Below are 72089 nucleotides of genomic sequence, written 5' to 3' on the forward strand. Positions count from 1 at the left end.
TTTCTGTTCTTGACAAGGCAAGCTTTGAGATTGTCAATTACTTGATGCAGAAGTTCACGGTCATGCTCTTTCAAGTCGTTGACATCTCTGTCGTAACGAGAGAAAAGCAATTCCGATAAACCATGCAGAGCCTTAACAATAGGTTCAGGATCTTCTCCTGGGGGGTAACATACACCTGCAGGATCAGATGAACCTGGTAGTTCAACATTTTTACTAGGAATGGCAACTTCAGAAGAAGATGATTTCATGATGTGGTCTCTAGCACAGCAACTAAAATCAGATGAGCTATCTTGGCCTGCAACCTTAACATTCATCTCAGGATTTACCATTCCACCGACCACTGTGTTATGATAGGCAGAGGAAACACCCTCTTCTTCAACTAATTGTTTCAAGGCATGATCCTTCGGTCCAAAATCTGTATTTAGATATTTTGTAGCTTCATTATTCTTTTCTTCAAGAATGTTTCCTACTTGGCCGCTATTCTCAAAGCCAGGCTCTGCCCAACCTGAACATTCTCCTTTAGCATCTTCAAATTTTTTATGCATACATGGCAAACCAACTGAAGAGGGTTCTCCTGGATAAGATAAAGAAGAATCTTTTTGGTTCTCCCTGCAAATTGAACTTAGAAAATGTTCTGAAGATGGAATTCCTACATATTTGGCACTGACTAGAAGATGCTTTTGACCTTGATCCAAATCATTGTGACCTTTTAATTCCTTTACTACAGGACAACCATCTGCTTTGTCTCCAATGCCAAATGGATATTGACGAGAAGATGGAGCTCCTTTCCAACATGGTGAATCCACGGCAAGGCTATGCTGATCAAGTGGGTCTGAAGAAGTTTGCATGGAATTGTCAGGTTCAACAGAAGCACTAGCAGAGGCAGAAGAATTACCCAGGCTCAACCGTGTACTTCTTAACCCACATTTTGCCTCTGAGTAACAGTCCATAAGATTCCCGATTAGTGAGTTATGGCCTACAGGAAAATCATTTTTCATTGGAGAAGAAATTACAGAAGCACTGAATTTTCTTTTCATATTTCCAGAGTCAACGCTCCGCTCCTTGTTACCCTCTTCAGTAATTTGACTGATCGTAGGCTCCTTAATCAGTACAGGCTCCTTCTGCTCACTTGTAATATAGTCAAAATAATTAAGATTAATTCCACATGGATTCACACGTTGAATAGACGAATATCCATTTTCTGACATAGCAGAATCCATTGATGAAAACATTCTTTCAGTCGACAGATCATATACTGAGGTTGAGGCAGAACATGCTGTAGCTGGATTGTACAACACTGGATTGCTTGAACATGAAGCAAGTTGTGCAGTATATTTATTGGTTGAGTTTAAATTAAAGGGATCGCATGCTTTCATAATAGATGTTGACTCTTGTGACCGAGAATAAGACAATCTGTCAAATAATGCACTTGGATCCAGAAGTGATGGTCCAAACTGGTCAAAAGGGAGAGTCTGGTTCTCCTTGTAAATAGCTGGGTACTTATCACCTAGCCATCCAGAGCTTTCAGGTCCATAGTGAAGATTTCTTGCTGAGGAGGTAGCACTATTTCCCTGAACAAGCGAAGCATCTTCACATACCATTAAACCTTCAGCAGCACCTCCTGCAAGATAGCATTGGCAGATGCTAGAAAAAAACGTGAAGCAATGACAATACCACATATGAAAATTATTGGAACCTAAACATACAATAGAATTACTGAAATGTAATGAAGGCAATTTTTAGTGGTTCAACGAAACTATGTCAAGAAACCATGATCTGCTAGAAGTCTTTTTACTTTTTAGAATGTCAGTTCCTGATTATACATGAGTATTAGACTAAGTTTCGACAAAAAAGTGAATCATGTGCTCTACTAATGGAGGACAAGAATATTGTTTAGGTACACAAAGTTCACCGTCTCGGTATCAAATCCCATACCAGTGCCATCCTGGTATAGTATCAATATACACCCAATTGTGGGGGTCAATTCAATGAATCATGATGTGTACCAGTTTAATACCAGTACAGTATGGTCTGTACAAAATGGTACTAACCGGTATGGGCGTACAGCATACCATGGGTAGATGTGAAGTGCATGCGAAAATAGAGAAAAAAAGAAAACATTCCTCATATCAACATTAAAGCAGCAGCAATTACCATCGATCAAACAATTCAATTAGCAGGAATTTGAAACTCCTAGTGATGGAGAAATTGATGGAACCCAACAAAACACATGAGATGTAACATCAGCAGGTTTATATACAGTTATGATAGTTGACCATAATGTAACAAGTTCCATTTACAAAAGGTTTTTGGCATGTTTTGTTTGGCCATCCCATGTATTTCTGCCTATATATTTGTCTGATGTCAGTGGTAATTAGCTCATATACTGCCCATCCACTAGTTTATTTTTGCTTGTCACTCTTTTCTATAAGCGGGTAACTTATTTTATTAGCAACAAGATGGCTTGGCCCCATTTATTGCCTATCTTCTTCTCCTTGCCTCGTCCTCCTTACTCTCCTTCTCTCCAGTTGTTCTTTCATCTTCTTCACATTTTTTGGGACTCAATTCCCTTAATGTGCCCAAAACTACAAGCCAAAAAGGCAGCAAGGTATAAATAAGATTACTCTTTTTTTTTGTTAGAGGACTGTAGTACAGAACATACCACACAACCTTCGCCTACTATACGGTATTGAAGTACCATAAGCATTCACATTTCATCTTTTTCTTTTCTAAATATATTTGTATCTCATTGAGAAAATACAAGTATGAATTTGATCCAAACCTACTTGCCCATGATTTTTCTTTTTCTTCGGTTCATGGTCTACTCAAGTTATATTATAGACCTTGCATTTCAAAAATTTTCATATACTAGATACAGAAGACTGCCATAAAAGAGATAACCATTCATTAAACGCAGAGGCATGAGTTTTGAAATATGCCCTAATAAGGCTAGAGATGTTATTGTTTATATATTTGCGGAACACTAGAAAGTCATCCTATCTTGTTGTTAGGTCACCACCAACAGTTATTAAATTGTATTGGTATTTAAAAGGCATGGTACTTGGCATACAGGCATTGACTACAATGATCTGAATAAAGAAAGCATATCCACTCCCTTGTATTGATGGTTTGCTTGATCTATTGAAGCAAACTACTTACTTTAGTAAGTTTGCCTTCAAATCTTGTTACTGGAGAAGCATATCTAAAAAATTGTTTTTAAGACAACAGAGTTTGCTCCAGACTTTTGCTATTCCAACTTCCACCGTTTGTTCATTTTTCTGAAAGCAAAAACTCTTTGCCTCCCAAAAACCATGAAGATTTATAGAAAACGATTGGAAAAAGCACAATGGTTTCCTTGTATGGGACCTGATCCAGTACACTTTTTTTTCGTGGGTTTTTGAAAACAAAAATGGGTAATGAAAGCAGTAGCAAGCAGGTCCATATTTATTATGTGCTTTAAAGTCATTTTGGCATGATGTGTTTTGGTAGTAATTTGAAGATGGTGATATCAAGCAAACAATCAACCAGTTCAAGAAAGAGTTTAACAATAACAGATAGAATTTGGACTGTAATATGGACAGAAAGTTATGTATTCCAAAGGACAGCCAATCAGCCATATAAGGCATATCAGGGAAGCTCATACATGTTTATTTGTAGGGCATTTTCGTGTACATAAAATTCCAGCAAATTTGCAGAGATATGTCAACGGTAAACATGCAAAATGAAAAAAAAAAAAAAATCTAATGTAGATACATAATGATAAGAACTCTAGTGTATAAGATTTTGCTTGGTGCAACTAGCTGAAAAACTGCCAGTTTCAGGCTGTATGAGAAATTCTCTATTTCTACTTGGCCACCAGAAAGCACCTATGTGGATTTTCTTGGTGATTTACAAGCTAGTTAGAAAGTTTACGATTTCATCCTTCTTATCATGGTTGATATCATGATTCCTTGTAAAACTTTGGACGGCAATACAAAATCAGACTTGTTCTTCGTGCATTTTGCATTGTGCAAAGAATATCACTAATAATTGTGACACAAGGTATTTAAGTAGACTTTGATCTGCATTATAAAGTATTCTAGACAAAAAGGTGAAAAAATCTGCTGGTTTTTTATCCGCAAACGAAAGGACAAACCTTGATAAGACCACCATTCAAGTGTTGCAGGGCCTTGCTCGCCAAAGGCTAAAGAGATGGGACAAGAATTTGCCATAGGCCTACCATTGCTACAGCCAGGACTATTTACTAATCGATGCGTTTTGCAGAAAAAAAGCCACTTCATTGTCGTAAATCCAAAACTATTAATAACAAGCATCAAACAAATCCAACATAATGTGTTAAACATAGCAATGCGCTTTTCCCAAACGAAAACGAGTTGAGATACCTTTATAGAATGCAGAGGCCCAGTAGCTAGAAGAGGGATCCATCCAAGACGAACTGCGATCAAAACCCTTATCTTTTCCCAATTCCTCTCCAAGAAAGGGTCCACTCCAAGGGCCAGAATCCATTCCCCCATACCCCTCAAGACCTGGCAAAGGTTTGAAGCCATCATCGCCGGATCCCGGCAAGCCACCGCCGATTGGAGCATAGCTAGGGTAATACATATTGGCGGATTCGAAGACACTACTGCTCGGTATAGAGCGGATGCCAGAGGTGAGGGAGGACAAGCGGGAAGACGTGGCGGCGGAAGCGGCAGCAGAGGGAGGGGGCCAGTCACCGGCGGCAGACATCGGCTGAGGGTAGGCGACGTAACAGCGATCGACGGTGAAAGGAGGAGCCAACGGCGATAGGATGGAGGAGCAGAAGGAAGAGGAAGGAAGCAGTGGGGGTGGTCCGCCGTCGCCGCCCGCAGACGGACCACCTCCGCCGAACGGGATCATCGGAAGTTAGGTGCGCAGAGCCCTAGCGAGGAGGCAGTAGGATCGAGATTTCAAGAATCCAAGATCAAGAAAAGGGCTGGAGAGAGGAAGGGAGGCGTGGAATTTATTGGATTGAGAGAACCGTCTTGGGCTCCCCACGAGAAAGGCTCGTTGACTTTTGGATTGAAAGGGCTGTTCATAATTTTGGGCCACTACAAGAGGTTGGTCGGAAATTTTTTTTTTTTCCTTGGATTGGGCCGGACCTTTGGTCCCTATATAAACTATCTTGCAATCCTAATTTGATGCCAGGATTGTCCTTTTATATCCGTTCATTACCTGAAAAAACAAAGAATCATCCATGGTTATTGTTGTGGTCAATGGTACTCCTGGCTCGAATGGATGGATCGGATGGATAAATTAACTTTGTGCTTGTATACGTAAAATATTATTTACTTTGGTTCTGGCCATCTTTAGGTTTCATTGAGCCTTGGTCATTTTGGAGCCTCACGATTATGTTTTTTAAAAATACCTCATGTGGGAGAAAAAGATCCAATTTATATAAATCATACTTTTCTTGACCCATAACTAGAGCTGTCAATTTGGATTGGACCCATCGGATTGGCCTGACCCCCTACGTAAATGAGGCGGGTTGGGTTCATGTTTTGGCAATCTGTTTAAAAACGGGTTAAATAACCCATACCATTTGGATTACGATTTGTGGCAGGTCCGGGGCAGGTCAGGATGGATTGGCCCGCTTCTTTTTTTTTGGCGAGTTGTAGTAGATTCGGAACAGATTGGGCATGTTGGCTCGCCTGTTTTTTTATTTTAATACCACATATTATTTTAGTACTATATTTTTTCTGTTTATATTGCTGTTTTACATATTTTTTAATGTATATCAATCTTAAAACTATTCAAATACCTTCCAAATTATATTTTTATGCTTCAGATCTACCAGTACTTTATTATACTGGATCACTATATTTTCTTTATCCACAAAAATAACATGTGGATACTTGTCATCCTCTGTTTATTTTGCTGTTTTAATACTACATTTTCTCTCTTTTTTAGTACTACATTTTCTCTATTTATATTATTATTTATATTTTTTTTTTCAAAATTTTAGCAAATTGGTCCGTTTAACCTACAACCCATGATGGGTCGAGTTCGATTGGGATTTTTTCAAACCACCAGCTAAACAGGCCAGCCCGCCCCACCACATTTAAAGGCAGATTGTGGTGGGTCAAAGCGGGCCGACCCATCTTGACAATTCTACTCATAATCGATGTTCAACTAAAGATACACTCCTCCCACAACAATAGCTCCCCAGTCAAGAAGAAATTTGTGTATTCTCATAGATGGTGCTAATGTTTCGGTCAAGGGTTAAAAGATCGAATGGCTCGGTTGACTCTACATCTTATACATAAGATATTATCTACTTTGGTTCTGACCATCTTTGAGTTTCAGTAGGCCTTGATCATTTGGAGCCTCATGGTTTTATCATTCAAAAAGCATCTCATATAGAAAAGAAAGTTTTCATATTCTCTCTTCACTCATAACCAATATATGACAAAAGATGCTCTTCCCACCTATACCATAACAGTTATAATAATCATCTCTGTCTCTATATATATGTGTGTATATATGTATGTATGTGCATGTATATGGATGTATGATTATTATTAGTGAGAGCCCATCAACTATATATATGTATAATTATTATTAGGGAGAGCCCGCCAACTAGATTAGTTGATAAAAGTCTCTTCATTTTTAAAAAATAAAACAAGAAAAATAAAAATGAAATCTTACACCTTTGGATGCAGATAATGGTTGATTTAACAACAAAATGAATAGATGGCAAGTTTACGAAAGAGAGATGATAGGATTAATAGATTAACAAAGCATTTTAGTTTTTTGGGCAAAAAAGGGGTTAACGTTCTATTTTAAGTTTGATGATCAAAAGGTTGATCAAATGCAAAGAATATCTGATTATGGTCTATATTTTATGTAACTACATTAAAGGAAACCTGTTTTGCTCTAAGATTGGATCCTCTTGGTTCATGTTTCATTTTATTAAGGACAATCCTCCAAGGCACTCCGTAATATAGCATATGTAATATTAGCTTGGCAACTTAGGATTCAGACACCTCATATATTCAGAGCCGGCTCTCACATTTTTTAGATCTGAACTAAATAAAAAAATAATTTTTTTATTAAAATTAATATATTTTAAATATTAATTATCATTGAAAAATTAATCTATATACAATAATTTTTTATAGACATATTCGTTATGCAACGTGTAAAATCTATCATTAATCTATTTAATTATTTTTTTATTATAATACTATAAAAATCATCCTTGCATCAAACATCAATATAGGGCCTGAAGCTTAAGACGGCCATCCAGTTTAACCTATCCAAGCCGGCCCTACATATATTACACTAAAATTTTATGAATTATACCGATATGCTTATCCCATGCAGTAAGAACCTTCTGTAACCAAATAGATGCAACATTATTTTTCTACGTAAATGACCTACTGATTCTTTTAGATGCGTGCTGCTACTAACAACAAACCAGAGTTGAACATGTATGCGTACCGGTTGCATATACAATTTCCAAGAGAAGTAAGCTGAAGATGGGAAGAAAAAAAATGATGGTATGCATGTTGGCGTAGCATGCAAGAAAAAGTGCTGCAATATATTTGTTTCTTATGCTGTATAAAAGTAAATTTAATTTTACTTACAATAAATAATTAAAAAAAAAATTATGCAAAAGTGATATGCACTATTGAACTGAGAGTAAAATAACAAAAGAATTGAAAGAAAAAAAAATTTTTTTTTCATATACCGTGTCTGGCTCCATCCGTGAGCCAATGAGCATGAGTGGTGCACTTATTTTGCACCGCTCGTGGTGCGCAAAAAATATCTCTGGTATAAAATTTTTAATCGAAAAAATTAGGGAGAAACGTGACCCAACAGGAGACAATCCAGCGCTCGTCTTTTATCACTTCTTATTTAAAATATTATTATGGGAGCGTGTCACTGAAACCATGATTGTTGACTTGATCAAAGAAAAATTATATCATGTGACAAGAAATATTATATAAAAACTATCAATTGATGGTTATCTTTCATACATTAGATGCACCTAATTAGTGTACATTGAGAGATATTAAAGGGAGGAAATAACTTGCATGGACAAATATCTTCGTTACGGGTCTGCTCTCCAGCCGCCCATACATGGTAGAAAGTTACACCTAATTTTCTTGTCTTGACATCTCCAGATTTTCATGTCTCATTGTACTAGAAAAAATATAGATTTTTTTGATATCATTGTGGATTTAATTGGAAAAGAAGGCTGAATCGAGTCTCGACCATAGTTTCCAGTCTAAAGTAAAGCTCGAGTCATGTCGAATCTAATTACGCTTGAATAGGCCCACCAGCACAATGTCATGTTCCTTTTGGATTCCTTTTTGATGGAATGATTAATTAATCAAGTGCAAAGCGCGTTTCAAAAGGGAAAATGTTTCTTAGCTTCAAAGCAACTTCAAAACAAAACAGTCGAATCCGTAACACCAATGCCCGACATGTGCTACTAAACTTCCTCAAGATGATATACTTTGGACCCTCCCTGCCAACTTTGTGAAAGTTCTGAGACACACGGCACCCTTGGAGTAGCAGGCCAACTTTTGGATGGATCAGCCTCATGCCGCAAGAATTGTTTGTATGAATTGGTCATCATCTTAGAATACCTACCAGCAATTAAAGAAAGACCGACCAGAGAGGTTACCCGTGGACGATGTGAGTGTAGCTTTCAGGCAATGCCAGCACACTCTCCTCGCTAATCTCCGTCACGATCAATGCGTCATTTGAATGGATAAAGGGAAAGCTCCCTTGGAGAGGCAAGTCTACCAAAGGGGACCACCAGCAAAAAATATCTACAAAGTTAATAAGGCATCCAGGATTCCACAGAAAATTCTATAACACGATTCTTTGGGCGATGCTGCGTGCCTCCGAATGATAGCCGTTGTTTGATTTGTGTGTGTCGAGTTTATCAAGCTTGTCCTACTCACATGAATTGGCGGACAAAAAGAATGGGCCCATTTCTTGCCGAAATAAAACAAAAGAAAAGGATAGGCCCGTGACGTTTATCTGTTCGACGGAAATCCATAGGGGAAACTTTCCCTCTTACCCCCGTACCCACTTTCGTCGCCGACTGGAAGACTTGACTTGAGAGAGGAGATTCCATCGTACGATCATGGTAAATGTATAACAAATGCATGGACGATGATTTGGAGGTTGATTCCTGTATGTGATCGCTTTGATTAATTGACGAGATTACATGAGGCAGCTTTCTAATCCTGTTTTCAGAGATATTTTATAGGCGAAGAAAGTTATATGGGCTTTCAAAGCCACCTGCACGTTTAGAGAAGGAAATTAGCCTGCTGATTTTATGGTAAATGCGGTATTAAAAGAAGATGTATCGTGGTAAATGCGAGAGTAGATTCCATCCAGACTAATTTTCATAATTGATGCTAAAGCTAATGGCATATATATATATATATATATATATATGTTATCTGGGACTTACCACACCGAAATAAAAATAAAAATAAAGATTATGATCATCTTCAAAATTGTTTCTTGCACTACTATAAACTAAAATTTATCTCTGCTTCACAAAGATTGCCATCAAACACACTACTGTACTGTATGACATGTCTAATATGACAGCTAATTAAGTATGATTTTAGTTGATTTAAAAATTAATTTTTTAATAGTTTGATGACATATTGATGAAAAACATGTTTCAGCATTCAAATTTTTTTCTTGCATTAGTCTTATTAAATATTTTTTATTGATAATAATAGTGTTAGGTACACCGCTTCATGCAATAAGTTGCATGAGATAATTGGCTTCTCATCAAGAGTGTCTGTTATTTTTTTATTCATATTAAAATATAAAATTATTGTCGATTATATTTTAAGAATCCATCAGATTTATTGATTTGATTGTCCCATCAGATTATTCTTTAAAGAACTCTCGTATAGTTGCAATATTATTTTACTATAAATCTCATATCAAAGTAATTTTTATTTATTTTTTCTTAGACAAGTATATATGTAAAATTGGGGTTGCTTGAAAGAGTCCGCCATGAAATATATGGTAGATGAAGTCATAACAAAGCTATTTTTAAGCTATACCAATTATCTATCCTTCATAATATTATTAATATTAAAGATACTAACAAAAAATTAAAAGAGTAAAATTAAAAAATTAAAGAGTGTGTGTTGCAAAACAGTAAGCTGAACCAAAGAGTGTGTGTTACAAATTTATAATATTAAAAAAGTTTGAGAAGCACTACTAATCTTTCTTCTTTTTACTTTTTTCTTTTTTCGGTAAAACTACTAATTATGACCTGTTGATGCTTATCGACCCAATTAATCGTCTACAGTCAGCAAAAACATTCTACCTTCTACCTTTGCAGTCCAACGGTGAAGACCGCTTGCTCGCTGTTCTGCGCTAGACGACAAACCACTACTGTTTAACTTCCTGTAGCGGATCAAAGGTGGCCAATATTGCTGCCAAAAAAGAAAAAAAAGGTGGCCAATATTTTTACCCATGGTAGTAAAAGTGGCACCCCACCCCCTACCGTACGATGAAACCGCCCCGGGAAATATAAAACCGCAGCCTAATGCGGCAACCGTCTCAATCAAACGAACACATGACATGTGACCAATCGAGACTCACCTTCTGTAACATTAAGCGAACTCTCACCTTCTCATCCAATCCCAAAACTCCCGGCTACAATCCCCGTCTTTGGTTTCTCTTTCCAATTTTAAATATGATGACCGGTGATGGGATCCACGGGATCGGATAAGGCCGAGGACGATCTCCCGCAGGTCCCCGGCTTTTTACCCCTCCCCTGTTCTGGCTGCGGCCCCACCTTTTTATCCGCTCCCCCGCGGCCGCCAAACCGCTACCCTTCAATCCCAGGAGCAGAGCCCACCGGAAGCGACTGCACTCTCCCCACCTATTAACCCTCATGCTTTAAATCCATACGAATACCACGCAAGGGAGCCTCCAAAACCCTTTGAAACGTTCGAGCAGCCACGGTTTCTTCGGAAAGAAAAGGAGGGGAAATTTCCGTTTCCAATCAGCAAAAGAAGTAGCGGAAGAGGGTTTGAGAAAAGAAAGGAAGGATGATCTTGGTGGCGATAGTGGCGGAGCTACTGGAGGAGTACACGGTGCTGGTGGCGAGGGTTCTGGAGCAGCTGCTTCACGACGCTCCCTTCCCCCGCCGGATGCGCTTCCTCATGCTCAGAAGCCTCCCCTTCGCCTCTCCGCCGCGCCCCCTCCCTCCGCCCTCCTACGCCCGCCCCGCCGCAGCAGCCACCCCCTGATCGGTACGGATGTAAGGGTTATGGTTCTTTGCGGCCTGGATCTGTGTACATGAGCTTGGTTTTTGTCTCTATGTTTCATTTCTAATTTTAATCTTTGATCAATGTCGCTCGCGGTTGAAATTTGTTTTCCCTTTTTCCCTGTTATTGTAAATTATATTATATGAATCGATTTTGAGCTGTTTGGTCGTACTCTGCGGATTCATAGATTTGTTTCTTTTTTTTTATTATTATTAAAAGAAATATATGAAAATAAGAGTGAGAAGGAAGGGAGAAATTTTGGCGTGGTGATTTCCAAATTCCGAATTCGAAATTCGAATGAGACGGGGGAGAAGGTGGAGATGGGGAATGATGGTTATCATGGGGTTTGGTGGAAAGGGTAATCGAAGCCAGCTTCAGCGGGGTTGATTGGAGAGAGAAAGATTTATGGCAGCGGCTGGGGTCCAAGACTGTGTTACGAGTACTGGGATTTCTCCCTTCCTTCCTGGCCAGTGGCCATGGTTTAAACTTTTTATAAATTTAGCCCTTCTCATGTATACTCTATCCACTAGTGTTGTGAGAGGTTACCAAAAAAAAAAAAAAAATCGCGTTAAATTAGACCAAAAGGAAAAAAAAAAAAGGGTCTAGGAGCTGAAGAGGTCAGAGGCATTCTTGATTTGTTGAAATAAATGGGAGTTTTGGAGTTTATATTTGGACGTAGGCAAATCTTAGAGTCTTGGACCAAACTTGAGGAGCAGCGCCTAATGCTTTCACCAGATTTATTTGCCTTGCTCCCACAATCATGCTATGTCATGTTCCACTGAGCCTTTTTTTTTTTTCAAAAAAAAAAAAAAAAAGTGGAATGGAAGAAGTAATCATTTAAAATGATTGTAAATACATTCATAAATTTAGAAAATAAATTTTTAAAAAAGATGCTGTGGAGGTTATATAGAAGAATTCTATAACGTAGTTTTTTTCATCTAATCTGTAGTACTGTTAGTTTCTTTATATATATATATATATATTAATAAAAATCAAAGCATGCATCATCTGTTAGTAATCGTGACAATGCCACTTTTGCGTCTGTCAAATGTTTCTTGTCGATATATCATTTTTTTAAAAAAAATTGTTATGTTTTAGAAACTTTTTCAGTGTTTTGTGAGAAAAAAAATAATTTTCAGCATTTTTATTCTCAATATTTAGCAATCATACAAAGATAAACTTAATAATCTAACAAGCTTCATATTTGCATGCAACTTTAGTTATTTGAGTTACTTATATGAAGTAGTTTCCGACTCATATGAAGTAGTTTCCGAATACTAAGCACCAAAGATCATGGCTATCTTTTCAAGTTTTGAGCGTATTTAAATTTGATGGTCTGTATCCAATTATCCAAATTATAAGATTAGGCCTTTAACAAATTTGACATGGTTCATTTGCATATTTCACTTATACGACATACCAGCTAATATTCCTTTCTCCAAAAAGACATATCAACTAATGTGAAATGGTTTATGTAGAAATGTAGGATTAGACCTCGATTATGAAAGGAAGAAAACAAAGAGAGACACTACCATGTCTAAATCCAACAAACTTAATTTGTTCTGTGGCAATTCATTCCTGGTCTTTCCCCATTAACCAGCCAAAATCAGCAAATAGAATAGCAGAACTTAAACAATCTGAACTACTCAATCTAGTTTGACCGATGCAAGGAAATTACTTCGCTAGATTGTGCTGCTCTCTCTATAGATTGCTAGCTGATGGTGCAGTAGTTTACCCTCCACCTCCAAGATGGACATATGGTTGGCTTTGAAAAAACCAAACTGCGTACCGGTAAACTCCTCAGGGGTTGGAGCCAGGGTTCATATCCTTTTTGCGCAAACCCCACTGATACCCGATCATGTTCTGCTATCCTGCTACTTTGCCACTCATACTGGGAAGTCTGTATTTTTCAATGCTTGTAGACTGTGGTTTACCAGCAAATTAGCTCTTAGAAATCTCTGGTTTGGAATCAGGAAATGCCAGCAAGCTCGGCATTATTTGACTTCTTAGGATTTCCCTAACCCTTGCAACTTGCCGGTCGAGAGAGAGAGACTACAAGGTTTTCCTTGAAGCCACCAAAAACAAAAGCGGGAGTTTGAAAAAATTGCTCTCCTCTCTCTCCCATCACTCACTCTCAGGGGAAGACTATCATCCCAATAAAATCAGCTAGCTAGCTGATATTTTCAGTCTTCTCTCTCCAACCAAACTTAGTTGCCTTATAACATGTTGATCTTTTGTCCTCTTCGCAATTTTATTCCCTAAATCCCAAACTCAGCAATTTTCCGCTCTCCCAAGCCTTGCGTTTTCTTTGTACTCCACCTCCTTGATGGAGCCGGTGGAGCCTTGCTCCTCTCTTTTTGTCAACGAATTTTTTTAAAAAAATATTAGTTATAATCTTAAATTTCAAACTTGGTAATCCTAATAATAAAATATTAATTAAATTTACAATTTTACATTTATTTCTTTTAAACATCATATGATCAGGCAGCCATCAAAAGCAAATCAAGGATGGCAATTGATGGTTTGGGTCAAATTTAGGTCTACTTGAGTTTATATAGGTCTATAGGCTTGACTTGAATGTGGCTCGTAATATGTTAAGAAAACTTTAATTTGCCTCAACATATGTATGCTTTATTTGTATATATCTCAAAAGTATATCTATCTCAATAATATGATAGTTCAAAAAAATATTTGATTTGTGATTGAAATCGAAATTTAAATTAAAATAAATTTTAAATATTAAAAAAAAATTTAGATTCGATTATTATCATGGATGGTAAATATTATTCATTCTGTTTTTTTTTTAGAGGCAAAATTCTTCCAACTAAAGATTTGTAACCCAGATCTAATCCAACTTGTTGGCAGGTTGGTGTTGAGCTAACTTGTACATCACTTTCACACCCAATGGACTGGGATTAGACATTCGCCCTAGATCAGGCTTGAAAAGGTGAACAAGTCTGGCTCAAGATTGCCATCCCTCCACCGCCCTAATAAATAAATAGTGTATATAAAGCTAGGCCTGTTCCTGTCCCTGCTCAGCCAATCCTGTGAATAAAGCTAGGGCCGCTCCTGTCCGTGCTGTCCTTGCATACATAACGCGACACATCACATGGAATCTTGAGCATTATCGATCAGGCTCAAAAGAAGAGTGTTGAGGTCACGCCATCATGTCGTAATGCCATGTGGAGGCGGACAGAGATACGTGTACGCCTGACATTTCGCGGAGCCTGAGACATTTAAGTGATTTGGTCGTGGTAGGCCTGATTAATCTCTGGTTCCGGTACCAGGAATGATGATAGACGTCCAACCGTGTTTTCAAAACAAAAAAATCTTTCTTTCATAAATATGCATGCCACGTGGCATGAAATAATTGGTGCTTGTACATGATGTGATCGCACATGACTTCTCGTCAGCATCACACTTATTTTGGAAACTCTTGGCATCTTACGTGTGCTTCCTGTCCCAACACCGGCCGTACAATAATGCATGAATGTTTGGGAAATTAACCTGTACGAAGTGAACTATCTAACAGAATATGCTTCTTCCAAATATTTCTAACCCCTAAACTTGATGGAGACAGGATTAGATGGCTAATTTGATCCAACTTCTCTAATTTGATGAACTAACACTTTCAATGATAATGATTATGTTCTACCAAAAAAAATTATAATAATTATATTTTGAAATGATTTTTCATGACTTTTCTAACTTGGAGTTGCATGGAAATATGAATTTAGTATTTCATGCTTTTATGTGTATGTTAGTGAAATTAATGAGTTTCGAGCGGTAGAGCTTCATGTTAACATATTGACCGCATTTTATTTAGCTTTTGTCATGAGTTTAAGCAGTCTTTATATACAACTGGAAATTGTTCTTTTGTATAACTAGAATATCTAATATAAACGGTGAAGTATGTGCCATTTTAGGGCTATTTCAAATTTGTTAGCTCTTTCATTAAGGTTTTTGTTTAGTTCTTATCTCTCTACTCTATAAACATACTTGCCTACTCAATTTTTACTTCTGATTTCTCCCTCTAAGTCTTGTTGTTTTAGCTATCTAAAGAAAATTTTCACATTTGTATAGATTTCAGATTTATATCATTTTGCATGTTACTCAACCATAATGCAAAGAGGTTGGATGACTCAATGATAAACTTTTTCAAGGGGCCAACTTTGATACCATGACTACTTATAATTTTCTGTTCACAAAATAATAATATCAATAAGATATGATGTCCAAATAAATGTGCTATACTTTTTTTTGTTACCAAAACATGTCTCTGTGGCTGAACTAATAAACACAGACTTCCTAACAATGCTAAATTAGCCACATTAAGATATGAGATAAAGCTATAACATGATGCAGCTTACAAATTTTCATAGCATATGTTAACAGAGGCATAATATATTAGCTTATTTCGTACACCCACTGTAATGTGAATATATAGAGGTATGGCTCCATCCCCAATCAATAGTAGTTTGGAGATATTTATCAAACTGCTATTTCATGGAAACAGCCTATGTGACATGCTTCTATGGCCTTCAAGAAACTAGTATCCATTTTATAATCATTCGTTTAACATATATCACATGTGGAAGAATACTGCTATTAAATTAAAAGTTCAAATTTTGAAAAAGCGGACCTCACAATTATAAATAGGGTTATGTATCTCAATTTATGAAGCGTAGAGAATCAATGAAACAAAAGGGAACTTAAACTCTGTTTTCAAAATTTTTCTCTTTTTTTTAGTTTTCTTTTATTAGATTCGAATTGAGTGGATGGAAGAAAATCTTTCTTCTTCGTGATCGGATAAGTTTAATTTAAGAACATGATAAGATGATCTACTATGATTTTGATCATCTAAACATATATTGAATTTGAATATTTATATATTTTAGTGTATATAGATCATGATTCATGATATAAATTTTTGATTTGGATAATGTACTATATATTATAGCATTATTGACAAAACTTCAACCATTTGACTTGCACTAGTTTGATATAGGAGGCCTTAAAACATGTGATCTTCAGTTCTATGTACTTATAATATTGTAAATAGGGAAGGAGAGTGGGGCTAGGTACCTTGCTTCACCTCTGACTCCAAGCCAGATTTGAGGCAGTTCAGGTCTGAGATAAGGCTGCTTTCCTCAACTTAATCGGAATAGTAATTTTTAATTTACACAAATATATATTGGGGTTGTAGAGGAATCAGTCTAAGAACTAGCTAACTATAGAGGAAATTCTTATGCATAGTTTAAGGAGGATTCTTAAATAGCAATCTAAAAGGGGGCAGAATTTGCTTTTGATATATACCAATACTTTATTGAGCCTTATTTGCAAATAATTATCTTTGATTTGAGAAATTTTGAATTAATAATCAAATATGCGACAGACAGTAATAAAGAATTTCTTGAATTCCTAGTAGCTTGGTTTGGAATCTCTACCATAGTTTTAATTACAAAGCCACCAAGTATGGCTGGAAGGAGATTCTCATAATGTCCTTACATGGATCAATTGCAATAGACTTATGGGGCAACAGCATCATCAACTTCTTAAAGACTTTTGGCGATTCAAAAAAGTGCCACAACATCTTAAAGTTTTACATATATTTAGAGAGGGGCAATCTACAGACGGGCTAGACAATACTGGCCTGCAAGGTAATTGGGAACTTAAAAAGGAATGATTTGATCCCTGCTAGGCTCTCCTCTACTTCGTGATTAGCTGAAACTTATGATTGTTGCTCCTTTAGATTCTAATTTTTATTTTCCTTTTGTTCCAGGGTCCGTACAAAAAATGCTTATAGGTTTGAAACCATTGTTTGTTCATTTTACATTTTTGTGATTATTAGATGACTGAAATTTGAATAACAGATTAAAAAAGCAATCCTAAAAAATATTTCTTATTTTCTATAGTAGAGACCAATAGAAAATTCTAGAGATAATTAGACTTGTATATTCAAAATATGCACATTTTTTATTCTTCTTGCTTTATTTCTTAGGATGCATAACTTGTCATGCTCCATGCTCCGAACCCAACATCTGATTCAGTCATGTGATGGCAGCACACTCATTAGAATAAGATCCTAAATAATATGCAAAATTTTAAAATTTATTATAATCTCAAAATTCTATGAATATTATTGATCTCAATTCATAACAAATATTTTATATTAACAAATATCAAACTTTATACAATTTATAAAATTCGGTTATCCAACTGTTATTGATGAAGTTCTATCCAGTCAATCCTTTCAAGTCGAGATCCCAACTTTAGCTACATACAAGCATCCTACAACTCTGAAAAAGAAAAGAGGATGGTTGTGAGCTTTACAGTCCAATAAGAATTCCCACACACTCACATTAATATAGAAATATAAATTTGAAAATAATAGATAAACAATATCAAGAGAGAATATACATAATAAAATCTCATGTTAAGTATCTAGTATAACTCGATATTGATGTACACAAAAATATATATCATATATTATTTGTTGTGGATCTGTACCTTGGCCTCGACTACCACATCTTCGGCTCCGACCGAGCTATAGAAGATGGATGCCTGTTGGGTCATGGATATACAATAGATATGGAGGTCGTCAGACACGACCCATTGAGTTTGCAGCAGTTCCCATCCCTTGGTCTGTGCCTAGTTCACCTCGGCCTCGGACGACCTACTATAGCTCATTTATGGCTGACCAATCTTGGATCACCTGAGGACAACATGTGCTCCACGGTCTTCAGAACCTTAGCCCCAGATGATCTATTATAGCTCGTCCGTAGTCGAGCAAAGTTTCTTGCCACCAAATCCATCTTTCTCTGTCTCAAATTGGAAAAGTCTAAATAAAAAAGAATTCCTCCACAATTGAGTCTCCCGTGAAAGAAAATAATTTCTCTGAATCAATCTACATGTCAAATCCAGAAAGCTGTCCAGACTTTGAGATGGATACGACTCTAACTCCTCTCCTATAAATAAAGGGACTTCAGGATCCTCAAAGTTAGTTCTCTATACCTCGCTTTCTTCCTCTCACTACTACAATAAAGATCTATGACAGCGCTTACTACGGCAGTGGATCCAAAACTACTACCATAGATCCTATGATAGCAGTTATCATCAATCACTATCATATGTTGGATCTATTGCAATGGTTATAGATAACCACTGCCACAAGTACATCTATGGCAGCGGTTATCGGTGACTGTTGCCGTAGGTCCAACCTATGGCGGTGGTTGGTGGTAACCACTGCCATAAATTAGAGATATGATAGTGGTTCTATCTAACTGCTGTCATAAGTTCGAGATATGACAACGGTTAATAAATCGCTACTATAAATAGTTGAACAACCATTGCGATAGAGCCTATAGCAGCGGTTATTACGTAACCACTACTATAGAGGCATAATATATTTTTTTTTTCTATTTTTCTCTGAATATGGTATGATTTTAAAATTTAAAGTTCATATTCATCATTTTCATTATCTAAATAATTATCATTAGAGTATTGTCACAAAAGATCGTTTCGATCCAATAGCCCTACCTATATCAATCAATAAAATTCGATTTCGATGGCCACGAACGACCGCGTGATGATTTGATAGATAGAGACCATCGATGGATCCAAAAAATTTACAACGATGATCTCAGTGATATTTATAGCACACTATCAAAATTTCACTTCAATCGACATCATTATCATATATAGTCAATTTAGCAAAGGAACATATAATACAAAAAGTATAAATAATCAGCCATGAGAAACCAAAATCATACAGGGTAAATATATATATATATATATATATATATTGATATTTGTATTCAAGAATCCTTATCTCTACTGGCGATAAATTGAATATCCTAAATATCAATCTATACCACGATTTTGTAAATCGGGTGTTAGAAGATCTGCTCAAAGATTTTCTATCCGAAAGATTGTTCCCCTATGAAATCAATCTTAATATTAATAAAAAATAATAATAATAAATTATAAATTATTTGATTTAAATCCTCTATGACTCGCTAGGGGTCTACTTCAAGTCCCCTTAATTTTTTTCTTTTCTTTTCTTCTTATTTCCTTAGTTTAGTGAGAGAGAGGAGAGAAATTAAATAAAAGAGGAAAGAGAGAGAAAAGAGGCACTCTCTTCTTCTTCTTTTTTAAACAAGGCACCAAAACCCATGTTTCTTTTCTCCTCTTCATCCGACCATGGCCATGAAACTGAAGCAAGCGGCCAATGGTGGTGCCAGACCAAGAGATGACCTCGACAGCATTCACAATTGTCGGTGGTCAGCAAAACAAAGGAGAAGATCAGGAGAACAGGAGAGATGGAACTTGGTTCGATCTTAGTGTTTCATAATGCGATCCTAGTTGCTAGTGGTTGCATGAGACAAAGATAGAGTGGGTGCTGGCAAGGTGGATGGCCATGATACGTCATCTCGGATAGTGGGGCGGCAATGATTGGAATGAAGATTTTTTTTTTTTTTTTTTACGATAATGATGAGCCTCTAATTCTTTAAGAGGGGGCTTTGGGAGCTTATGGATGATGGAGACTAGGGTTTCCTAGCCTCCTACAAAGTCGGGAAGGAGTCGGAGTTCAACACCTTCTCCGACTCAAACAGGAGAACTTCGTACCTCCTTTTTTTTTTTCCTTTGGTATTTAGATCATTTTTTTTAGGATTTGGCCCGATTTTGAGCCAGGCCTCACATAACTTATGAATTACTATGTGTGGATTGTAATACAAAATAATAACTGATAGTGATAATAACATTTATAAAACTTTGGGTCTTTAAAACGAGCTTACATATTTTATGTTTTAGTATGAATTTCAAAAATGAAGACCATGAGTTTTTCTAAAGGATAAGCTAATGAGAAATTCCTAATTGAGTTTAAACGATCCTCGATCTATTAATGTTTAAAATTTTAAGTCTTTAACTTATTAACAAATAAATATGCTAAGCACTTTAATACATCTGATTAATCATTCCTCTAGATAAAACCCATGGCTTCTCCCCTAGGGAAGGGTAGATCGTGAATAACTAATGATATAGATTTCTAATTTTGATGACCAAGTTTTAAATATTAATTCTTTTAGCAGATATTATATATCAAACTATATGAATATTCAGAAAAAGAAGAAGAAAAAAAAAAGGGAAGTAAGAAAGAACAACAAATGAAGGGCCAACCAACCATACTTTTTTTTTTTTGTCCTTTTTAGAAGACCAGGAGGGGCCCTAAACCCACTTGCAACTTACACTCAGCCCCTTTATCTTGGCCAACGCCTAAGCCCCCAAGCAGATTGAATCTGAAGCTTGTACTACTGAGGAACAAAGTGTAACTTGATATCTTGATTCATTCAAAAAAAAAAAAAAAGGAGGAAAAAAAAGTAACAAAGTTGATGGGAACCGAAACAAGGGAACACCACCTTCCAGAATCGAACCCCTGCTTCTAGCTAAAGTTGTAAGAGACAATACCATGCGAACCAGAGCTTGGTGGTGCCATCCACATCCTTTTCATGTGCATTGGATGCGAGAAAGATTATGTGCGTGGCTGGAATCATAACACTAAAAGGTGTAGCTGAGTCGCTCGCTTGCCCGCCCTTTAATCCTGTCCCAATGTTCCTTTTCCCCACCATCCTGTCATATTGGAAAGCATTCTGCGGATTACTTAGGTATCCATCAATTCTGGTGGCTACCGGGTTTTCTCAGTGAAGTGTTCGTTGTCCCAGCCATCTTTTACAAATGTACAGCACCATCACTTCAACCCAATCCTTGCACCTGAATATATTCCGCCTCTTTCTTAATAGCAAAGGAACTCTCATGAGGCATGTTATTCTTTGAAGAGTGCTCTGAAGAATCTAGTGATGAATTCGTTTTTATCTAAACACACAGCATCACATCAGGAAGTTTGTCTACTTTAAGTTCTCTTTGCAGGTCTTGTTCTTATTTATGATGTACAAAAAAGAGAGCCGAAGAGCAGATTACACCACATATTAAGCTTCGGTTAACTTTTCTTTATTTTTATTTTTTTTTGGTAAACTGAGGAGCCAGTGGCTGTGCATTAATAAAACTTTTTAATGAGGTACCGTTGATAGAAAGTTTATTCTCCGAGCCACAGAATAGAACAACAATGATTTTGATACAATTTTCCTTAAGCTCCGAAGCGTGCTTGCTAAGTTTGATAGATCTTTTGCGGCATATGATCATGGTAGTTTTCGGAAGCACCTTGTGGGCGGTGGTCGCTGGGAGGCAATATTCAATTCTTTGATGCGGGTCTCGGATTTCGAGATGCTTTTTCAAGCCTGTTCATTAGCACTTACCTTGCCATTTCAGAGAATATGGATGACATGACTTGAGATTCCCACCACACAACCTTATAGTTGGATGATCAAATAGAATCTTTGTGGATAAGAAGGAAAAAATTGATATTGCAGCATTTTTTTTTAATAGCATAATCGCCCTACCAGAGTTACTGTATTCGGTGAAGGAAAATAATAATCTTGCAGTGCAGCTGATTGGATTGCTTGTCATGTTGCCCATCATTATGGCAGTATTAGATGATTTTTTTTTAATTCCCTTATTTACACATACGACACTTCTAATTGTATCTATACTATGATGATATGATTCAAATATTAAAAAAAAAAAAAAAAAAACAATGACCTTATCTTAATTCAGCCATGGATTGAATTTTTCCAAATCCCTCTCCCCAAATCTTGCCAAATGAGAAATCCCGATTCTGATTAGAGATGGTGATATGGAGGGATAGGGCCATGTGCATTTGATGATGTGGAGAACCTGCATTCTGATATATACCATAATAAAATCCGATCCAAAAATTTCAAGCACATAGCTTGATGGTATTTTACAACGCCCTCAACAGATGGTAGAGTTTCTACTATTAATCTCATGTAACAGAAAGGGAAGAAAAACCCCAACTTCTAAATTAATTAATGATGGAGGCATCAGCAGCTTGGGCTGAACCTTAAAAATCTCTTTTGCTATTGTAAAGCATTCTTCAAGTCTAGTGAATTTTCCTCGATTATTGCTACCTATTCTTTATCCAAGAATTTTCATTATGTTTGCTTTCCTTGGTGTTAAAACCGATCAGTATTATAAACAATGGAATAAGAAGAAATCCAGTGCACTCTTCAGTTTGAATGGGAAAAGCTTGGTTATGTATATAGCATGCAAAATGAACTTTATTCCTTCTGTCCTGCCGAGAAACATATGTTATCATGATGCGGAGACAATATTTGCAGCAAATACTCTGGTTACAAGTGGAAGCGTGGAATCTTATCTATTACTATCAAAAATTATCTTTTCTCCACAATTTGCTGTATAAAATTGTAGCGATTGGCTATTTTATTAAATGAGCCGCGTGGGCTTTGAAGGTCTTTTTTTTTTTGATTTTTTGATAGGGGTGGGCTTTAAAGGTCTATGGTGGAAGCTAGCGTGGAGATGCTTAAAGCTCAGTAATGGACCGTACTGGAAGGAATAATCTAAAGCCTAAAAAATCTCTTTCCAAATACATCTTTCTTTGTACTCGATGATCCTTTTCCTTTTGTTGGTCCCGCAGGGGCGTGGACACACCAAAGAAAAGAAATTGAAAATTAGTATTTTCATGAGAATATATTTTTTATATTTTATAAAAAGAAAAATTCAGATCCCACTTTTCCCATGAGAAGGGAATTGAAATTTTTTTTTCTAAAAATAATATTAAAATCATGAATAAGATGAGATAAAATTTTTTCTTTATTAAAAATATAATAGATATTTTATATAATTTTTTAAAAAAATTAGATGCTTTATTAAAAATATAACAGATATTTTTAAATATATTATTTATTTTCCTATGATCAACAAAATATATCAAACTATTTTTTTAAATATTATATCTCTAAAATTAATTTTTCTGAAAAAATATTTCAATCAAAAAATTTTTTCCAATGAACCAAATATGTCCTAAAAATGCACCAACTGTATAATTACCTCTACAAAAATATACTCCAAGAGAGTAATATATAGGTAGAAAGAGTTTGATAGATCCGTTTAAAAATCGTATATCTTCTTCTCAGAAACTAGACCTGCAAATCTTATATGCTAAGATTGGACAATTTTGATGGATTGACCGTATGGCCGGGACAACAATCTCCTGTTACCATGGTTATGTGTAAAATTTCCCATTTCAACAATGAGCACAATACTGATAAATACTAATTTCTAAGCCAATCATTACTCTTGAATCTTGACCTTGATGTAGTTCTAGAGGATGAGGGTATTAATTCATTGAGTTGGTATTATCATGAGGTATTGGATACAGATGAATTGGATTCGATCAATATCATCCTTGGTTTTGGTCAGGCTTTCTCCTATCCCTCTTCTCAAAGTAAAATAAAATATAATATTATAAATAAGATAAAATAGAAGTCGATGAGATTAGTTTGCTAGAAATGCGAGGTTTCTTTTATGATACCAAATGAATGCACAATCCATTGATTAAAAAATGTGAAAGTGATTAAGTTAGGCTCTGGTCTCGAGCAAACACAAGTTATTATTGTTATTCGACATGGACATGTTCTGAAATAGTTGAGATCATTCAAATTGTTTGTTGACATGAATGCAATAAAGAAAAATCTCTGAAATGACTTCAATAATGAATCTCGGACAAGTCCAATTTGCACGCATATCCATATGGGAACTGCCAATGGCCATACTGGTACGTATCCCTATCGATATATCTTTTTTTTTTTTAACGGTACGTATCAACATATCCTAGGAACGGTCTTTGGTCACAGTAACTCATAAGACAGCGCAGCAGGTGGTCGGGCTGGTAGCCTACTATACGCTGCCTCATAGCGACCGCTACAAACTGAGACAAGGACGAAGGAGCAGCGCGTAGCAGTGTAGTTTGTACAAAAGCCAGGTCGGACGGAATAACTTTGCTAGCCGGGATAAGGCAAAGACATGCAATGGTCATCAAAAGTTCAAGAAAATAAAGGGCATTTTAATTAGAATACTTAATTTTCCTTTGCATCCGATCTTTATAATTTCTTCTCTTCCACATTCTTGTTCCCCATGAATTAAAACTAGAAATATATTATCTCTGGGTGCTATCCATGTCAATCTGGTGGGGATCTTGACCCACAATTCGAGCATTAACAAGAGGTCCTAGATACCATTCCCTCCCCAAAGGTTAAATTATTTCATAGGGTGAGGTGACCCACCCCCAGGTTCAGAAGAACCTGAGCGCAAGGTCTGGAAGAAAGGAGGACGTACGTGGAGGGGAACCACTGGAATATTACGCAAGAGATTTAATAATGCTGTGAAAGGAAGCGATGCCTTGGTGGGAATATCTTGGGCTGCCTGCCTTCTAAATCTCTCATCCTATGCAATCCTCCTCATTATATCTGCATCCTGTGAGCCATGGCGACAGCTCTTGGAAGAGCCATCAACTTCTTTCTCTCCACCATCTTTTACCCCTTTCGCTATCAAGGAAACAACCATCGGAGGAGCAGCAACACCTACTACTACGGCAGCAATCCTAGCAGCGGCAGCACCTACTACTACTTCGACGAGAGCTACAATTACAACAAGAACATGGCCAAGGGACGACCACTCTCACTGCAGGTTCTCCTTCCTCTCTTGTTATATATGATTGCTACTTCTGCTACTTAATTAATTTGCTTCCTTTGGTGAAGTGATCAAAGGACAATTGAAGAGTCTTCTCTCTTATTTGCTGTTGATAGAAGTATGACACCTGATACTAGCTAGAACAGTTAATGAAAAAGGAAGGCATGTCCAGAATAATTCTTTTTTTGAGTGTAGTCCAGAATAATTCTTTCATTGCATCGAAAGCTACATGTAGGAATATCTATGTGAAGAAACTCATGGTTTTGGTTTGTCAAAACTATGCCAATTTCCCTTCAATTTGAAGCACAAGCGATCGAAGTGAAGCGTGTGCATCTCCTAGATATTAGAATGGATTCTCTATGTTCGCGTTGGTTGGTTGTTTGGCCCTTTGGCTTTTTTTCTGTCCACTGGCCACTATGTCTATGTACGTACGAAGCGGGAATTTGTTGCTTTGAACCTTTGCTTTGGGGGTCAAGGGGACAACCTTGGTGCCTTACGGCGCTTGTAGGACATGTCCAACATTTGAGAGATGGTGTTGTTTGACTGTTCCAAATAAGCAACAAACAATAAATTAATTACATGTATAAATAAAGATGAATAAGCAACTGCTTTAGCGTGGATAACAAAAGAAGAATTTCTTTTTTAGTTCTATATCTTATGTAATCCAACAGAATGAACCAAGGCATCATTCACAAACTTTATCTTAGTTAAAATTTCTTATTCTCTCTATCTTTTTTATTGCAGACAGTGGAGCTTAAAGTGAGGATGTGCTGCACAGGCTGCGAGAGGGTTGTCAAAAATGCTATCTTAAGGCTTAGAGGTACCAATTATCCTAATTGATTAACACAGCAACCAACAACCATGCAATTCAATATGTCTAAAATCATGAAATCTACATCATGTATTATTCTTTTTATAAGTGTCAACTAACTGGAACAGTGATATTGGTGCACTGTAATGGAATAAATTTCTTGTCATAGGGGTTGATTCAGTGGATGTGGATCTGGAGATGGAGAAGGTGACAGTTACCGGGTATATCGACGCAAACAAGGTGCTCAAGGAGGTGAGACGGAGCGGCAAGAAGGCGGAATTCTGGCCCAATCCTGATCTCCCACCCTACTTCACATCGGCTCAAAACTACTTCAGAGACGAAGAATCGTTTCGTGATAGCTACAACTACTGGCGGCATGGCTACAATGGTGACAAGCATGGCCATGTCCCAGTGCCCCACCGTGGTGATGACCGTGTCAGCAACATGTTCAACGACGATGATGTCAATGCATGCCATGTCATGTGAGGGGGATCCAAGGAAGCCTCCATTGATGACTACTTGGTGCACATGATGATGTGGGTGCGTTGCATGGTGTTATTATTACTGTAATGGGTGGGGTATATAATCTGTGGCTTTGTGGGAGTGTTCACGCTAGAAGGTCATAATAGTAGCCGCGCATGAGGGGAAAAAAAAAGTCTTTTACCAAAAAAAAAAAAAAAAATGTCGTACGTAGAACGTGGATATGTATCACCTCTGATCCGTGCTGCAAAAAGATGTCTGGGTGTAAGTTTCATCAGTTTATCGCTGCCTTCACTGCTTTTCCAAGCAAATGAAATGATGACAAAGTTCTATCACACTTTAAGCCGAAAATTTTTTGATAGACTTCTACCACATATACCATAGACAAAGCTAATGAAAAAAATGCCGCGACAGCATACAATAGTGTATTTAGTGGTGAAACAACAGTGCCTCGAGGTGGTTACAAAATTTTTAAATTTAAAATACTAATATGGTATCATTTTATTGTCTCTAGTACGTGTGGTAGCCTAAGTCTATCTAGAAATTTCTCCTTTGAACCATAGAAATGCAAGTAATGTGGTGCCGATACAAGAAGTACACCTAGATTTCTAGATCTAGCTAGTATTTAGGATAAATGCTTCATACATACATCCATACACATGCATATACATATATGCACACACATACATACAAACATACATACATTACATTACTTATGGGGTTTGAATTTCAAAGTTTCAAGAACTCCGTACCCGAATTCTTAATATGAAGATAAAAAAAGAGAAAACGGCACGTCGAGCGAGACCTATTTCTTGATTTCACATCCAAACAATGGAATGGGAATTATGATTCCAATTTCTTACTTTTCTTCTCATTCCATTCTGATTCCCATTTTAGTTTTTTCATTCTTGAAAACCAAATATAGTGCCAAAATTTTTGTTTGCAAAGATTTATTGCTTCCAAAAATGGGTGGAAGAAGCGAAGAATGGCAACGGTTTTGGGTGAATACTGTCGTCAACATCAATGTCCATTCATCATGTTGTATGGATACAGAGACATAAAACAAGCAGCAGCACCAAACAGGTCATGAGTAGCTGGGTATTGAAATTCTACCTGATGACATCTGATCACAGAGCCTCATCCATTTTTATCTTTTGGAAAAATTTACATATTTTACTTCATATTTAGGCCTGATATCTGAGATACATTATAAATCTGGTCTAGGTGGATTTCAGCTGGTTCTTGCAACATCATGTTTTTTTTTTTTTTTGGATATAAAAGGAGATTAATGTGTAATAGCACAATAGTCACCAAACTTTATTAAAAGAAAAGAGTACAGGAAAAAAAAAGAAAAGAAGAGAACAAAAGAAACTACAAAATCAAAAAAAGAAAAGGAGGAATCCCACCACAACAACACCGAAATTCAAATTTGAAATGTTGTGGTCAGAATAAGTTGCCACACACCGAATCCCCTTGCACCCCTGTGGAGAGGACAGCCATCATAAACAAGGATCAGATGGCCGGGCAAATGTTGGCACGCAGCATTGCATCAAGAGTGCCATGCAATGGATAAAACAGGGCTCCAGCCCAGGGTTGGATATTACATTGCATGCGCCATTCCAAGTTAATTTAATCTTCCTAAGGTGATTGACCTGAACTTGAGTCCAAAAATTAACTCAAGACCCAAACTGGCTCAACGTAGTAGATGGGGACATCAATGGCTCGTCAACCTAAGCAGGTCTTGAGGCAACAATGTGTTACTCAAAAGAAAAGGTTTTCAGGCAATGTGCTACACAATAAAGTTACTCCTTCCCCAGTATTCCCTTAACTTCGATGAATGCGAGATGCTGTGGTTTGCTGGCGAAGTATTTTGGTAGCTGTTCCAGTTCAGTCAAGTTTGAGCACCTGTAAGGAGCCCTTTTCCAGGTTAGATCTGCATTATAGGTGCAGTTAAGCATCACGGGGACAAGCCAATGATCTCATGATTCAAACTTTTTAATAGTGATACACTGGACTTATGCAATTGTATTAAGTGGTTGTATATGCTGAACTATTCTGACAGAACAACTAATTGGATATGAAGGATGAATCAAGTAATGCCATTAGCAGTTTTCAGAACTTAAGAAGATGTCCAGATCAATAAATTTCATGCATGAGAATGCTCATGCATACAAATGCATGTGTGTGCAGAGAGAGAGAGAAGATGCAGTAATGCCCATCATATTATTGATCATATGTACATATATGTAGGTGTCACAGAAATTATTACTAATATAAGACTAAAGGGAACAGTTTCTTCCATGACTTCCTAAACTTGTGCGTGTTTACAGTTGCAGGATCGGGAGCATTTCCAGCATCAGCCTCTTCCTCAGCAACCTTGTTTTTAACCTCTGTCTCCATCTGGTCCCAGGAGCGAGCTTCCCTTCTCTTCTTCCTGATGGTGGCAAGCACATCATCTTGGTTGCATATCCCCCATACTGTCACCTTTTGAAGATGGTAGTCAACATGCACTGAGTGTATCCCTGCATAATGGAACAATGTATGATCGAAGTCATGAACACATGAAAGGCTCTGCTACGTTTCTTTCAGGTCTCTTATTGTTGAACACGATTATATTTTACTGCAATTTAGCCTATGAGCTGGAATGCTAATACTTGTTTCAGACATGATCATTAAGAAATGAGAACCAAGAATATAAGCTGATATTATTAAATTTGGCAAATCTGAATGTTGTGGAAATAAACATTCTCAGTGAAACTTACCAAAAAAAAAAGATTTTTGATTAGAAAGGGTAGGAAAATATTCATGTTGGTGGTTAGAAGTTTCTCCAGTCTCTTGCCAACTTTTTTATTTCAATAACAATATCTAATAAATTTAAATTCATAAACAAATCCCTTCCATTTAGTGTACCTTTTGATGAAACCCCCCCCCCCCCCCTTTTTTTTTTTTTGAGGGAAAAGAGAGTTACCAGAGGAAGCCCCCCCAGAATTTATTGAAAGAACCTTTGATGAAACTTAAAAGGTATCCACACACCCTTTCAGTTCATAGATAAACCCCTCAGATAACTGTTTAACTTTACATAAGCAATACTATATTCTTTAATTCTTTCATATATTCTCAAAGACTGTTGCCTTTATATAACCAAGTTACCGTTTGTTAGTTATGTTCCATCTTGTGTAGATAAAAAAAGGGGAAAAAAAATCCAGTTCATGAAAAAGAAAAATAAGCCCCTCGGTAATCCAGTTCAAATGAGTCTTCATCAGAGAATCACAGATCGAGGTTCATTGGGGAAATGTTGGCATAGTATAAGTGCTAACACGCAAATATAGAAAAAGGTTTTTATTGCAAATAGAGGATAAAGGAGGTCAAATAAGAAAATATCAGTTCACTTTCTGAAAAAACTATTAACAGAAAGGGTACTTTCTTGCCAGTGGCTAGCTAGTCTAAGGAAACAAGACTACATAGATCCGTACTCCATGTCCAGAAGGACTAGACTATCCAGTGTTCAAAATTCGAGACAGTCCCAATGAGGAGATAGATATCGATCCTTTGATATTGAACAACGTGTCAGATATCTACCTCTCATATGTGACAAGGCCTTCTTAATCTTCTTCTCACAGCCATAGGAATAGAGTGGCACCTTCATCTCCACGTACTGCGCTTCCACACGCTTGTCTGCCGGAACAATCTGCAAGCCAGCCATTGAACTTGCCTGCACCTGTCCCAAGTCTTGAAGTGGCTACCTCTTCATGGGATGGATTAATTGCGCTATATATAACCTAGGAGAAGCCCTAAAGCAAGAACCAAGTGGATTCCCTACCCTACCAGTAAGAATTCAAGGATAGGCTTGCGTGGCTTGGGTGTGGTTCAATTCTCCTTTTTCTCTCTTTACTTTGATCTCCTTGCTCTCTTTTTTGTTAATCCATTGCTGCTGATGGAGGTGTACTTGTGGTAGTTTCAATGAGATGGTCAGTGAGATTCCTTTTTGTTGGTCGTTTCATTAGTGGGGAGAGCGTGAGATATATGTCATGATATACCAAAGTGGTCTAAAGCTTTTGTTGCTTTGCTCCAAGAATAAGGTGTTCAGCTCCCATGTGATGGGTTGTGTAAAGGGGCTCTTGCCTTGAAAAGTTGGGAAAAGCATGTGGTGTTGTCCGGTAGGTTGGATGAAAGACTTTATCCGAAGACGTATTTCGTGTTAAAAATGATTAGTAGTATATATGTCTCTAGAGCATTCTCTTCTTCTTCTTGTTCTTCTTCTTTGCTTTTTATTCTTAATATTTTAGATGATCAAATCCGTGAGAGAGTGGTAAAGATGAAAGTGGGTGACGCCAGTTCGGGATATATTAGAATTTGACCTCCTCTGTATACAATGCTGGGCATTGGACAAGCAGATAATGAAAAAAATATGAATGGTTGTCTTCTCACATTAGCAGGAAACATTGATGGCTACAATCATGTTTGATGACCAATCCCTTCTCACATTAGATTCTCTCCCCTGAGGAAGAGCAAAACTGATCATAAGGAATATTTTATGTGTTTGTATATCCTTGGTTAAAGTTAAACCAAAAACAGATGGTTAATACCAACCAAGACTTAGCCACTACTACATTTGTGGTTCAAGTCCATTATGTGTGCGTCAAGATTTTTAAATTTGTGATTGCAGGATTCCGTCAGGTTTCCCATAGATGGGTGCAGCAACAGGGACGTGGCCTAGGCCATAGATATAAATTGCAGCACGTAAGACTCTAAATGGGGTGCCCGATGCAAGGAGGCAAAGAATTCCAAAAAAAAAAAAGGCCTCGGCGTTTGTTATGCAGAGTTGTGGTCCTGTGGACCTAACTCAGTTTTGCTAAATGGCCCATTCGCTTCGACCTTCGACCCCCTCTCCCAGCATTCAAGCGTTATGGGTTCTTGGCCCAATCTCTCATCCTGCAACCTCCATTCACGTCCAAAAAAAAAAAAAATCTTGTGGCTAACAAAGCATCTGCACAAGCTTGGAAATTCATAGTTAATAACTTTGACCACGGATTTCTTGGGAGTCTTATCATACTACATTACTTTGTATTTCAGTAGTCATGGACTGAATAATCCTACTATTAGACATTTACTTCTTAGATTGGAGGCCAACATGTTTAATTTGTTTTTCCGGCGAAGGACCGGAACCGTCACATCGAGTCACTGGCAGGTGAGGCCCATTGGGAAGGCCATTTCAAGCATCGAACATGGTTCCCAGCCTACACATTGAACCTGGCCCCTTGGACCCGACATCACACCCACCTTCCACCGTGTCCGTGTGAGATGTTGGCTTGTTGCCCTCCTAGAATCCCTTTTTTTCCTTTCGACTGCTACTGTACACGCCATCTTGCTCGTGAAGGAAGGCATCACCAGCAGTGAAGAACACAGCTTTCACTTAAAAGTAGAGTTCTGAGATGATTTGGTGCTCTACTATTAATTGGTTTTTTTCCTCGTTTGTTTGCTTTATCGGTAATTATTTTTGTAGTTATATTTGGTTTGTTGGTAATCTATAAGCCTTCTAATTGACAAATTTTTCCAAGAAGATAAGCTTTTTATTTTCATCTTTGGGAGTAAATCGAGCGATGAACAAGTTGCACCAAGGTAGAATAAATATGCCATAGTAGAATTCTTATATATGGTGTATCATTGTACCAAATTTGAAAATTAGTATGTCTATTCTGCAAGTTTTTTCTTTTTTTTTGGTACAGGTCTATTACACAAGTTGATTGACCCCCCTCGCTAATGAACTTCCATGCCTAGAAACAAAAGTTAGGCTCACCAAAAGCAATCAATACATGTGCTAATATACCAAATGCATCTAGGAATAAATGCATTATTCTTCTAAGTATCTTACCACTGCTATGACTAAATATGTCTAGATAGTCTCCTTGTTTTTTCTAACAAAGCTACACTTCCTCATTTCTTCTGGGGCTGATTCTTTTTTTTTTTTTTTTATGAAGAATAATTATAGCAAATTGCAGCAAATTACTGTACAAAAAAAAAAAAAAGAAGAAGCTTATGTGCAGTCATTAAAATTTGCAGAGTCATCATTAATCCTCATTTTTGCAACTCTATGTCAATATTGTGATAGAAAATTCTATTTAATTATCAATACGTTGTATTTCTTGTTCAGTATCACTAGGGAGGAACCAATTTATTGTATTTTTTTGTTATCTTTTGGAAAACCAGTACCGACAGTACCACTTACTGTAACATCCAAGGGAAGAAGAGACAAACAAACGATAAATAGCATTTATCCCATCCGTGGCTAAAGAAAATAACATCCACAATGTGCTTCAAATTAAGCAACATGCATATGTATCCTATATCATGCCCATAATGTTATTCTTCTAGTCATATTTTTATACTAGCTACTATAGATTAGTTCATCGATTATTATTTCTACAAAAGATATTCTTATTATTTTAACCTAATACCAGTTCTCTGGAAACACAAGGAAGAGATAGGGCTGACGATTTGTGACTCCCATGAATCTTTACCACCACCCATTAGGCCCATTGTCACTGCGACACCTGATCCACTCCCCTATTCCAACTTAGGATTTATTTGGATAATTGGGCTGAAAATTCCATCAGATCTTGATTGGATAAGTAAAATTAGTGAGATAGTAACATATTATCTGACTGATTTTACTAACACAATCTATGATCTAATAAGATTTTCAACTCATTCATCCAAACAAATCCATGAAAATAGCATTTGCAAAATATCAAACACCTTGGATGCAAGCCGTGGCCCTCAGGTTCAACCACGTGAATTATCTCAAGAACTCAGCATTTTCCCAAATCTTGTATATGTTATCAAGCCACAGATATAGAGCCTTCTAACTAGCATAATTTTTGATATTGCCAGAATCTTAAGTGCTTGTAGCTGGGTGAGCTCCCCTGCCTCTCCATCACCTCCAACATCTTGCTTCTTGTCTCTTCTCATGCTTGACTTTCACTCATCGGCAGCCTTTGCTGGCTCAATTGCCATCACTAATGCAAACAAAAATCATATGGGGTGGACACTATAAAATATGGGGCAAACTTCATAGTTTGCTGCATTTCTCTTAATATAATATTAAAAAATAAATCTAAAAGTCAAAATTTTTTCTACTAGTGAAGTTATTAGTCCCATGATTAAGACATTCTTTTCTTTCTAATTTTTAGCACATATTTTTTAGTGATACATACTATACGACCATACGATACATACTAAATATATAACCAGGTGATACATATTGTAAGTCTTTTTGATGCACATTTAACAATAATCTAATACATATCTATAGCTAAATTGATACGTAGTTTATCAAACTTAGTATTCACCAGTATACAGTATATGATATTGATTACACTGAGTAAAATATTCATCCAATATTTCAATACATACATCTAAATAAAGTGATATACATAATTTTTAAAATATAGTGCTCATCACTATATAGCACATAATCAAATAGTATATACCAAATGGCTTATTGAGATACATATCCAGCAATGATCCAATACACACATATAGATAAATTGATACATATTTTACTAAACTAAGTATTCACTAGTATACAGTATATAGTCAGTTAATACATACTTAACAAAATATCATCCGACGTCTCAATACACACCTTTAAGTAAAACGATACGTAACTTTCGCAAACGTTTAAATACAAAGATCTTAGAAAAGAAGAAAAATTTAAAAGAAGAGAAAGAGACTCAAGGAAGACTTCATAGAGAAGATGTGGTGCATGGGGTTTAGATAAGGAGAAAGAAACTCGAGAGGAAGACCGTACAGATAAAAGAAATGGTTTGATGAGGAAAATAATAATTGAAAGATGAAGAAGAAAGAGAATATAGATGATCACAAAAGATTTCTTTTAGACATGCATTTTATTTTATTTTTTTATTATTTCAATTATGAAACTAATGGACTCTATTAGTAGGAGAAATTCAATCCCTATTTGACTTCTTGATTTTCTTTAAAATGCAAAAAGAAGAAAACATGACATAAAATTAGGTTTGTTGCATATGATGGCCTATAGTGCCCATCCCATATGATTTTTGTTCGCTCGATGCCCTTCACCTTACCCCTCGTTCACAATGCCTATTGTGGTTCCACTTCTGATGTAGTGAAGACTCCACCTTCAACACCAGTACTTCTGTTACCTTCCACTTCTCTACTCTCCATCATAATGTCGAGCATGTTGTAGGTCTTAACTTGCATCTTGACTGGCAATAAAAGATCTAATCCACTATCTCAGCCACCATTCCTTGCGACATCGCCTTATGGCATGCACTTGCTGATGAAGTCTCACCATAGCCTGACAGCCTCCCTTCTATGGCACGGTCTTTATATGCCTCTAGCACCAAATAAAAAAAAAAAAAAAGAACATGAGGTAAAGGGTGTCGCCATATATGAGGCTCCCACCATAGCAAATAGATATAAAAAGGGGGAAGAGAAGAAATTGAAGGAGCTATGGAGGACCAAGGAGCCTAAAGGAAAGATAGTGGCAGTGACGACCAGAGTTAGGGATAAGGGGAGACAAGGCAATCACAGAGTCTCTCTAGAAAAAATAAAGAGATGAAAGCATCTAGGAGAAAATTATATAACTATATCTATTACATATACAGCAATTGGCATCTCAATTTCATCTCTCCCAAGGCTGTTCGCTCAAATGCCTTAATATATGAGTTGCTAATTCTGCAATTGCATACTAAAATCATAATCAAAATTTCTATTTTGTTTGCTTTAACATTTTTAGTGGCAATGTCATTAGTTTCCAACCCTAAAATTGGTATCGGAACAAGCAAATTGGAAATAAAAATGACACCCTTTCATACAACTAACGTCACAATCCCATTCTTTCATGATTGGTGGTATTACGGAACTTGGACCAGAGAGTATCCATCTAAATTCATTTTTATTACCAAATTTATCTGAATGTAGATAAGAATTTACATCCGATTAATATCCATATTCATATCTATCAAAGAAAATGGTATATCATTATAGATAGATAATTAACCGATCTGTATCTGAATATCCGATTTTATTTGTAATCCTATTTAATTTCACTTTTAAAATAAGTAAATAATCACACTAATATGCTATTAAGTCGACCTACTTTCCACATAATAATATCTTTGATTTGCAATAATAAAGTTTAGTTATTCAACTTATATCTGTATTTATATCCATATTTCTAATATCCAATTTGTATTCACATCTATTGAAAATACATATGGATATAAACTTTTGTATCTGATTAACATCCATATTCATATATGTATTCATCAAATAAAATAGATATGGATATGAATAATACCAGTATCTCATCTATATTCTATCTAGTTTCGATCGTGGTTGCTAGTCCAGACATTTCTCCTAAGCTCTAAGCCTCTCCAACATGTCAAGGAGGGTAAGCTTTGACATACCCAACATAAAATGGGCTTCTTTTCCCCCAAAGGAAAAAAAAAAAAAAAGGATCACCTAAAGTATGATGATTTGGAGGAACGATATGCTGCCTTGGACAAATTGCAATAAATGACCAAAATGTTTGAATGCTTTGAGAAATGTATGGTCTCTACCGCCATGCTCGATCTCAGGTAAGAAATTTCCAGGGGTAAAGTAAGCAATCCTCTGGAACTAGAAAAGCAATGTTCCGTTCGAGAAAAGGCAATGGAGGATTTTTAAGAGACAAAAACTCCTCTTGCATCATCTTGTCTTGCTCAAAGTGATCCCCCTTCTCTTCATCTACATAAGGCCCTCTAGCTCTCACGGCACTTAGCACACCATGTTCCATTTCCAACGACAGAGGAGTGCCTCATTGTCCAATGCCATGTCCATAAGTATCTTAGCAACACTTATCTAAGCTCCTACATCAAATTTTCTTGTCTTGTATACTTGTGAAACCCCATTTCCTCGATAATTTTTCTCTGCCACTATTTAGACTAATTTACTTTCTATACATGTTGAGCTTGTGGAGCTTAATGGCCACATGGATTGGGAAGGATGCGAGAAGAGAATAAGGAAGGAAATCCCCAAGTTTTTTTTTTTTTGAGGAAGGTGGAGACCAATGGCATCTCACCGTTAGTCACCAAATTTATTAACAAAGAGTAAAATTTACAAAAAGACGAATATATGGATTAATAAAAACTTTGACAAGCACATCCAATAAAAGATAGGAACTCGCCCAAAAAGAGGAAAAAAATCAAAATGAAACCGAACTTCAGAACTTAGAAGAGAATTTCAAAAAGGAACAAAAATCGAGAGGGATATTCTTAGCCATCGGATGGAGGTGGAGGGATGGATTTTGTGTAATTTTTTTTTTGAGAAATAATTTTATTCAAAAATTTTTTTGCAACATTGCCAAATAAATGATAATCTAAATAGCCACCTCTCTCCAAGGTAATCCAAATTACCTCCTGAGAAGTAATCTAGATTGCCAAGGCAATCTGAATTGTCATCCAAAAAATATACCAAACACAGTAATCTGATGGATCCACTTTAAATTGTCGGCAAGCTACCAAATGCAATCTAAGATCAATGACTCCTAGGCCATCATATTGTTTTGGCTGGCAAACTTGATTCTAGTTCTGTCATGCCCCGAATCCAACATCCGGATCGAATACGCGATAGCCACACAGTCTTTAGAGCAAGCCCTAAAGAATATGCAAGGCCAAAAATAATTCATTACAATCTCAATATCCATAATGTCTGATTCTAATAATATTTAGTAAACCTTGCATAATTACAATTTAAATTATTTCAATCTTCTGATCAAGTATCAATGATCCTCTATCTATGCATCCGCTCACTCACAAATCCAAATCATAGCCAACCTTGAACATCCTGTAACTCTGAGAAGAAAAAGAGAAATGGAGGGGTGTGAGCTTTATAGTCTAGTAAAAATTTCACACTGATATAATAATATAATCTGAAAATAAGAATAAGCAATAAAATATAAAATCTCATGTTCAATGTCCAAAATACTGCAAACATCTATAAATTATCTGTCTTATCAAAAAAATACATCATCATATGTCAACAGGTAAAACACTTTTGTTCAATAATTGTTTCATATTTTGTCTTTCATTTCTCTTTTCATAATCACATAATTTTTAACCTTTTCTTTCTAGCTCTGGACTAACCAAGTCTATACCTCAGTCATCATCCGAATCAATTTCCACTTAAAAGCCTTTCAAGACTGTCCCAGGATGAGCTCCTGGCCGCTGTCCCACGTATGAAAGTCCGTGAGAGACTGTCCCAAGCATAAGCTCCTGGCGGACTGTCCCAGATATGAGCTCCTGACTGGCTGATCCACCTATAAGCTAGTGGGGGCTGTCCTAGGCATAAGCTCCTGGCGGGCTGTCCCAGGTATAAGCTCCTGACGGGCTGTTCCATATGACAAGGCTAGTCCATACCATATCTCTCTTTTTTATTTAATCATTATGTGTTGATTTCATCAAATCAATTCTGACTTACATTATGATCAATTTAGATATGTCATATCCATATAATCATGCCATCAATCTCTGATACATATATATTGACATAACATACTCATGCTCAAAATCAAATAACAGTATCTCAGATATAATAAATTCATCGATCTTAAATCTGATAATGCAAAATCAATGATGCAAGACCAACAGTAAAATAGCATATATATAATAGTGATCATGCACAAGGATTCTTATCCTTACCAGTGACTGATCCAAACATAGAAATCAATGTTCTTCTTTAATTTATGAATTTCTCTAACAAGATATTTCACTCGATATCTTATGCAGATAATCATATCTCTTCATTATCCTGATCAAATATAAAAATTATATATAGAAAAATTATCGATAATCGATCCTAATAACATAAATCCAGGACCTCTCCTAGGATTACCCAAAATCGAGATTTGTCTGAATATCTGAACCCTCCATTGGTCTACAAAACTTCTAGAGAGAGAAAATCCATGAAGAGAAAAAATTCTAGAGAGAAAAAGTAGAGAGAAAAAATTTTAGAGATAGAAAATAGAGAGAGAATCTTCGTATCCTTTAGATGAGGCAATCATGATCGAGATCATCAGAGATCCTATTAGGGTGACTCAATATGGATTAACCATGATCGATGTTATCAATTTTGAATAAGGACCAGATCGGGATTCAATCTACTGCATGAATTTTGGAGCAATCTTAGGTCATCATACTTTCATCTCAAGTTTATCCTAGGATCCATGATGAATGATCCAAGAGATAAAATCCACAAAGAGAGAGAAAAAGTTTAGAGAGAGAAAATAGAGAGAATTTAGAGAGAAAAATTAGAGAGAGAAAGGTAGAGAGAGGAGAGAGAAAAAAAATTCTCTCATTTTTTTTTTTATTTTTTTTCTCTTTTTCTTTTTCTCTTTTTCTTTTTCTTTTTTTTTCTTCTCCTTCTTTCTTTTCCCGTTTTCTTCTTTCTTCCTCTTCCTTGGTCGAACAGGGGGAGGACCAGAGAGAAGGGCTCGATGGCTCGAGCTCCGATGAGGGGTAGTGGTGTCTGGTTGATTGCGATAGAGCAAAGGGAGGCGGGCGGCGAGGTTCGACCGACGAGAAATTTAGAGAAAATCAGAAAAACAGAGGATCCGCCACTTACCTCTTGTTTTTCGATCATTGACCGGTCGCCGGTGGCCAAGACCCATAGGGAATGAAGGCTAGGAGGTAAGGGTCCTATCCTAGGGGTTAGATGCCGCAATCGGCGGTGTCGGTGGCTGGAAAAGAGAGGAAAAAGTCTCAGTAAAAATAGGAGTTCACCTTTCATAGACTTTCCGACGAGCCCGACGGTTGGCGAGGGTGCACATCACTGTGAAAAGGAGGGGAAGGAAGAGGGGAAAGAGGGCCAGAGTTTACCTTCATCTTCGATGAGGTCTCCTGCGAGAATTTGAGACGAACATGATGAGAACATCTGCAGCTTCAATGAAAAAATTCGAGAAAAATAAGAAGAGAAATCCGGTGCTCATCATGGCTAGCCATGGAGGAGGAAAGGAGGATTTTATAGAGGCCTTTTTAGGGTTCCTAGTGGCCCTAGGAGCCCTTATTCTAGTCAGCAAGAGGAAAGAGTCTTCTAGTTCCATTTTTTTTTTTTAGGTGGGCTTAGTGGACCTAAATCTAGATAGGCTTGATCCAGGGCCCAATAAGCTGGGTTATTTACAAGTTCACGAGGCAGTGACTATCTGTGCAAGATTTGTTTCCTTTTCATAGAAAAACACGTCGCTTATTATCAATTTTGCTGATGATTGAGGATGAGAGGGCAAAGCACGACATCCAGTATGTAGGAATAGAACTAATCATAGAGTTCACCAGGACCAACCTGCCGACTAAAGATAAGATGTCACTCTTCTATGCAGCTAGTTTGTTATCTACTTTCTCAATGAGAAAGCACCATTCAAAAGATTTAGGCTTACCCAAGCAAAGTGGAAACCCAAGGTGTCTAGTTGGAAAATTAGCCTTTGAACACCCCAATATTGATGGATTACGACAGCTTTCTTCCTCTGTAAAACCCAAACCAAATAGTGAACTTTTGTTGAAGTTGATCTTGAGACCAGATAGGAGCTCAAATAAGTATAGGATTGTTTTCAGATGCTTAGCTTGGCAAGGGTCTGCATTAAGAGCGATGATTGTGTCATTGGCATATTGAAGACAAAGATGAGGTAGTGCTGAACATGATCCCTGAAGACCCTCTATTCAATCATTATGAGCAGCATTGAGTAGGATTTTGTTAAGAAGATTTGACACCAAATTAAATAAAAATGGAGATAGCGGATCTCCTTGCTTCAAACCTCTCTTTGTTTGAATCCAGTTTGTTAGTTCACCACTAAACAGGATAGCAAGTTTGGAAGTGCCGAGAATGGACTGTATCCAAGAGCACCATCTATACCCGAACCCTCTGTTCCCAAGTAATGTAAGAAGAAAGTTCCAATCCATATTGTCAAATATTTTTTCAAAGTCGATTCTAAGAAGTAAGCCCTTGGATTTAGTTTTTTGCGGAGCGGACAATTAGCTCAAAGATGCAAAGGAATCTATCCGAAATTTGTTTGCCCTTGATGAAGGCAGATTATGTCTCTGAGGTCAAGGAATCCATATAGGTAGCCAATCGTAGACTAAGTAATTTCGAAAAAATTTTTGAAACTTGATGAATCAAATTGATTGGATGATAATCCTTCCCTTTTCTGCATTCTTTTTTCTTCAGCACGAGTTATGAATGAGTGATTGATCATTCCAAGCCCTACCGGATGATGGTATAGGTCACTGAAGAGGAGGAACAGGTTTTCTTTGAGGATGTCTCAATACTTTTAATAGAACGATCTTAGAAATCCATCGGGGTCAGGTGCTTTGTCGCTTGCTAGACTCGTAACAGCTTGTTTGATTTACTCCGTTTCAAAAGGTCAACCCAATGCATAGAGGTCGAGTCTATACAGATTGTTGGGTATAAAATAACTTCAGCCGAAGTTCATAAGAGGCCGATCCTCCAGGGCTCTTCCGGCTTCCGACCTTATGCGGCATCTTTCTGAACTCCCCCGGCTGTCCGAGCTTCCATAATACTATCCGGACTCCCCCAGCAGTTGACCTTCTACAGTGTCCTCAAGATTCCTCCAACGGACGAACTCCTATCGTGTCATCCGGACTTCTCCAATAATGAGCTCCTCCATTCATCTACCGGACTGCTCCAAATTCTCTCTGGACTTCACTATCAGCCGATTTTCTACAGTGATCGACTACTCTCCGAATCTCTTCCAGACTTCTTCCAGCCACGATCGACTTTACTCCGAACTTTTTTCGGACTTCGTCAATGACCGAGCTTCTCCAGCAGCAGGATTTCTACAGTAATCAAACTCCATCCAAGTTTCTATGATGGTTGACCGCCTTCCGAATTTCATCCGAGCTCCTACAAGAGCCGGACTCCGTTCGAACTTCTATAGCGATGGATCCCAGACGAACTTCTACAATGGACGGACTCCACCAACCGGATCTCTACTTCGAACTTCTATTGCAAGCGGACTTCATCCGAGCTTCTACAATAAGAAGTCTCCATCCGAGCTTCCACGGCAACCGATTTTCGTCCGAGCTTCTACAGTAAGCGACCTCCTTCCGGACTCCTATAAGAATCGGACTCTGTCCGAACTTCTACAATAGAATTAAATTCCAGACTTCTCCAACGGTCAACCTTCCACAGTGTCCTCAAGACTCCTCCAGCGGACGAACTTCCACAACGCCTTCCGAACTCCACTATCGATCAACCTTCTGCTGGATTCCTCATGAAATCGGACCTCTCTAGCGGACAATCTTCAGACGAGCTTCTATATCAGATAAATTTCAGACGGACTTCTCTAGCAATCGGACTCCTGTCGGACTTCTCCAACAGAAAGTTTCGCCCGAGCTTCTACGGCAGATGACTTCGATATACAGCATCAATACCTAAGGCACCCAACAACAGCCCGTCAACAACCTCGAAAATATCCGAGCTTCTCTCAGATTGCTAGACAGAGAGCTATTCCGCTCTACCAGACGTCCCAACCGAGCTTCAGCTGTCCGGTCCGAACTCTCTGGCAAGTCGCGACAACGGACATCACTCCACTCTCTGTAACAAACTCCATGTGGCCCCACCACTCTCTGACAAGTCACGATAGCGGACACCACTCCACTTTCTGTAACAAACTCCACGTGGCCCCACCACTCTCTGGCAAGTCGCGACAACGGACACCACTCCACTCTCCATAACAAACTCCACGTGGCCCCGAATGGCCCACTGACACCACTACTCTCCGTAACAAACTCTGCATGGCCCCGAACGGTCCACTACCAGGCAGTTACGGACGTCGCTGTCAATTAGTTATACTCTCCCATCTATAAAAGAGACCCCCAGATACGTTCTTCTCTAAGCTCAAAACTCTATCTCAAAACTCTGCTAAAATCCATTCGAGTGCTCCATTTCTATTAGGCGAGTACTGACTTGAGCATCGGAGGTTTTGCCGGAGCACCCCCAACTCCGGTTTAGACTTCCTTGCAGGTCCTGACGGTGGCCGCAATCTCCTCGACTCCACTTCTCCGGCATCGACAAAATTCTGCACCAACAAATTGGCGCTAGAGGAAGGACCGTGTCTTTGCAGGATCCTTATTCTTAAAGGAGTACTCAACGGGACTCTCTCCGATCATCTTCTTTGACATCTTCTTCCTCTTCTCCTACCAGATCCCCACCTGATGCCTCCCGAAAGGCATCCATCAGGCGATTACGGCCTCCGTGGTCAGATCTCAGCGAGATTCGCAAGCTCCGACCTCGTCCCAGTTTTCAAGCTCCTCCTCCTCCGACAACCGCAGTCGGCATGGAGCAATTCGACCTACTGGTTTAGCAGGTCGGGGGCCTCACCGAAGCAGTGCAGGCCATGCAGCAGCAGCAGCAGCAGCCGAGGCATCTGTGCAGCTGGAAAGAGCATCGTCGGAGTTTCAAATCCGGCGATCGGGTGGCCCACTTGGGCCAGTCGTCCTATATTCCCCGAAAAGGGAAAGCAGAAGGCGAGAGCCCTCTGTCTGATCATGATTCCACTCCCGAAGGGTCTCTACCTTCGTTCTACCAGAAGACCCTCGAGACTCACAGTCGAGAGGATCTCCTGGATCAAAAGTTTCAAGAGATGAACCGGCGGATCGAGGAGCTCCGCCATGCTCCTCCTGCTTACGGTGAAGATATTTGTACTAACCCTCCTTTCTCTCAAATGATTATGCAGGAACCAATCCCGTCAAACTTCAAGCTCCCCCAATTTGAGAGCTACGACGGGACCTTGGATCCGGTTGACCACTTGGAGGCCTTCCGGACAATGATGCTGCTCCATGACGCACCAGACGCCATCTTGTGCCGAGTTTTCCCATCTACCTTGAAGAGAGCAGCAAGAAATTAATACTCAGCATTGAAGCCGGGTACTATCTTCTCTTTTGATCAAATGAGCCATCAGTTTGCGGCTCATTTCGTCAGCAGTCGACATCTCGGAGAGGTTCAGTGTCCCTCATCAACATCAACCAAAAGGAGGGAGAATCCATCCGAACTTATGTCAACCATTTTAACGCCGCCGCATTGGAGGTCCGAAACTTGGATCAATCAGTTGCAATGGCTGTCCTGAAGAGCGGTCTTCAAAAGAACGATCTTCTATTTTTTCTAGAAAAGAAGTATCCCAGGGACTTCGCTGATTTGCTGGCTCGGGTCGAAGGATATGCCCGAGCAGAGAAAGCCTTCAAGTTGAAGGATGAGGAGGCCGCGAAGGAGCGGCAGGCGGATGACTCCAGCAAGTCCGTAGTTGAAAAAGGGCCGAGTGAAGCTCGCCACGTTCTCGAACTCCTCCCGGACACAAGCATGTCCGAACTCCCCCCCGAGCTCATAGGCAGAGGAGCTCGGACCGCAGAGTTGACAGAGCTCTCCCCCAGGAAGATTCCATAGCTACACCCCTCTCAATGCTCTAAAAGCTCAAGTACTGATGGAGATCTGAGAGCAGCTGCCAAGGCCAGAAAGGATGCGCACCACCCCGAGAAGCGCAACCCTAACAAGTTCTCTCTATCATCGTGACCACGGCTATGACACGGAGGAGTGTATTCAGCTCTGAGACGAGATCGAGGAGCTCATCAGACGAAGTCGGCTTGACAGATTCATCCGATGCCGGCCTGAGGGTAGGAAAGATCGACTGAGAGCCCTACCACAACCAGAGCCGCCAAGGAGGGAAGAACAGCCTGAAGATCGGCCTCCAATCAGGATCATCAACACCATCTCTGGAGGACCCCAGCGGAGAGCAGCCAGTGGATCGGCCGGACCACCCAAGCGGCAGAGGACTGAAGAATCTATAACCTTTGCTGAAGAAGATGCTCGGGAGATTCAATTCTCCCATAATGATGCGATTGTACTTTTTTAAATATTGCTGACTATGATGTACGCCGCATTCTTGTTGATAGTGGAAGCTCGGTCGATATTTTATTTTACGATGCATTCTCGAAAATATCCATTTCGGATGTTGATTAGGGCCGATAAGCTCCCATTGGTAGGGTTTTTAGCGATGCTGTGCCAGTGGAAGGAGTAATGACTTTGACTGTAGTTGCAAGTCGATACCTAAAACAATCAAGAGTGCAAGTGGATTTTCTGGTAGTAAGGGCGCCATCTGCCTACAACGCAATACTCAGCCGATCCGATCTCAACGCCCTCCGAACTGTGGTATCGACCTACCATTTGAAGTTAAAATTTTCTATTAGCCAAGGGGTCGGAGAGATCAGAGGAGATCAAGTCCTAACAAGACACTGCTATAACATAGCCCTACAAAGAAATGGTCAGTCTGACCCCTGTTTGGTTGATGGATTAGACACCCACGATGACCTTGCTGAAGAACGGGGTGAGCCAATCGAAGATCTTGTCTCAATTCCTTTGAACGATGGGAATGAGGAGCATGTGATGAAGATCGGCTCCAACCTGGGAGAAGAGGTACGGACACAGCTCATCAATTTTGTACAAAAGAATGCGGATGTTTTCACTTGGTTTCGACAGACATGTCGGGGATTGATACGGAAGTTATGGAACATCGTCTAGCTATTGATTTCAAACATCGGCCAATGAAGAAAAAAATTAGGTCATGCACCGGAAAGACAGAAAGCAATAGCTGAGGAAGTGATAAACTCCTGAAAGCTGGATTCATTAGAGAAGTCAACTACCCAAACTGGGTCTCTAATGTGGTTCTCGTCAAGAAGGCGAACGGCAAGTGAAGGATGTATATAACTTCAAAAGGCTGAATAAAGCCTGCCCGAAGGACAGTTATCCTTTGCCCAGAATTGACCAACTAGTGGATGCAACCTCGGGCCATGAGCTTCTCACTTTCATGGATATATTTTTCGACTACAATCAAATCAGGATGGCACCAGAAGATGAAGAAAAAACTACTTTTATTACTAACCGTGGTCTTTATTGTTACAGGTCATGCCTTTTGGCCTCAAAAAGCAGGGGCGACCTATCAATGGCTGGTGAACAAGATCTTCAAAGAGCAGATCAACCGCAACATGGAGGTCTATGTGGACGACATGCTTGTAAAAAGTAAATTCACAATGAACCACATCGCCGACCTTGAGGAAACCTTCAGCGCCCTCCGAAAATATAAGATGAAGCTGAACCCAGCCAAGTATGCTTTTGAAGTAACCTCAGAAAAATTCTTGGGCTTCATGGTATCGAGGTGCGGGATTGAAGCAAATCCGAAAAAGATTCGTGCCATCCAGAAAATGACCGTTCCGAAGTCAATAAAGAAGTTCAGCACCTTACTGGGAGAGTAGCAACTCTGAATCACTTCGTCTCAAGGTCGGCCGAACGGTACCTGCCTTTCTTTCAGACTCTCAAGCAGCCGAAGAACTTTTGTTGGACCACTGAATGTCAGCAAGCATTCGAAGAATTGAAGAACTACCTCGCTCACCTTCGCTATTGGCAAAGCCCGAACCTGGAGAGGAGTTGTTCCTGTACCTGGTGGTCTCCCCTGTGGCTCTCGCAGCAGTTCTGGTTAAGGAAGAAGCAAAAATTCAACGATCGATCTACTACATAAGTCGAGTATTGAGAGATGCCGAAATCAGGTATATTAAATTAGAAAAACTAACTTACGTCTTGTTGATTGTAGCTCGAAGACTCCGACCTTACTTTCAAGGGCACACCATAACACTACTCACCAATCAGCCGATTAAGACGGTTCTGCATCGAGCGGATGCTTTCAGAAGGATAGCGAAATAGACAGACGAGCTCACAAAATTCGACATCAACTATCGACCTCGATCGACGATAAAAGTCCAGATATTAGCAGACTTCATAGTGAAATGCACTATTCTGAAAGAGGCCGAACTTGAACGAGGTGAAGCTGACAACCCAGGGCTCCAGCTGAACTCCCCTGAAGAAAGAACAGATCTCCCTGATGGTTTTTGGGCCCTCTATGTGGACGGTTCTTCCAACATGTCAGGCACGAGCGCGGGCCTAATCTTGATCAATCCAAAAGAAATTATCGTGGAGTATGTGCTGCGCTTCAAATTTTCTGCGATAAATAACGGAGCAGAATATGAAGCTCTGATTGTCGGACTAAAGATCGCCAAAGAATTAGAAGTGGATTGGCTCCAAGTCTACAGTGACTCCGAATTGGTGGTGGGATAAGTCAGCGAAAACTATGAAGCTCGGGAGGACAGTATGACCAAGTATCTCGAAAAGATAAAAGAGATCATCCCTGTCTTTGGCAGCTTTGACATCAGGCAGATTCCAAGAGCAGAAAATATCAGGGCCGATCTTCTCTCCAAGTTGGCTACACTGGCTCCGGCTGAACTACCCAAGGAAGTCTTCTTCGAAGTTCTGAAGTGTCTAAGTACGGAAGAACCGTAGCTTGTGATGGAGATCAGCCATGAACCCAGCTGGATTGACCAACTGGTTGCATACCTTAAGGACGGGGTTCTTCCTCATGATGCAAAAGAAGCTCGGAAGCTTAGAAACCAGGCCTTCCGATACATCCTTTATGAAGGCAAGCTGTATAAGAGGTCGTACTCTTTGCCCCTCCTGAAATGTCTCCGACCTTCTAAAGCCGACTTTGCCTTGTGGGAGGTACATGAAGGAGTCTGCAGAAGTCACCTGGGGGCCAGATCTTTATCCCATAAACTGCTCCGACAAGGTTATTACTGGCCTACAATGTACCACGACTCCATCGAATATGTTAGAAAGTGCGATTAGTGTCAGAGATATGCAATATCCAAAGACAGCCTGCCTCCGAACTTACATCCTTTAGTGCCCCATGGCCGTTTGCACAATGGGGGATGGATATCCTCGGATCTTTTTTCATGGCATCCAGGCAGTGAAAGTTCCTCCTGGTGGCAATTGATTACTTTATCAAGTGGGTCGAAGCCGAATCTTTGACGAAAATCATAAAAATTAAAGTGCAGGACTTCATCTAAAGTCAATCGTCTGTAGGTTCGGCTTACCCAGAACTCTCATTACTGATAATGGACGATAATTTGCTAGAGCAAGATTTATCGAATTTTATGAGGACTTAAATATCTCCCATAATTTCATGTAGTAGTCCATCCGCAGGCAAACGGTGAAGCCAAGTGACTAACAGGACTCTTTGCAAGGAATCAAGGCGAGACTTGAAAAAGCAAAGGAAGTTAGGCAGACGAGCTTTATCATATGTTATAGGCATGCCGAACTACCCAAAGACTGCCCACAGGGGAGACCCCCTTTGCCTTAGCCTTCGAACAAAAGCTGTGATCCTGATCGAACTCAAGCTTCCGTCGGTGTGAGTCGTGGCATTCACGAGCAGCGCAACTCACAGGATTTCAAGGCCAACCTCGACTTATTAGAAAAAAATGGGAGATAGCTCAAGTTCGGATGGCTGCCTAGAAGCAGAAAGTAGCCCGCTACTACAACTCCCGGGTCAAGAGCAAGGCCTTCAAAGCGGGAGACTTAGTACTTCGACGAGCCGCTGTTTCACAACCTCAGAATCAAAGAAAACTTGCCCCAAATTGGGAAGGCCCGTATGAAGTCAGGGAGGTGGTTCGGCCCGGAACATACTATCTAAAAGAACTCGGAGAAGCAGACCTTCTACGATCATGAAATTCAAAAAATTTACGAATGTATTACCAATAACTTTGCCTTAAATAAAAGTTTCATATTCGCATATCTTTTCTTTTGGCATGAGCTTACAACAACAGGAAGTAGCTCTCTCAAACAATCGAAATCAAGCATGTTAGGAATAGGAGAAAAATCTCATCCTAACATGAGCAAAATCGAAGGTCCGATTATTTAGAGACCAGATGGAGGAGAGGCCCTCACAACAGCCTTTATGCACCCCCACAGCCATGTTAGAAACAGGAGAAAACCTCGTCCTAACATGAGCAAATTGAAGGTCCGCTTATTTAGAGACCGGATGGAGGGAGAAGCCCTCGAAACGGCCCTTATGCACCCCCATAGTCATATTAGGAACAGGAGGAAAACCTCATCCTAACATGAGCAAAGTCGAAGGCCCGATTATTTAGAGACCGGATGGGGGGAGAGGCCCTCACAATGGCCCTTATGCGCCCCCACAGTCATGTTAGGAACAGGAGGAAAACCTCGTCCTAACATAAGCAAAGTCGAAGGCCCAGTTATTTAAAGATCGGATGGGGGGAGAGGCCCTCGCAACGGTCCTTAGCGCCCCCACAGCCATGTTAGGAATAGAAGAAAAATCTCATCTTAACATGAGCAAAGTCGAAGGCCCAGTTATTTAGAGACCGGATGGGGGGAGAGGCCCTCGCAACAGCCCTTATGCGCCTCCACAGTCATGTTAGGAATAGGAAGAGAACCTCGTCCTAACATGAGTAAGGTCGAAGGCTCGGTTACTTAGAGACTGGATGGGGGGTGAGGCCCTTGCAACGGTCCTTATATGCCCCCACAGTCCTATTAGGAATAGGAGAAAAATTTCATCCTAACATGAGCTGAAATTGATTGTGCCGGAAAAGGAGGAGAACATCATCCTGACATAAATGAAGATCTGATCGTTTAAGACCGGATGAGGAGAAGAGCCCCCTCAGTGGCTCCTCTACACCCCTACAATCCCATTAGAAGCAGAGGGAAAACCCTCGCCCGAACATAAAGAAAGGGAGAGAGAAAAAGAGAAAGCGACGAGCTACACCAGAGAAAAAAAAAGAAAAAAAAATGAATTACGCCTAAGACTCAAGGGACCTCGTCTCAATGAGAAAGAAAATAGACTTCCTCAAAGTAACGAGAAGTTCGGGCCCCAAGCTCAAACATCAGGAGAAAGCGTTAAACTTGAATGACCTCAAAAAGATCCTCGTCATGAACAAAAAGGGCGAGTCAACACAGCGATGACCAGGAACCTTCAAACAACGTCGACATCAAACAAGACAAAAGAAAGAGAAGTTCGGTAAGCGACAACTCAGAGCAATAGTATACAAGTGATGAGAAAATTCTATTTTATTTCATTAGTAAAGAATGCATTACAAAAGCCTTTGAAGGCCAAAAAAAAAAAGAAACAACAAGAAAAGAAAAGAATACATGGAAGAACAAAAGATAAAAGAAGCTCTAAGGAAGCTCGACTTCTTCAGACTTCGGACTCTCAATTTCAGCCATTATCACGGATTGCTTTAAGTTCTTAACTTCTTCTTCCAGTTCCTTCTTTCTTAACAGCATCTCCCGATACATTTGGTAAAACTGTCGGCTTTTGCCCTCCGACTCCCGAAGCCTCTTCCTCAGAACTTCGGACTTCGTCTCGACATCCTCGATCACCTGCTACTCGTAGGCTAGCTGGATTTTCAGCCACTACAGTTCGGCCTTCTCCTGCCCAAGGGCCATGGACAGTTCTTCCATGGTCCCCCTCAAGGAGCGGAGCTCGTCGTAGCCTTACACCGAAACGGCTTGGGCTCTCTCGGACAACTGTCTTTGAAGGTGGGCAACCTTGTCGGTCACTGTCTTGAGCCTCCTTCAGTAGTTGTCTACTTGCTCGCACCAGCCGACTCGATAGGCATTGTAGTTCGCCTCAGCATCCTGTAGCTACTTTTGGAGGTCAGAGAATTTCTTCGATCAGTTTCGGTCGTGGTCGGCCTGAGTTGTGAGCCAGACGAGCTCCCATTCAATTGGCCGATGTTCTCCCGTGCGACTGCCAACTCAATCTCGAGGGAGCTGATCTTGGAAGCCTGAGTTCAAGATCGATCGCTGGCACATTTCTGGAGCTCCTAAGCTCCTTCACGAAGTCAGCCTTCTTCTGGGTGTAGTCCATGAAGCCCTTCTTGTGGAGGTCCCGAAGGCAAGTAACCTCCGTAGTGACTTCCGAATGGCTCTTCCTCAGCCTGTGAAGTTCGTCGCCCATCTTCTTTGATTTCTTCATTAGATAACGAACTTTCCTTCTGAGATCCTGGATCATCGACTTCAGAGGAATCCCCTGTGGTAGGGGAAGAGCTTCGACAGGACACTGTTGTTGGGAGACAAGAGCGTCACAACACAAATCAGTGCAAGAAAATAAAAGAGAAGAAAAAGGATGCATAGTAACAAAAAGGAGCTTTCTGTAAAGAAGAATCCAATTTTATTGATTAAATAGTTCTTAAGTACAAGAGAACGAGGAAAAGTCGCAACAAAGAAAAAAAAATTAGAGGTTTCGGACCTCTGGAGCAGAAGTGGAGGAGCTCGGCACCTCTGGAAGATCAGTCGCGGCAGCCACGGCAGTCGAAGAAGTCCCGACTGGAGGAAGACCGGCAGCGGCTTCAGAAGGTCCGGCTTCATCGTCAGATGCCTCATCCAGAAAGCCGAGGTCCAGTTCGAAAAACTTTCCGACCACCTTCTCCTAGCAGAGCTCAAAGCTCTTGATAAAGGTGGCCTGGCCGAACTGGACCTTCAGATCCCTCATCTCAAGGAGGTCTTGAACTCCTCCACTGCTCGGACCCTTGCCTCCGAGACCAGGGTCGGGATCTGCGCCTTCAGCTCAGAGACCTCGACCTCTGCCTTCTTTCTTTCCTCTTCCAAGGCGGCCCTCAGATCTGCCAAGGTTTGTCCCTCCTGCAGCGCCTCTTAGAGACTCACGACCTCAACGATCTTTTCCTTGAGGCGGGCGGCCTCGGTCAGACGACCTTCCTCTGCTTGGGCTACTTCCTTCTTGGCGTTATTCATTGCCTCGATGTTGGTGATGAGCTGGTGTCCAATCTGCAAGAGCAGCCAGGGGGTCAATATAAAAGCTAAGGAATAAGCTAAGTAAAGAAGCGAGAAGAAGAAAAAAGTAAATTGACCTACTTCGAAAAAGATCCCAGAGAGTCCCAGACCCGCTGTTCAGGATCGACGTGGACGATCCTATGGATGACCTCGGGCAGGACGCACCCATCGACCAATCTCTTTATTAAATCCCTATTGTTGAATGGATTCTCCCCCGGATCCTCTTCGGAGCTGTCGGCCCCCTCGATGGCAGCCCTGCTGCTACGGGTCTTGCGGGCCAATGTCTTCTTTCTCTTCCTCCTTTCGACCCCCGGTGCCTCCTCGGGATGAGCCTCTGGAGCGAGAACCTCGATCAGGGGGCTTCTTGAAGAGGCTCGAGGGATTGCGGGCTCGACGTCAGAGGGGACGTCGACGGCAACGGCCACCTGGGCAGGCACGACCGAGCTCATCTCCCCTACCCTTGCCTTCTTCGCCGACCCGGAGGTCGCGGCACCTTTCTCTTATGGGCCTTGAAACCTTTGGCTAGCATTCGAGCTGCGTCTGCGTCCATATCTGTAATGAAAGAAGATCGGCACAGCTTAGAAAAAGAACAAGAAGAAAGGGAAAACAGCGAATGACTAAAAAAAAAAAAATACCGGCAGGGTTGAGAGAGCTTAGGCCGACGTTAAATAAGAGTTGCTCCTTCAGAAGGTCAAAGAGGAGAGGAGCTGGATAAGCCTCAAGTTTATTGGAGGCTTCAAGGTCGTCCCTTCTCAGGCTAGAAGCCCGACGGACGGAATCCCTCAGGGAGCCCCAGGGGGGCAACCCCAGCTCCAAGGTCGGACATCGGACGTAGAAGTACCTCTCCTTCTAGTTGTGGATAGAAGAGGAGGCACCTTTCAGCAACCCTTTTCTACCGAACTAGAGGGAGAAGTACCACCAGTCCTTTGCGAGGGGTGGCGCTTGAAGGTATAGAAATTTCTAAACAAAGAAAAGGTTGGCTGAACTTCAGCTAAACGACAGAGGAAAAGAAATCCTATCAGAAATTAAAGGAGTCGACGCTACAGAAATTAAAGAAATGTTTAAGAAGCGAAAAAGAACAATAACAAAAGGTGGAAGCGGAAATCGAAGTTCGACGCAGAAAGCTTCTTGGTATAAGTAGAAGTAGCCAGGGGGAGGGGCGCTAGCCCGGCCAATTGGCTCGAAAAGCTCCAGCTCGTACTCCGAAGGAACTCCGTACTGAATCCTAATTAGTGAGAGTTCGTCCGAAGTCAGAGAGCTGGAAATGGTGTCTGGTACAAAGATCGGACAAGGTCATCTACAGAACTAAAATTTTGGAGGGCTGGAACGGACGAACTCTTAGAACTGCTAGAGGAGGAAGTGTTGGAGGATATTATGAATCAAGTAAAAATCTTAAAAAATTTTAAAAAATTTAAAAAAATAAGAAACAGGGCGCTCGCAGAAAATCGAACAGGTAGAATGCAAAGGAGGAAAAATGAAAGATAGCAAGAAAAAAAAAAGAGGGGGTTCTGAAACTAACCTAGTCTGATCCGAGAGATGCAGAGATGTAGAGATGGAGATCGACCCGAAGAACGCCTAAGGCCGAGAGGGACGCTGGAGGAGGACGAAACTCTCAGGAAGAAGGAGGGACCGAAAAAAATCTCAGGCACGGTGAAACCCCTGAAGGAGGGGGGCGGGTTTAAATAGGCAACGGGGTCCGACACAATAATGATTACAGATCTCCCCTGGCCGATCTACAACCGCCGCGTATCCCATTCATCATGGTAGGCGGCTGAAGGCAGCTGACAACTGACAGAATATTATTGCGCCGTACCTAGAGCAACACTCCAGCAAAATTTCGAAAAAATCTTTTCGGATCGCTTTGATTTGAAAAGACTCCAGCACCAGCGCGCTAAATGTCAAAATATCTGGAAACAACCGAGTACGAAAATCAAGGGAGGCAACTTCGGCTGTGAAAATTTCTCTGTACTTCCTTCATTCGGAATCCAAACTCAGAAGTAGGGGGACTGGTGTTGGGTATAAAATAATCCCAACCGAAGTTCGTAAGAGGCCAACCCTTCAAAGCTCTTCCGGCTTCCGACCTTGTGCGGCGTCTTTCTGAACTCCCCGACTGTCCGAGCTTCCATAATACCATCTGGACTCCCCCAGCAGTCGACCTTCCACAGTGTTCTCCAGATTCCTCCAACGGACGAACTTCTATCGTGCCATCCGGACTTCTCCAATAATGAGCTCCTCCATTCATCTACCGGACTGCTCTAAATGCTCTCTGGACTTCACTATCAGCTAATTTTCTACAATGATCGACTACTCTCCGAATCTCTTCCCGACTTCTTTCAGTCACGATCGACTTTACTCCGAACTTCTTCTAGACTTCGTCAATGATCGAGCTTCTCCAGCAGCAGGACTTCTACAGTAACCAGACTTCATCCAAGTTTCTACGGTGGTCGACCACCTTCCGAATTTCATCCGAGCTCCTACAAGAGCCGGACTCCGTCCGAACTTCTACATCGGATGGATCTCAGACGAACTTCTACAACAGACGGGCTCCACCAGCCGGATCTCTACTCCGAACTTCTATTGCAAGCGGACTTCATCCGAGCTTCTATAATAAGAAGTCTCCATCTGAGCTTCCATGGCAACTGGTCTTCGTCCGAGCTTCTACAGTAAGCAGCCTCCTTCCGGACTCCTACAAGAACCAAACTCCGTCCAAACTTCTACAATAGAATTGAATTCCAGACTCCTCCAGCAGTCAACCTTCCACAGTGTCCTCAAGACTCCTCCAGCGGACGAACTTCCACAACGCCTTTCAAACTCCACTATCGGTTGACCTTCTGCTGGATTCCCCGTGAAATCGGACCTCTCCAGCGGACAGTCTTCAAACGAACTTCTACATCAGATAAATTTCAGATGGACTTCTCTAACAATCGGACTCCTGCCGGATTTCTCCAACAGAAGGTTTCTGCCCGAGCTTCTACGGCAGATGACTTTGGTCTACAGCATCAACGCCTAAGGCACCCAACAACAGCCCATCAGCAACCTCGAAAACATCCGAGCTTCTCTCAGATTGCTGAGATAGAGAGCTATTCCGCTCCACCAGATGTCCCAACTGAGCTTCAGTCGTCCGGCCCGAACTCTCTGGCAAGTCGCGACAACGGACATCACTCCACTCTCTGTAACAAACTCCACGTGGCCCCACCACTCTCTGACAAGTCGTGACAACGGACACCACTCCACTCTCTATAACAAACTCCATGTGGCCCCACCACTCTCTGGCAAGTCGCGACAACGAACACCACTTCACTCTCTATAACAAACTCCACGTGGCCCCGAACGACCCACTGACACCACTACTCTCCGTAACAAACTCCGCATGGCCCCGAACGGTCCACTATCAGGCAGTTACAGACATCGCTGTCAATCAGTTATGCTCTTCCGTCTATAAAAGAGACCCCAGATACGTTCTTCTCTAAGCTCAAAATTCTATCTTAAAATTCTGCTAAAATTCCATTCGAGTGCTCCATTTCTGTTGAGGCAGAGTACTGACTTGAGCGTCGGAGGGTCTTGCCGGAGCACCCCCAACTCCGATTTAAATTTCTCTTGCAGGTCCCGGCGGTGGCCGCGATCCCCTCGACTCCAGCTTCTCCGGCGTCGGCGGAATTCTGCACTAACACAGATAAAGTATAATTATTCAAATAGATATAAGTGGATTAGGGAAGATCCGCACAGATGTATATTTAGTACCATATCGATTATTCACTGAGGAGATCTGGATATTTATATATGGCCAAGTAATCCAAATAATACCTTCTAACTAGTTTTTTTAGATGAGATAATAAATTTTTACAAATAATATCAGAATGGATCCAACCCATAACTTATATGGACTGAGGGATATTGTAGAATGGATTTATTGGACTGACAATGAGCCGATCGTGATGTTTATGAATGGATGTATGAATTTGGACTCTTGGTTTGATCAAAATATTAAGATTTAAAAAATATATATATGTGAAGATCTGTGTACACATATATTTAATTTTATATTGATTATTTATTAAAAAAACTTATATATTGATATAAAATTAAAAAATTTAAATAATATTTTTTAATTAGTATTTTTTATTAAAGTTTTAGATTGTTACCAAATTTCTCCCATAGTTCTTTCTATGAAAAAAATTAAGAAATGTGGCAAAGGATTTGGCATTGTCCAGCTGTAGAGTTTTAGAAATACACCTAGGAATCTCATGTTGTATGGCAACGATGCTAACAGCAAAATATTAATATTTTTCTCCAAAACAACGATGTTAGTGGCACGCGCAGATGACGATGTACAAAAGGCAAGGGTCGACAACTTTTTTTGTCCACTTCATAGGAGTGCTTTATTTAATTAATTTTAAAAAATAATTATTTATAAAAATAATTTAATATTTAATTTATTTATTGGATTGATACAAAAGGATGAAATGTCATTTTGAATGGCATTTTATCATCGCCACATCACCTATCTTTTTCTCCATTTTCTACGTAGATGACGTCAAAAAAAATAAAATAAAATAAAAAATACCGTTTGAAATGGTATTTTTAAAAACTCATTCCAAATGACATTTTTAAAAACATCATATTATTTGACGATTTTAATTTTTTCTAAAAAATAAAAAAATAAAAATTTTAATTTTAAATTTATAAAAAATTTAAAATTATAATTTTGATAAAAATAAAAATTATCATTTCAAATTAGTATCCCCATTTCAAATTATTTTTTTAAAAAAATATCTGAAAAAAATTGTTGCAAAAAAAATTAAAAATATCATAAAAAAGAAATGAAAAAAATTGAAATTATAATTCTAAATTTTAAGAAAATAAAAATTTTAATTTTAATTCAAATAAAAATCATCATTTCAAATTACAATCTCCTTTTCAAATTAAATTTTTTTAAAAAAATATCATAAAAAAATGAGAAAAAATAAAAATTATAATTTTGAATGAATTTTAAAAAAAAAATTCAAATTTTAATTCAAATAAAAAAGATAATTTCAAATTATTTTCTCTATTTAAAAATAATTTTTAAAAAAATATCAAAAAAATCTTAAAAAAATTAAAAATATCATAAAAAAGAAAAAATGAGAAAAAAATAAAAATTATAATTTTAAATTTAAAAAATAAAAATTTTAATTTTAATTCAAATAAAAAACATCATTTCAAATTACTTTTCACATTTTAAATTAATTTTAAAAAATATTCAAAAAAATAAAAAAATAAAAGTGCCATAAAAAAATTAAAAATTTAAAAAAATAAAAAAATTATAATTTTAAATTTAAAAAGAAAAAAATAATTTTAATTAAAATAAAAGACATCATTTCAAATTACTTTCTCTATTTCAAATTAATTTATTTAAAAAATATTCCAAACAAATGAAAAAAATATCTAAAATTTTTTTATAAAAACAAAAAAATGATAAAAATGGAAAAAAGTAAAAATTATCATTTTAAATTATAAAAAAATAAAATTTTAATTTGAATTCAAGAAAAATAAAAGAAGAAATGCCATAAAAAATAAAAAAAGGAAAAAATATGAAAAAAATAAAAATTGTAAATTAAATTTTTTAAAAAATAAAAATTTTAACTTTAATTCAAATAAAAAATGTCATTTTAAATTATTTTCCCCATTTCAAATTATTTTTTAAAAAAAAATTGAAAAAAGGAAAAAAATTGGTGTAAAAAAATAAAAATACCATAAAAAAGAAAAAAGGGAAAAGAATTGAATTGAAAAAAATAAAAATTATAATTCTAATTCAAAAATAAAGATTATAATTTTAAATTTAAAAAAATAAAAATTTTAATTTTAATTCAAATAAAAAATGGTAAAAAAATAAAAATTATAATTATAAATAAAAAAAATTAACTTTAATTTAAATAAAAAATTATCATTTCAAATTACTATCTCCATTTTAAATTAATTTTATTTATTAAAAAATTACATAAAAATAACTAAAAAAATAAAAAAAATTAATAAAACCATAAAAAAAGAAAAAAAGAAAAAAAGAATAGAAGAAAATGCCAAAGGGAAAATGCCATTCCCTTTGGCATTTTTGAAGCATAAAATCCAAAAAAAAAAAATCCTCTCTTCTTCTTCTCCGACATTTTCTCCTCTCCAACGACACGGCGGTGAGCTCCCGGCGGCGGTGAGCTCCCTCCTCTCTCTTTCCTCTTCCTCTCTCTCTCCCTCTTCTCTTCCTCTTCCTCTCTCTCTCCCTCTTTTTCCTTGGCCACCGGTGACAGAGGGCCGACGGCGAGCCCGCGCGCCATGACGACGGCCCCCCGCGGTGGGCCCTGGCCCTCCCCTTCCCTTGGCCGGCCCCTTCCTCTCCTCTCCTCTCTCCTCTCCTCTTCCTCTCTCTCTCTCTTTTTCCTTGGCCGCCAGCGACAGACGACCGGCGGCAGGCCCGCGTGCCCTGACGGCGGCCCCGACAGCGGCCCCCTGCAGCGGGCCTCGGCCCTTCCCTTCCCTTGGCCGACCCCCTCTTCTCTCCCTCTTCTCTCCCTCTTCCTCTCTCTCTCTCTCCCTCTTTTTCCTTGGCCGAAGGTGATAGACGACCGGTGGCAGGTCTGCGTGCCCCGACGGCGGCCCCGACGGCAAGCAACGGCCCTCCCTTTCCTTTGGCCGACCCCCTCTTCTCTCCCTCTTCCTCTCTCCCTCTCCCTCTTCTCTCCCTTTTCCTCTCTCTCTCTCTTTTTTCTTGGTCGCCGGCGACAGAGAGCCGACGGCGGGCCCGCGCGCCCCGGTGGCGGCCTCGATGGTGGCTTCCCGCAGCGGACCCCGGCAGCTGCCCCTCGGCGGCGGCTCCGCGGTGGCCCGCCAGCGATGGGCCGCGGCGAGCCCCAGCGGCGGCCCCCCAGCGGCGGCCCGCGGTACCAGGCCCGTGTGGCCTTGCGGCGCCCTTCTATTTCGATCCGCGACTGCGGGCCCCGATGACAGACTGTGATGGCGGGCCCTATCGGGCCACGACGACGGCCGGCCCTGCGGGGGCCCGCCGCTCTCGGGGCCTGGCGACCCCCTGGTGGCGGCCCCGCGGTGGCCCTCCGATGGCCGGCCCGTGCGGCCCTGCAGCACCTTTCTATTTCGATCTTTTTAATTTTTATTTTTATCTCATTATTTTTTATTTTTTATTTTTATCTCATTAGATTCAGATTTATTTTAAAATTTGATTCGATCATAATTTAAAAATTTTAAAATATATTATATTTCAAAAAATGTAGACTTGTCAGTTGACCAATGTAGGATATTCTCGATATCCATATAAAATATATAGTTGATTATATATTTTTGTACGAGTACCGTAAAATATATACATTGGTCAATTGATTGTCCAGTTTGGACAGTTTGAGAATTGCATTTAATTCTATAGATAATTGCATTATTCGAATGATATGCGGAGGGTTTGAGAGAAATTTCGGACAGTATTTTTCTTTAGTTCTCCTCACATATTTTCAGTCGTGTGGGGAGAACTAAAGAGAAATGCTATCAAAATTTCTTTCGGTTCTTTTGCGTATCGTTTGATTAATGTAATTAACCTATAGAATTAATGCAATTTCTAAATGGGATAGGATCTATCTATACCTATTTGTTGATGATATGATGCATTTATCATGTAAATCTTTTGAAATGATAAAATAATTAGTAATACTAAATATTTTGATTTTGATTTTGTCATAGATTTCTCTGAGAAAATGGCCAATACTCGAGTTCGTGTACTATTATATTATGATGGCATGATACAGAATGATGAAACTGGTATACAGTACAGTCACCTGCAAATCAGATGATTAGAGTATTTTCATCATTATCACATCAAAAATTATTGGACCGTTTATACAGCAGTATTCCTGTAAACAAAGAAAAATATGAAATAAAATTGTAATGAAAATCTCTAATCTGTCGGAATAGTTAATGCAAAGCAATTATATCTTAGTTCCAATTGATGACGATGAAGATGTCGAAGAAATGCTGACATTTCTTTTGAAATATTCAGAATATCGATTTTTAGAATTATATATTGAAAAGAAAGATGTACCGAGCTTTGGATACTATAGTCGGCTTTTAACTCAAGCGGACAATAATGTTGGACCTTCCTCACCTTTCGTAACTCCTATGGTGCAAACCGATAGTGTTGAGGCCGTATTTGCAGAACAATATTTCACTACTGCCGGTCCTAGTTGTCCAATTATTCAGAGTCCTATGGTGACTTCTCCTGTGTCTTCTGCTATGGTGACTTCTCCTTTGCTAGAAGTAGTGGTAAGTGCGGGAGACGACACTCATATAGAGAACGATGACTGGATAGTTGGTGGAATAAATTCTGATAATCTAGGCTTTGAGTTAGATGAAAGTAGAGATAAAAGCTATTGGATGGATGAGGACAGTAGCAGTAATGATGATGATGATGAAGAAGATGAGAGTGATGATGAAGATGTTCAGGCTAATATTAATGTGGGAGAACCTCAACCTCGTTTGCATGAACCCCCATAATTTTTTAACGATATAAATTTAGATGATGGTGGTTGTGTTAGTGTTGGTCGAAGATTGAACTCTAACTATCAGTTTTGGGACTCTTCGATGACTGAATTTTTTAAAGGTCTAATATTTGAGAGTAAAGATTATGTAAGGAGAGCTGTTGATCTTTATCACATTATCAAGCATCGGACATACAATGTAGTTCAGTCGCATTTGAAATTATGGTCCGTACGATGCGCATCATCAGATAATATTCAAAATTATAAATAGAGGCTTTGTGCTGCATTGTTGAAAAAATATGGATATTTTCAAATCACAAAATATGAGGATCCTCACACTTGTTTGTTTACGGGGTTGAGTGAGACCACAAACATGTCAGTGGAAGGATGATTGGTATACTAGTCCGATATATTGTTGAGAAAGATCATGGTGTTAAAGTTGAAGCTTTTGTGGCAACCGTTAATGATCAATTTCAATATACAGTGTCATACAGGAAAGCATGATGTGAAAAGCAGAAGGCATTGGATGATATTTATGGAGAATGGGAGCCATCTTATGCTAAATTATCCTATTATATGGCTACACTTCAACATGCAAATTCTGGTACAGTTATTTCATGAAATTTTTTTCAAACTGTGAATTCCAATATCCGAGTTTTAAATTATATTTTCTGGACTTTCAAACCATCTATCCAGGGTTTTACGCACTGTCGTCCTGTAATCAGCATTGATGGCACGTATTTATATGAAAATTTAAAGGTAAGATGTTAATTGCAACAGGAATTGATGCAGAGAATGGGATATTTTCATTAGCATATGCAATTGTGGATGAGGAGACGACTGTAAGTTGGAGTTGGTTTCTTTTCCAGCTCAGGACACATATCGTCAAAGATAGAAATGGAATATGTTTAATTTCTGCCAGACATCCAGATATATTAAATGCCATCGCAGATGAGTCTATTGGATGGAGTCCACCACGTGCCTATCATCGATACTGCTTAAGACATATCTGCAGTAATTTCAATACTCATTTTAAAAATGTGCAGCTAGAAAGAGCAGTATGGCAAGCAGGAAGCACTCATCAAGTTCACAAGTTCAACTTTATCATGGGTAGGATCAGAACAGTGAATGAAGAGGCTTGGAGCTGGTTGTCCAAGATAGAAAAGGAGAAGTAGACGTTGGCACATGATGATGGCCTGCGTTATAGTGTCTTAACTACAAATTTGTCGGAGGTTTTTAACAGTATTTTACGAGGAGCTAGAAATATGTCAATTACAGCTTGTGTTCAAATGATATTTTATCGTCTTGTAAAATACTTCAATACGAGGCATGCCCAAGCCTTGAGATATGTAGAGGAGAATCCAATTAATTTTTTTTCTCCTCATGTTGCAATTAAGATTGCTGAAGATCAAGTTAAAGCTAACCAGCACCGAGTAACAGCATTCAACCTTCAAAGAGGTATATATGAAGTGCTTACGAGGAAGCAAGCGCAGGGTTACGAGATGGAGAAAATTTTCATACTGTTACTTTATCTGAAAGAAAATATTCTTGTGGAAAGTGGAGCATATACAAATATCCATGTTCATACGTTTTAGCTGTGTCAAAAAATTGCTGTATATTTTAGTGATTTTGTGGATGATGCATATACAATTACAGCATATATGAATACTTGGAGCGGTGACTTTAATCTATTACCACATGAAGATTATTGAATGCATATGCGTATGTTCAAATGTATTCCTGATCATCATCGTTTGAGACCCAAGCAGAAAGGTAGACCAAAGTCAACAAGACCACGAAACGAGATGGATGATAGGCAAATAAGAAGTAAGAACCACTGTGGCATTTGTAAGGAACAGGATCATGACCGCCGCCGCTATCCTAAGATACTTCAACATACTACAACTTCAAGCAGTGGAAGAAATTAAAGGCTCCGAAGATATATTTTTGTCATTGTTTTATGTATTTCTGTGAGATTGTATTTGAATATATGTGTTTAATATCCTGAGGTGAACTGAATTTTGTGTTTAAGTTGTATTGTGTGACAATATTATGTTTAAAATATATTCTCATAAAATGAATGGCTATCATATTTCTTATTTTTTAATATACTTGTGATAATATCATTATTTTAGATTCATTAGCATATTATGGCTTACGATCCACGGTATCCCAATCTTCGAGACAGCAGTATTCTTACATTGCAGGAGCACCATCGATCACAGACTATTTTAGATGGTGGCGTAAGCATTTCAATCCTATTTACTATTTAAATTTTTTTTGAAAAGTCATATACATTATCTAATTATTATATTTTATTGCAGGAGCCCAGACACCTTCGTCTACGACGATCCGATGCTAACTTTTGGAGAACAGAGGACATCCCACATAGAGTGCTGGATTATTTATGATATCTTATATTTTATGGAGTATATCGGATTGGTCGTATACAGATGGATGTTGGTCTTATTACTACTTTATTTGAGAGATGGCGTCCAGAGACACACATATTTCATGTTTCATTTGGTGAGGCGACCATCACTTTACACGATGTCAGCATCCTTACTGGACTACCAGTTGATGGCGATCCAGTTATCGGAGTTGATCCCACGCTTACCATTCCGGAGTGGCCAGCTTTGTGCTTGCGATTGCTAGGGTTTGAGCTCAACGTATATTTTTTCTATCATTCACGACTCAGGATTGAGTGTTTGGATGATCGTTATCGACATTTTAATATTACGGATGATGCACCAAAGGAGATGGTGCAGCAGTATATTAGGGGTCAGGTACTGCGATTGTTAGGTGGTGTCCTGTTACCCGATACTTCATCGAATAAGATGAAGTTGATATTTTTGCCATTATTAGAGGATTTAGACTTCGCTCATAAACTCAGTTGGGGCAGTGCAATACCCGCTTGCCTGTACAGAGCTATGTGTCGGGATTCTTATGCTGATCAGAGCGAGATTGGTAGTTATTTTGTATTATTACATGTATGTGAATTAAAAAATTTTATTTTTAATATTCAATTATATTTCAAATATTGGGTATATCATGTATGATTTTTTTGAAATTTACAGATTTGGGTATGGGAGCGTATGCCGACTATCAGTCCATTACGACGACAGTTGCTCGAGATACCATCAGAGCAGCATGATCCTGATGTTCTATTCAGACTAGACGGATCATTGGGATATAGATATAAAAATATTATTTTTTTTATTTAAAACTTACTATTTTGAATTCGATAAAAGTTATTTAACATAAGTAGATTGTGAAACAGATGGAACATTGCATTCAATGTTCATCACATATCGATGAGAGTGGCACGAATTTATAGGTGCCAGTTGGATACATTAGTTAATACATATAGACGGATAAATTTTAAATTTTTTACAAATATCATTTTACAGTATTCATAATCTATTAAAATTTTAGCTTACTATTTTTTTTATTTTAACTCTATCAATTTTTGTGGGAGCTATATACAGATGAGATATTGGCTATATTGCCGCAGATGTGTACAGTTAGACATAACATATGGACTGCTAAGGTGACACTTATTTGTTTTAATATGGTAGAGTGGCATCTTTCCAATTGTGTCCTGCGGCAGTTTGATCAAATTCAGGGTATCCCAGAGCAGTTTGATACCAGCCAGAGACTTCATCGTATTGATCGACGAGGGAGAGCTCGTATTGACTAACGTATCAGACATGCAGAGTACATCGATATTTGGGATGCACATCGAGATCATATTGTTCATGGTGATCCTATTTTGAGAGGCTGTTCATATACCGATGACTACATGGCTTGATTTTTTAGCATTACAGTGCGAGTTATTGGACAGCCTCGGTATGCAGTTCTTGGATACGAGGGTGAGAGTTCTGCTGTGTGTCTTTTGGTAAGACTACGAAAATTAGTTTATGTTGTTTGTGTTATATTTTTTTTTATATTTTACAGTATATTTACTGTTTTATTTTTATTTTGTAGACTGATTCTATGTCGGATCTTGTGTTGGATGCTCGTCGTGCTTTCTCTACGACTGATAAGGACGAACGGATTCGGATACTACGTGAGATAAAAAGAACAAGTTTCAAAACATTGGTGGCGATTGATGTTGATCCACATAGCTGTGCGCCTTGGTATAGAGTAGCCGATGCATCAGATATGAGATATACGCCGTCATCATATGTTCCACATATGCCATCACCGCATATTTCACAGATGTCATCACTAGATGCTGCACAGATGCCATCACCTTTTGATCCACAGATGGCAGTACCTTCTTCTTCCTACATCCTCCAGATGACATCTCCGGATACCAGTTGGCCACATGAGTATGATACTTTCTTTTCAGACCCATCCGTGTATCCAGATGAGAAGGTTGAGCGGGTCGCTCAGTCCGTAGATGATCCGACAGTATCAGTTATTCCTAAGCAGCATGACCAACAGACCTCCTCCACTGATATAGGGGAGGAGCCATCACAGCAGGAGCAGGAGCAGCCGTTGAGGACCTTTCTGAGAAGATCCAAGCGACCACGGGCACCACGACATCCTTGTGGGACTTAGTCTTTTTTAGATTTGTACTTAGTATTTTTGAAATTTTATTGTACTATTTTTGTACGCTTGATATTTTTATTCTATTTAATATTATTAATTATTAATTTTATTTTATATAATTTAATTTCAAGCGATCAGATATTATGCTTTGTGGATATAGTTACACGTACTCTAATGTGTCTCAGAACATTAAGAGAGAAAAAGTTATGCTAAAAGGGCTATAAAAATTATAATGTAAATAATAATAATATATCAGATAATTTAATTATGAGACGAATCAGACCACACTGGTACATCTCGATCTGGTACGAGTACGAACAGCTACGTACGGTGCGGTATGAGAAAAAATATTAATTAATTTAAAATAAAAAAATAATTTAAAATGATATTTTTTATTTAAATTAAAATTAAAATTTTATTTTTTTAAATTCAAAATTATAATTTTTATTTTTTTCTCATTTTTTTATCATTTTTATGATATTTTTTATTTTTTTAATTTTTTAAGATTTTTTGGGATATTTTTAAAAAAAATAATTTTAAATAGAAAAATAATTTGAATTTATATTTTTATTTGAATTAACATTTGAATTTTTATTTTTTTCTCATTTTTTACTTCTTTGTTTGGAATATTTTTAAAAAAATAATTTAAAATGGGAAAAATAATTTGAAATGGTATTTTTTATTTTAATTAAAATTAAAAATTTTATTTTTTAAATTAAAAAATTATAATTATAATTTTTTTCTTATTTTTTAAATATTTTTCTTTTTTATGGTATTTTTTTAATTTTTTATTTTTTAACATATTTTTTTAAAAAAATTAATTTGAAATGGAGAAAGTAATTTAAAATGATGGTTTTTATTCAAAATTAAAATTATTTTTTTTTCTTATGATATTTTTTATTTTTTTAAATTTTTAAGGTTTTTTTTAAAAATATAATTTTAAATGGATAAAATAATTTAAAATTATCTTTTTTATTTGAATTAAAATTAAAATTTTTATTCTTTAAAATTCATTCAAAATTATAATTTTTATTTTTTTCTCATTTTTTTCTTCTTTTATGATATTTTTTTTAAAAAATTAATTTGAAAAGGAGATTGTCATTTGAAATGATGATTTTTATTTGAATTAAAATTAAAATTTTTTTTTAAATTTATAATTATAATTTTTATTTTTTTTCAATATTTTTATGGTATTTTTAATTTTTTTTATACCAATTTTTTTTAGATATTTTTTTAAAAAAATAATTTGAAATGGGGATACTAATTTTAAATGATAATTTTTATTTTTATCAAAATTAAAATTTTTATTTTTTTATAAATTTAAAATTTTTATTTTTATTTTTTTTATATATTTTTTTAAAAAAATTAAAATCGTCAAATAATATGGTATTTTTAAAAACGCCATTTGGAATGACATTTTTAAAAACATCATTTCAAATGACGTTTTTTAAAATATCATATTATTTGATATTTTTTATTTTTTATTTTTATTGTTTTTGATATCGTCTACGTAGAAAATAGAGGATGAGGTGGTGATGATAAAATACCATTCAAAATAATATTTTATTATTTTTATATCAATCAAATAAATAAATTAAAAATTATATAATTTATATAAATAATTTTTTTTATATTAGTTAGGAAAAGCACTCCATTCTATCGTCAAAGATTTTTTTTTGGCGAACAAGACGATAATTAATGCATGCTATTTATTTCATCAAAGACTTTTTTGAAAACAGGAAGATAATTAATGCATGCTATTTATTTCATCAAAGACCTTTTTGTCGGAACAAGAAGATAATTAATGCATGCTATTTGTTTCAATGGTCCCAAAAAGCCCAAAATAAAGGTTACAATGATATTCCACCGCTCAAGGCGAATGAACAACAGCATAACAGTTCTTTCTGAACATTTGGATCCTGTAGCTCCTAGTGACTAGTAAAAACAAAAAAAATTAAAAATCCAAAAAAAATAAAAAATACTAACAACCCCCCAAATCACGGCGTCCAATTAAGCATATCGTAATAAATATGAGCAACCCTTTGTACACCACATCTGATATTAAAAAAATATATTATTTTATTTGATTAAATTACATAATCATCATTTTCCAACACATATTTAATATCTATAAATTTATTTTTTTTAATTTTAAATAATAAAAATATTTTTTTAAAAAAATTATAACATTTCATGGCTATATTGTGACATCCTGCAATCAAATAATAATTTCATGCATACATAAAGAGAAGAACATTTTCGTCATTTAAAAATTTTATAAATTTTCAATAATAAAAATATTCTTCTCTCTTTATATTTTTGGAAAAAAAAATTATAACATCCTATATATAAGAAGTTATAATTTGACTATAGGATGTTATAATATGACAATAGAATATCATAATTTTTCAAAAAAAAATATTTTTTAATTCAAAATTTTAAATAAAAAATAGAACTATAGACATTAAATTACTATTAAATATGCGTTGAAAAGCGATGACTATTTGCTCCAATATGATTGGATGATATGTCTTATAGCAATTTTATTGCACCGTACGCAATAGATGTGCAAAGATTTTCTCTAACAAGTATTCTTTTTCACAAGATCATCATCCTCAATCTACATAGAACGATCTGTAATCTCCAGATGCATCGGCATCTCTCTCTCACACTTTTTTTTTTTTAATTAAAAAGAAACATTCATCATCCTTGTTTACCTTCCAGATCTCAAAATAAGTTGGGAAGAAGTTCAATTGCTGGGCTCATTAAGAGTGGTGTTACTCTTTGTAACTATCACCAAGAAAGTAACATGAAAGAAAAGCCAAACCTATAGTTCAGACCAAGCTCATGGGGTGATGACCTAACCCTAGTCCAATTTTATAGTGTTACACATGTTCGGACAAGCAAACCTGTCATCGCTGCATCTGGAAATGCTTTGGACATCTTGCAGCCTGAATGGAGTTAACCTAGGCCGGACCTGATCCAAAACTTTGACCAGCATGGATACGAGTCATGGCAAAAATTTTGACTCTTCTGTAGAATTGAGTCTCCGACCTATGACAAATTTTAGCCTGATTTGTCATATTCAATCTAAGCTACCTGGCTCAAGTTCAGAAGCTTCAGGCATTAGATTGATCAGAAAAGGATGTAGTTAATTTTATTATCTATATTTGGCGACACAAGAGCCAACTCTAGCCTTTGCACCAGCAACAATGCAACATGAGACACCATCAAGTCTACAGCAATCGTTGGTCTGTTTTAATTGGACCCAGCCAAAATTTGCAAAAAAAAAAAAAAGAAGAAAGAAAGAAAGAAAGAAAAACTCAGGAGAGTGGCCTTTCTACATAACCAACCATACAAGTCTCTTCTTGATCTGCCACAAGACCCCAAGATCCATATCCTGTTTGTGCCTTGGTGAACAATGACAAGCCAAGTAGCAGACAAGAGCATTTAGGTACATAAACCTCCTCTGTTGAACAATTTGAAGCATCTCCTCTTCAATCAGTTAGACTGCCGCTCACATGGCCTTCCAACCCCCACTGCCATCAGTTCTCCATCTAATGGTTGTCGCCAAATGCAACGTCCACCATCTTCCTCCATTGTAAAAGGACAGTACCATGTAGCATTCCAGACACAACACGGTATAACAGGCCCAAGAGAGCTAAGAAGGAAAATTATTGATTAGGACTATTATACTATATATATTTTAAATTATTTTAAAAAAAATTATCATATAATTTATTATTGAAAAAAATGTCCGCTGCTATCCAAGTTTTGTTGGAAATTTTGAATGAAAAAAAAATTCACTCTAACCATTGGCCGATGACTTTTACAATGAAAAAAATTTATCTTTTTTTAGATGATATAATATTTTTTTATTAAATAGTTCAAGATATATATGATAAAATAATTTTAATCAATAATTTTTCAGTTGAGAGAGGGACTATCATGCTTCCTTATGCTGATACTTTTGAAAGATAGTCCAGAATGAAAGGCCAAATCTCAGGATAAGAGAAACTAAGTGGTCCCATCTTATTAGGGTCATAAGGAAAAAAAAAAGTGGTCCCATTTTACAAGAATCCCATACTCTTTCATCTTCAAGGTCTGATGATTGGAACCGTTTCACAGCATGTGAGAATCGGTCCCTTTGGATCTAGTTCACCCTTTGCCAACTTCATCAGAACTGTAAAAAAAAAAAAGACGTAAGGAGGGAAGAAGATGACTTTGATTGCAACAGGGAGATCTCGTTCCCTACTAATCTTTGGCCACAGGAGAGGATAAGGATTAGGGTGTTCCGATAAGATTCATACATCGATAGGGAGCATATTGGGTTGATTATGCTGGTAGAATCCGATCTTATCCGAAGGGGATTAATCTCTCCTAACCCTTTCCATCCTCTTTTATATAAACCCCCCCCCCCACCTTTCGATTGAAACCATCAAACCCTCACCGAAATCTCTCTTCCTTCTTCCCCATTTTCGGCAATTACAATGTCATCATGCCGAGCATCGTGACCTCCCTAGAAACCCTAACTTTTCTCCATAGAAATCCTGATGTATCTCTTCGAGTGTAAGATCCGTTAGACTACTGCCACTACCGCCTTCCCTGATAAGCTTCTTTTCCTTTCCTTTTCGGCCCTAGGGTAGAACCCTTTTCTCTTTTCTTTTTGGATGCCTAGTCACTGCTGATCGAGTTCTCACCTAGGCATTGCTGTGCTGTCGTCATCAATCGATCCAACTATCTCACTATTAAACCCCATCCTCCGATTATCTCCTTTGTCATCCCAAGAGAGGTTGTGGGCTTCGATTTAGAAGAAAAAAGGAAGAGGGAGAGAAGGACCCAACTTTTAGTAAATCTAACCAAACCCAATTCAATTGGGTCTGGGTCAAACCGAGCCATATAGATCAGACTCAGAAAATCTAGACCTAGACCCGAATCAGATTGAAAGCCTTCCCGATTATTTCAATTTTTTTGAAATTGAAGGCTAATAAAATTTATTATTTTGTGGTGTTAGAGCCTTTATCATCGGAGAACATCGGATCTAGAGATCGGATTGGAGAGATCATAGAATTTTGAATCTGATCAATAGATAATTTTTCTTTTGTCTCTCGATTTATTTTTATATACATATTTATGTGTTTAAAACTTAAATTATTATATAAAATATTTAAAAATTATTGAAGTTAGAAATTATATATTTATTTATGAAAAGTAATTTAAAAAAGTTGGATCATTATCATTTTGCATGATACAAATTTTTGAAAAAAAATAATTTCTTGTATTACTTTGCATGATCTCTGGAAAGAAAATTATATATGTTCATCAATGCATGAAATTTTGAATAAAAATTATTTTATTATTTTTAATTATATGAAAATTGAGTTGATACTGTTATAAAAATAAGTATGATTATTTATAAAAAATTGATTGTGAAAAAATTATGAAAAAAACTCTCTAGTTGAATTATGATCTGAGTCTAGCCAATGGATTGATTGTTGGCCATACGTCAGAAATGTTTTCTCCTGGGTCTAGCCAGTCGGGGCTAATTGCTAGCAGAGTTAGTCCTTTTGAGCCTAGTCAGTCGGAGCTGATCGCTGGCACATGCTGATGCATCGTGAATTTCCTATTTTAGACTAATCTCTTTATCTTATCACGAGGCAAATCGTGGCTGTGTAAATTAGAGCTAGTTTTCTCCGGATACATGTCGAATGATCGGATATTCTATACTTTAGGGGCTAGCCTTTCTAATTAAACCAATTGGCTCCGTTTCTATAGCTCTTTAATAAAATCATTTCAAATTGAAATGAATCGGCCATCTTAGTGGGGACTAATACCAAGTTGGATTGAGATCTCAAAACTATTTTAACAGATGATATATTGCACACTAATAAAAAAGAGCAACATACGCTGGAGTCTTGGTAAATGTTTAAGAAACATGATAGCAACCAGCATGCGCAATGCACATTTAAGGGGTTCTCTAAAAGTAATTTTTAATTTTTTTTTAATTATTTTAAACAACGATACCAAACACTTGTCTTAAAATATTTTTTTAACATTACAGAAGTACCTTTTTCAAGCAATTCCAAATCACACCTCAATGGACGAGAGAAAAACAATGAGAGCCTGATTGAAAGGGATAAAGTAACATGGGAGCTTTACAAAAAGGACGAGGTTCGATGTGATTGGAAAGGAGCACAGTGCAAACTAATGATGAGAAAGTGGGGTAAAAAAGGTATTTTCAAGATAAATAGAAGTGTATCACAGAATTAAAATTGATAAATGAAATCAAAAAATATTTCTTGATTTTATAATGGTCATTTTTTCTATAAGAAATCGTCATTTTTATTTAATATATATGTATTCAAATTTTTGTAAAATATAATAACTGGAGATTGTTTACCATTCCTAAACATTTATTTGAATATTCAATACCTAAATGACTAATTCAAAATGATAAATAATTTATTTGTGAATATTGATCAATTTTGATATCATATTGGCCCATACAATGATTTATCTTGATTGGGATAATATTGGCGGTAATGCTGATTGCAATCTATAACTAGATAACAATCCTATGAAGCTACAACCTCGTCGGTTTCATTCTAAACGAAGTGGAAGGAAGAAGAAGTTTTCGATTTCAAATTAGTTTAAAATTTTTGGGAGGGACAAAATGCTAAACAATTTCATATATCCCTTCTCTCTTTTTTTTTTGGGTGAGGAATAACCCTCTGCCTTGTTTGGGAAAATATTGGAGCTAAGCTGGAGCAATGTTTCATCTTGGCTCATAACAGCATGCGCCATCTCCCTGGCAGAGCTGCTCAATTCCCGGGCGACCCGCCCGAGTCTGGCGGTTGTATGTCTAAAAGTCAAACCCGTCCATTAAATGGCCCAGTATTTAAACTTTAAATTAGTAAATATACTATATCTTATATATGTAACTCTCCGAGTCGCCGGTAGTCTCCACTTTTTTTTCATCGGGATTAGGAAAGGAAGAAGGCGGCGGCGGAGCCTCTTGGGTTTCTCCTCCTCGCCACCCACCCCACCAGGTTGCGCATCAGTCCACAAGTGAGGCCATCGGCTCAATCCGACAACGGCGACAAGGCTCCTCGTTTCCTCCCGTCTCGACGGTCTCGTCTCCTCACCAGTCCAGCCTTCGGCGAAAAGATCCTGCCCGCCACCATACCTCGGGGTCAGTTGATTACTGTCTTCCTCCCGAATTTTCTCTTTTTTGTATTATTTTTTGGACGCGTTTACTCTAGAGAGAAGAGTTCGTTTGCAAGGTCCGAAACAACCGATCACAAGCCCTTTTTATGAGGTGTAACTGGCCGGTTGAAAATTATATTCGCAGAGATGGAGATCTCTCTTCCTTTGCTATGGAGATGGGGGGATGGGTAATCTAGCTTTTAGTTAACTTGTTATCGATGAGATAAACCAGATATGGTGCTTTTATGAAGCTCGAGGCCTAGCTCCTGTTAAGTAGCGTGCTCGGGCTTGAAAAACTTTTTGTGGTATCCTGAGATAAGCCCGGCCCAAATCCAGCCCGGCCTGTCTCATAGACGGGTCAACCGCAATTTCATATATTTAAAATATCAGGCTGTTTAATATGGATCCCAATAAATTAAAAAAAAAAAAAATTTTATGCACCGCAGATGGTATAATACCGTACACACTGTTTATAGTAATTAATTTCTATGCGGAGTCGGAAAAAAAAAAAAAATCACCACGAGTGGGACGTGCAGTTCTGCACCACCTGCGGTGCACCAAAAATTTTTCACTAAAAAATCTGAAAATTTCAAATGATACGATATACTGAAATATCGTGGCCGTCTGCTTGCTCCTCCAACTTGTGCTTTAGATATCTCTGCCGGACCTCGAGCTGAGCATTAATAGGGAGCTAATGGCGTGCCGGGTTGGGGTATTGGTCGATGACCGACTTGGTTGAGGGGTGACCAAAGGAGAAGGGTTTGTTGTCGAGGGAGAGTGCGATAATAACGGTCTAAGCACCACAGAGGATAGCGAGCTCTTCGACCTTTTCTGAATATCCCTTGGCGGTGCTTGGTGAAACAAACATGGAGTACTTCCTTGTTCTTGATCTTCTGCATG

At 38.2% G+C, this 72089-nt stretch overlaps 5 protein-coding genes across 6 annotated transcripts in view; 3 read left to right on the top strand and 2 right to left on the bottom strand.

The window, feature by feature from the left end:
- LOC105043247 (uncharacterized) overlaps nt 1-4965 on the bottom strand; it is a 12745-nt gene extending 7780 nt beyond the window's left edge. Inside the window, exons 1-2 of the mRNA XM_010920718.4 lie at nt 4383-4965; nt 1-1621 (exon numbers count right to left, since the gene is read on the bottom strand). The exon at nt 1-1621 is cut by the window's left edge and continues 1 nt beyond it. Coding sequence (XP_010919020.2) covers nt 1-1621; nt 4383-4878 — 2117 coding nt within the window. The 5' untranslated portion in view covers nt 4879-4965. The remainder of the gene's footprint in view (nt 1622-4382) is intronic.
- Nucleotides 4966-10822: 5857 nt separating this feature from the next.
- LOC109505724 (uncharacterized) lies at nt 10823-11456 on the top strand. Its single transcript, XM_019849778.3, has one exon. It carries the CDS (start codon nt 11067-11069, stop codon nt 11265-11267), a length of 201 nt encoding a protein of 66 aa, XP_019705337.2. The 5' UTR covers nt 10823-11066; the 3' UTR covers nt 11268-11456.
- A 13125-nt stretch (nt 11457-24581) lies between these two features.
- LOC105043246 (heavy metal-associated isoprenylated plant protein 44) lies at nt 24582-26479 on the top strand. The gene is made up of 3 exons (XM_010920717.4): nt 24582-24908; nt 25656-25731; nt 25892-26479. Exons 1-3 carry the CDS (start codon nt 24705-24707, stop codon nt 26206-26208), a joined length of 597 nt encoding a protein of 198 aa, XP_010919019.1. The 5' UTR covers nt 24582-24704; the 3' UTR covers nt 26209-26479.
- Nucleotides 26480-28406: 1927 nt separating this feature from the next.
- LOC105043245 (copper transport protein ATX1-like) lies at nt 28407-30341 on the bottom strand. The gene is made up of 2 exons (XM_010920716.2): nt 29782-30341; nt 28407-28724 (listed from the first exon to the last, which is right to left on the bottom strand). The coding sequence occupies exons 1-2, from the start codon at nt 29903-29905 to the stop codon at nt 28471-28473; spliced, it is 378 nt and encodes a 125-aa protein (XP_010919018.2). The 5' UTR covers nt 29906-30341; the 3' UTR covers nt 28407-28470.
- A 40605-nt stretch (nt 30342-70946) lies between these two features.
- The window catches only part of LOC105043244 (cadmium/zinc-transporting ATPase HMA2), an 8870-nt gene continuing 7727 nt past the window's right edge, over nt 70947-72089 (top strand). For both annotated transcript variants that reach the window (XM_029264033.2, XM_010920715.3), the window contains exon 1: nt 70947-71175. The gene's annotated coding sequence lies outside the window, so the exon portion shown is untranslated. The remainder of the gene's footprint in view (nt 71176-72089) is intronic.

This window comes from Elaeis guineensis, chromosome 4 (assembly GCF_000442705.2).
Source record: "Elaeis guineensis isolate ETL-2024a chromosome 4, EG11, whole genome shotgun sequence".
Taxonomy (NCBI): Eukaryota; Viridiplantae; Streptophyta; class Magnoliopsida; order Arecales; family Arecaceae; genus Elaeis; species Elaeis guineensis.

Coding starts and splice junctions, on each gene's coding strand:
- LOC109505724 (XM_019849778.3), top strand. CDS start 11,067: ATGATCTTGGTGGCGATAGTGGCGGAGCTACTGGAGGAGTACACGGTG.
- LOC105043246 (XM_010920717.4), top strand. CDS start 24,705: ATGGCGACAGCTCTTGGAAGAGCCATCAACTTCTTTCTCTCCACCATC. Junction 24,909..25,655: donor GACGACCACTCTCACTGCAG/GTTCTCCTTCCT, acceptor TTTTTATTGCAG/ACAGTGGAGCTTAAAGTGAG. Junction 25,732..25,891: donor TGCTATCTTAAGGCTTAGAG/GTACCAATTATC, acceptor TTCTTGTCATAG/GGGTTGATTCAGTGGATGTG.
- LOC105043245 (XM_010920716.2), bottom strand. CDS start 29,905: ATGGCTGGCTTGCAGATTGTTCCGGCAGACAAGCGTGTGGAAGCGCAG. Junction 28,725..29,781: donor GGCCTTGTCACATATGAGAG/GTAGATATCTGA, acceptor TCCATTATGCAG/GGATACACTCAGTGCATGTT.